We start from the raw sequence: 72,089 nt of genomic DNA on the forward strand, positions 1-72,089 counted from the left end.
TAACAAAATACAAAATTAGTCATTTCGTAATTTCCGTTGTAATTCCGTTACATTCAAGTACAGAAGAAGTAAATGAGATGTACCACATTACAAACATTTTTTTTAAATTAAATAATACTGTAGTAAATATTATTGTCAACCCTATTTAAACATAATACTCAATTCACCGTCGAGGGCGGACAATTTACAGTACAACTCCTCCTGTTTGATTTGTTTATCAATCTACATCACAAATACCTAAAGAGATAGACAAAGAAACTAATGGCAAAAGTCTAAGTATATAAATATTATTTATTTATTAATTTAATTATTATTAATAAATTATTTTAATTTATATATATATAAATATATATAAATATATATAAATTAATTTATTTATTATTAATAAATAAATATTATTTATTTATTAATTAAACACATTATTTATATTATTAACCGGGTCTTAACACGAACAAGTTTTATGGCAAATAAAGGTATTTACCTTTCTCGACGTTTCGACTAGGTTGCACTACCAAATTAGTTCATGTTAAGTCCCGGTTAATAATATAAATAATGTTTATTAATTAAATATTTTCAAAACGAGGGCAGACGTTGTGGACAGCCCTAACAGCATAACACTCGATCCGCCATAGCGCCAGTGTTTGCGGAGCGCTCGTACAACGCGAGGCGTGCGCCCGACATCGCTCTCCACGCACCCAAATATGGTTACACAATGAGAATGCTACGACGAGATCGTTTCTACCGGTTTTTAGATTGACATATTGACGCAGTTGTCAGATATCACATAAAAATATACACGCGCGATATATTTGTTTGATTTTTACATGTAAAATGAGATGCTCTGTCACGTTAATAAGCAATATTATAAAATATTAGTAATAATCTGACTTACATATTTTAAAATGTCTAAGATAACAGCCGGAAATCGGAATTTTTCTGTAAAAAATATCTCGAATATGGTTAGATTTTGGATAGGGTGTCTCATAGTGAAATGTCTCACACCCTTAACGGGAATAGGTCGACTTAACCCTATATATACTTTTATGGTATTTATATAAAATATGTTTTAATTATTATTATTTACAATAGCGATTGGGAAAAACAAAAAAATTTACGTTAAATATGTCCTATAATAAATTATTTTAAATTTGATTGTTTATATTAAATATTACTACGTCTAGTAATAAATAAGTTCATTTGCGGACAAAGTTATAATGTATTTTCTTGTTGCTTTCTTGATTTAGTTAATTCAGATTGAAGATCAAATCGTGCCTGATGGATAAGATAAATAGGTCTTTTTTTTCGGACTACTCTAATGCTGTTGGCCACAGCTGGTCTTTACAGGTTCGCCGGACGATAGGGGGCGAGTGCAGATGGCACTCCAAACCCGCGGAAGGACTTATGGAGCGGCTGAAGGCCAACTCCCGCCTGACTGATATGACTTTAATCTGAGGGCACCGCTATGGGTTCGAACCTCGGCTCAGGCCGTCGTAATATCGATCCCCGTTTGAAGTGGACGGGGGATCGATCGGAAGGGAAAATAACAATCGTCGATTGTATACATAAATGAATGAAGCATTCTAGATAGCAATAAAAACAATGCACGCGTCATCATAATCGATTGCCAAAAAGATACACAATATCAATTTCGTAGTATCACTAAATATTTAATAACAACATAAATTTGACTTGAGAATACTGTTATTTACTTAGTCAATTGAAAAAGAATTAAACGCACATAGATTTAGAGTACTAATTAGTTTGACAAGAATTGAAGATCCCCAAACAGTGTTTCTCTATAAAATAAAGTTACATTTCTAAGAGAGGTACGTACTATTGTATATTTTGCTATTGAGTTCAAATATTTGGGCCGGGCCTAAACTTCGGCCAAGTTTTATTAGGATACTTGTAAAATTTCTGCTTGTTTCAATGGAAGTGCTCTCGCTTGATTAAATAAGATGAATTTATTGACTTAAGCACAGTGAAAGTAAGCAAGAATTTAGTTGGATTTTTTAATTATCCCCGTCTTTATGTTGTTCATAAACAATTGTATTTCTGTATTAAAAACTCTATATTATATGTCGCAAATCATTAAAGTAAACAAATCGGCATAAACTTTAAAAAAAATCACTTATTTTAACTAAAATAGAATTAATCTCTATTCAAATAATCTGTTTTTAATTCATCACATCTTTTAAATTTTTATTCCATCGCCTGTTTGGAATATTTTCTACTAAAGTATGAACTATGGCCCATTTTGAAATACAAAATTTTTCATAGTTCTAAAGTAAGCACTTTTAAACCAATTTGGTACAACTATAATTTCATATAATTGGGAATAGGTATATATCAAATTATAGAAATTCATCTGAGTCAAAATACGAGTAAGAAAATCATGAATTTGTATGAAGACAAATTTCCAAATTTAAAGTAAAAAATATTTCATATGATACTAATGTTACCCTAATTTCTTTGAAAGGTAACTAAAAAACCTTGCCTATATCCACATAAGCAACTCAAATAACATTTTTAATTTGGGCGCATAATAGTCTTCACACAGAAGGGCGAACTGCAACGGACGATGCAGCGGTAGCAATGAATAAATTTCCAAGATTAAGGCATTAATTTCATTACTGCGCCCGCTTCGAAGCTTCTAGAAATTCTCTGACACAGAAATTAATATATGAAAGTTTTTGTTGGGCGCCATTAGATTCCGATTACATCCAATTTTAATAGCGATGTTATTATAATATGACTGCCTCAGTGGTTTAGGAGTTTAGAACACTGTCTTATAGCCGATGGTCGCGGGTTCAATTCTTATATTATCATAATTTTCACATCAAATGTATTTAACATTTGCAATAATGATTGTGGTTTTTTGTATTGAGCTGTATATATCACATTTCTTCTTGTAATGGAATAGCTTTCCTTATGAGTCTTAGATTAAAAACATAAGTATGACTATTCAAAACTGTTTCATTTGTATGGAAATTTTTCAGCTATTGAAAAATAAGAGAAACAAATAACAATTAGCAGGTTTTGTTTCCAAACCAAATCATCTCGAACTGACACTTTCCTTTGACTTCGTCCGTACTTTTTAATTACAAACTTGAATGCAAATAAGTCGCCGTGAAAATTATTTGTTACGAATTTAAAAAATACAATTTCTTCTTCCCCATCAAAGGAGCGGAAATATAGAAGAAAGTTTACAGCGTTCGTTATCGTAAAGGAAATGATTAAGATTTCTTTCTTCTACACAAATGACGCCGGGGTATCTAAGTAAACTTGGTTAGCCTGGAGTTCTAATTGCTGACATAATTAGTACTTCACTTTCACAAATTACACCGCTTTTTTCAACGCAGGCGCAACTTTGATAAGCACTTTGTGCATAATGAGCCGGCGCTCCAGAGTTATTTACTCGCTTAAAAATAACTGATTATTCTTCAAAAGTTTCACGATTCAGGGCCGATGTTTACAGTGAAAATTTTTTATAATTTATAACAGCAAAAACTATTTAATTACTCATTGAAAGCGTTCTTTTAATATTGAAATTTTTAATGCCATCAGTGAACTCAATCGTTCAGAAGCTTCGTAGCGAAGAATAAGTTCATTTTACATTTATTACATCTAATTTATTTATCTAGTATAATTAAATTGTAGCTGTTTGCCTCCATTGTAGTAAAAAAATCTATCAATCCGGATAATAATAACGGATGTATGGAAGAAAAAAGAAAGGGATAAGGAAGAAGCAGATAATGATGATAATGAAACCCCTGACGTAAAACATGTTTATTCCAAACGCCTAAATAGATTTCGATATAGTTAAAACCATCTGGATTACTTTATCTAGTTCTATGCAAAATACATTTTTTTTACTGAAACAATATTATCAAGGCATTATAATTCAAACTAAATCCTCAATTCTAAACGTCCAATGCCGTATACTATTCAATTCGAGAAACAGCTCGCTGCAAGATACCACATAATACTGGTCATACTCGTGCCCTGAGCCGGGCTATATCGCCTTAAGAGCCTGCATTCACTCGCCTCACTAGGAAGCCTTGAAGTGTCTACACACGGTTCTAAAATTGGTCATTGGAAACCAAAATCATAGAGGTTGTAAAGTATTTTAAATATCTAGTACCCTGAAATTTTTAACGTTGGCAATAAATGTTTAATCAATTAATCAAACAAAAATAATAAAACATATGTTATCACTTCCGATTTTGACTGAGACTTCGAGAGTGTGCGGCATAAGATGGCGGCCTATGAACAGTGGTCGGACAAAAAGGGCATTATACGAGCAGCCCGCGAAGGGAACGGACGAGTTGTGAGCAGATTACTAATAATATTAGGATCCACGCGCTTTCACTTAGATTGTAGAACAAACTACCTGCCGAGGTTTTCTTGCGAGACAACAACATGGGATTTTTCATGAACGGCATGTTAAGGTTTCTTACGGATCGGCCACGCGCACGTGATACCCTTCGTGTTTTAGTCGTCCATAGGCTACGGTACCTGTTTACCATCGGATGGGTTGTGTGCTTTTTTGCCACTATAGTAGCATAAATAAAATTCTATAATCTTTAGTGAAATTCGGTAATGCAGATTTTAGGAGAAATTAATGCTTAATGAGCTATTGTTTGGCAAACAAGTTTTCCAATATGGATTCTTAAAGGCGTCAAAATAAAGTGGCATTATCAGAATAGACATGGGGAGCTTTCTAGAACGCCTCTTGTGCAGAAAAATCGTAATTTCCTCCTATTTACCTGCAATCTGTAGGAGACGGAAATGTACAACAGGAAGTTAGGGAAGTGCACGCTGTTCGGTTTTTCCAATAAATGCGCGCTGTTAAATTTAGGTAACTGATGGTATCACCCTATATGGTATATACCTATTCCTATATCACAAATACTTATAGTATTTGTGATGTCTTCTTCATTCGTTGACTCTTAATAGAGTGGTTGTAGCTTTCATGATGGTATCTCTTCGTTGTTCTTATTAGCGACAGAGATACTTTTGGATGTTGCAAAGAAAAATACCACTGCAATCAAGTGCTGTGAGAAGGTGTCTGAAATAAGTACACCCTGTAATACAGATCACCAGGCCCCCAGCCGAATGTACTTGTAATGTAGGTTGAATAAATTACGACCAAATAAACTATATACTTAAAGGTAATTTAGCGGTACATAAAAAGCAATAAGTAAGTTTGATTATACCAAATTCATTAAAGAGTATCAAATATCATCTCGTACGCGACTACTATAAATTCTCTTGTTGGTTTGTAATTGTTATCATCCCTGATGATTTATCTACCACATACAAGTACACAAGGAGATGTATACAGCTTCCCAGTTGTGTTAAGATCGCCACCGATTTTAGGGCCGTGTGTAGACGTCTTTAAGAGCCTGCATTCGCCTGTCTGGAAACCTTATTCACCGAACGATAACGTATTGTGTACAACAATTTATACTTATATCTACGTTACCGAGTTCAACTGAACATTATGAAATTTTAGATTATATTAATATGTTCTTATATTTCAATAGATTTTAAGAATGCCTCTGTCAGTATGGCATCACTTTGGCATCAGGAAATTTCAATTTAAGATTAAGTAAGGGCATTGGTATTTCTTTCCTGGTCAATCATTGCAATGCTGTCATAAATCATAAACTAATTTAAGACAACCATCTTATTTCCTGCGACATGGTTTGCGTGGAATTTAACTTTTAGAAAAATAAATAACATTTTTAAAAACAAAGTAGCCTAAGTTATTTCTTAGAACATTAGATATCTGTGAAAGTTTCATTAAAATCGGTCCAGCCGTTTCAGAGATTAGCAACAACGAACACACTATAGGCAGATAGACAAAAAATTAAAACTACTAACATACATTTCAATTTTATTTATTTGTATACAGTAATAATTTTATATTTGTATTTATTTATACATATCAAACCCGCTACCATCAGAAGGTTGTAGGCTAAACCCCGTCAAATAATTTCTCCTTATAACATTTGTGTAGGCGAAAAAAAAACAAAAGTTTGTTTATTCCTAAAATAACTGTTTTCGTGAACAAACTCCTCGAAACACATTCTGGACAGTTTAAGACGAGAATTTGTGGCTTAATTGTGCGTAGCGTCATAGAAACCTATTTTTAACACCCGTGTCAATAAGAAACAGAGCATAAATAAGCCTGGAGGAACCATGGGCAGTAAGTAATGAGGGAGAACCCATGGCAAACATATTATGTAACAGAGCAGACCCGCCCGTGTTAATTGATTGCTTGGGCGCGGCGACATGCCTACACATTCCGACTATGAATATAGATTTGTGGAGCTCGTAACTCAGCTGCAGTTTGTTGGCCAATATTTTGATCGATTAGGTCACGGTTGTTTTTATAAACACCATATAATCGATATCCATAACGCCAACGTCCGTATGATGAATTTTGTCATGAATGATGAATGATGATGAATATCCCAAATTTGAATTTAAAAATGATAAAACAGATTCATTTTTAAATTCAAATTTCGAAACATATACAACATTTATTTTAAAAGAACGAGCTGAGTTTCTTGTCAGTTCTTCTCATTACGAAATCATTCCGAACTGATGGTAAATTTGACATGTCATAAGAGTGTGTAATAGATCTACATGAATAAAGATATTTTGAATTTGAATTTGATGAATTTAGAAATGCAAGAACGGTAAACGAAAGGCATCAGCGACTTTGATATTTTGGACATTACTAAAACTATGCAAATATGATTGATCTAATTATAAGAGAAATTAAAAAAGAAGAGAAATAAAATAGCGTAGAAAATCCTTTATTTAAATAAACTTCATTTAAGCATTTTGAATAGTCATAACAATTTTTTTAATTTACCGCTCATTCGGAAAGCTGTCTCATCACAGAAAGAACGATCAAGAAAGTTGTGTATTAGATAAGAATTTGTCTTAGATTAGAATCTGTATATCTATTTGTTATATAGACACTTAATGAAATTTTAAATATACATAGATTTTGTTCTACATGGACGGACATAGGCTATGTTTCAACATATACGGACGAAGTCATTGGTTTCAGCTATCATTCAAAAAGTCTTAATTTGTACTTTCCAAAATGTGTTCTACTAGCTATGAAGTTTAGCCTATGTGTCATTCTGATGTATAAACTATATTACTTTAAAATTTCATCACAATTTGTTCAGTAGGGTTTGAGTGAAAGTGTAACAAACATCCATCCATCCAATCATCCATCTATACTCATAAACTTTCACGTTTATTATTGGTAAAATTTTTCTATCTGACCTATTTTCAAGTTATGATTATAAAATTTAAAAATACTATTAATTTTCACCGCAATAAAACAATAACAGACATTATGGCGGTCACAAAAATTTTTTGAGCTAAAATTATAGCTTCCCCTGGGAATCGAATTAGTACTACAAATATTTTAAACCAGCACTTAATTCTGTTATCTTGCAGCACTCAAAATAAATAAAGAATAAATAAGATTCCATCGTAAGCAACTAGCCGTTTGCAGACAGGTACCAGGGTCGCAGCGCGAGGACGGAGGCTCAGCATTAATCCCCATTCGCTCAGTGCAGTCACGTAGTGGAAACAACGCTTTACGCTCTTAGGCTTGCACGCGGACTCATGTTTGCGAATAGATCCTACGCTCTTATGCGTCCATGGACTCCTGGTGCCTACATGGACTTTATGACAACTGTAGATGGACGAATATTTTATTATTAAAATTAAATTAGTCGATGCCGGAATAACAATACTTTATACCTAACGGCCTCGGTGGTCTACCTTTTAGCACACCGCCTTACTACCGATGGTCGCGGGTTCGATTCCTCGTACGGTATAAACATTTTTGATTTTGATTAATGAGTATGATTGTTTCACCTCTGAACGAGGCATCATCAGGCATTGAATAGGGTTCGGATATAGCATGGAAGCCTAGTGTAGGCTGTTCAACGACCAAACCGCGATGCACAATATTTGTGATCTCATACATGCTAATTGTAGCGGAATTAAACAAAATAATATAAACCCATTAAGTAATGAAATGGACTTCCGCAAAATAACACATAATTTGATCAAATATAAATGCATGTGTATATTTATTCATCTAAATCGTATCTCTCATATTATATGTATATAAAATTGTCGTGTCACAATGTTAGTTACCATACTCCTACGAAACGTCTCGACGGATTTTTATGAAATTTTATATAAAGATTCAGTAGGTCTGGGAATCAGCTAATATCTATTTTTCATAGCCCTAAGTGATAAGGATTATCTGTACCCAACATATTTTGAAATTTTTTGGCTAAAATTTTTTATTTTTAATATTTTTATAATGTGGCATTTAAAATACTTTCTACCCTAAATTTTGCTCACCCTTCTAACACCAACCCCTATTTTTAATAGCGATATTAGTACTTAAATTTATATGACAAAATAATGTTTGCCGGGACAGCTAGAATGTATATAAAATTCTCGTGTCACAATGTTAGTTACCATACTCCTCCAAAACGGCTCTACCGATTTTTATGAAATTTTATGTGCATATTCAGTAGGTCTGACACTCGGCTACTTAGGTACTAACTATTTATTATTATTATCATACCTAAGTGCTAAGGATAGTCTACTCCTAAAATTCAATTTAAATTTTTTTTGGACAATTTTTTTTTTAAATGTGGTGTTAACATTCATACAACCCCAAATTTTCGCTCTTCTACCACCAACCCTTATTTTTATAATTAATAGCGATATTAGTACCTAAATGCCTTGCCAACAATCAAAACTTGCAAACAAACTGTTCTGCAGTTTGGCAAGTCAATGTATAAAAATACTGTACTTATCTTTATTAAATATATATGACAAAGCAATGTTTTGTATATCAGCTAGTATAAAATGTACATAATAGTGTAATTTCTCGATAACAATCTATACACAATGTACTCTTACCAGACTATTCAATTATTACATTTGCAATTTAAAAATGTACATCTGACGAACGTGTGTTGTTAAAGCAAACGTCGATGTTAAAAATCTCTACAAAATTAAAAGAAGTTGATAGTTTACTTCAACATTCAAGAAGGTAGAAATTCGTGACTTTGAATGAGTATTAGATACTAGCTGCTTCCGCAACTTCGTCTGCATCACATTTGACATTTATAATTATAGTTCGCTCAATTTACATAACATCTTAAATTATTGCTTGTATGTTATTCTGGTGTCTAAACGATAATATTGTAAAGTTTCATCAAAATCTGTCCTGTAGTTTTTGAATGAAAGAGTAATAAACATACATACATATTTACAAACTTTCGCGTTTATAATATTAATAAGATTATTATTTTTATATTTAATTTAATTAAATTCCATAAATTTAGGCAAATTTATGGAATTTAATTAAATTAAACGTAGTTTTAAAACGGCCATGCTAAATAAATGGTAAATTTCTCGTAGAAAAGATAATTCCTGTCCGATATTGTTGTAATGCGGTAATTGTGAATAAAAATATGCTTATAGATTGATTTAAACGAAATATGACATCAGTACATAGTATAAAACAAAGTCGCAGTAGCTGTCTGGCCGTCCCTATGTATGATTGAATTTTTAAAACTACGCAACGGATTTTGAAGCGGTTTTTTTAATAGATAGAGTGATGCAAGAGGAATGTTTATATGTATAATACATGTACACTCGTGTGTTAATGTTTACATTAATGTTGTAGAAAAAAAATCCGATATTTTAAAAAGATATTAAAAGTAGGTAGTTTAGTGTTTAGTATTAATGTGAACTTACAAGGATTGTTTAAAAGAGCAACACACAAGTTTCTTGCTTATTCTTCTTGTGATGAGACAGCTTTCCGAATAAGCGGTAGATTTAAAAAAATGTTGACTATTCAAAAGTGCTTAAATTAAGTTTATTTGAATAAATGATTTTCTGTTCTATTCTAATGAAGTACCCAATGTAAATATTATTAGAAATAACGCAAATAGCGCCATCTAGTATTTATAGACCGACCTACTACACTGAATTCGGTCTATAAATACGGAGGTCGGTAGTTGAATAATCTTCTTTCGTTGGGTGAGCCGCGGCATTCAGTTGACGAGCGCAGAGCGTGCCGGTTGTGTTTTGGATACTAAAGTGAATAGTATTAGGAATGGGTTTATCCCGGTCTTAGTTGGGCCTGGGGGGAAGCTGCAAGTAGTGAAGGTGAGTGTTAATGCATTCTAAAAGGGCCTTTTAAACCTACACCCGTGTTACAAGTCACGGGCGCTACTTGGGATTTCCCTTACGGTAGCCGGCTTCAAAGCCTAAGTCGTCATTCATTAATTAGCACTTCTTACACGTGCGAAGCCGGGCCGAGTAGCCAGTTAACAATGAAAAGGATGCCGGTCCGTATGTCAGAAATAATATTTTTTAATGCGGTCTTCAACGTGTTAAAACCGTATAATTCACATAAATATATACATATATGTTTCTTATACTATATCTACTTTATTTTTTATATTTTTTTATGCATTTTTGTTCGACAAATGTCGTTTTCAACGCACATATCTTTTAGCGTTAAATGAACAGAATAGGAGTTCTAATTTAATAGGATCCCGCAAAAACTCCGCAGTGATGAGTGCATTGTTTCGTACGCCAGTTAACTTCTTTCGCTGCAATAGAATAAAATGCGAAATGTACGTGAGAAAATGTGATTTTCCTCTAGTACTGTTGCGAATGGTTGTATGTGTGGAATTGAGTATTTTCTGTTGCGAATGAAAAAAATTCAATTGTTCTTTAGACGTACGTATGGAATGTTCCCAAAATTCACCAATAGTCTTGCTATTAATTTCATTGATTAACTTATTCTTGTACTAGATTACTGTTGTGAATGGTTGTATGTGTGTGGATGCCAGTATTTTCTGTTGCGAATGAAAAAAATTCAATTGTTCTTTAGACGTACGTATGGAATGTTCCCAAAATTCACCAATAGTCTTGCTATTAATTTCATTGATTAACTTATTCTTGTACTAGATTACTGTTGTGAATGGTTGTATGTGTGTGGATGCCAGTATTTTCTGTTGCGAATGAAAAAAATTCAATTGTTCTTTAGACGTACGTATGGAATGTTCCCAAAATTCACCAATAGTCTTGCTATTAATTTCATTGATTAACTTATTCTTGTACTAGATTACTGTTGTGAATGGTTGTATGTGTGTGGATGCCAGTATTTTCTGTTGCGAATGAAAAAAATTCAATTGTTCTTTAGACGTACGTATGGAATGTTCCCAAAATTCACCAATAGTCTTGCTATTAATTTCATTGATTAATTTATTCTTATACTAGATGTGCCCGTGGTTTCAACGGTTAAATTTAAATAAAAAATATAGCCTAAGTGTTATTCTGATGCATAAACTGTAAGTTTCATCAAAATCCGTTTAGATAGTATTTTTTTGCGAATGAAAAAATTCAATTGTTCTTTAGACGTACGTATGGACTTTCGCAATAGTCTTGCTATAATTTATTATTATTAAGACAATGGTTTCAACGGTTGATATAAAAATATAGCCTAAGTGTTATTCTGATGCATAAACTGTAAGTTTCATCAAAATCCGTTTAGTAGTTTTTGCGTAAAAGAGTAACAAACAACTCACAAACTTTCGCGTTTATAATATTATATTAAGACGCGCGTGATATAAAAACATTTGTATTTATGAGCATATGTTTGTTTGTATCGTTCGATTCCTGCGGTAAAAACATATATATATTATGTTTGTTTGTATCAAAAATAAATGTGTAAGTATATATATTCTCTAGTTACTATAACCTAAGCTCTGCTTGGCTTGAGACTAGAAGGCACTATGTAAATTATAAAAAAAAATTGAGGTTGTTTTTCTAATGGGGCATTTTAATAATGAATTTAATGCGTTCAACCTCAATTTTTTTTTATAATTTACATAGTAAATTCATTATTAAAAGGCCTCATTAGAAAAATATTGAGTATAAGAAGTACGTAGGTAAGGTTGCATAGTTGAAAACAGATGGCAATTGGACGAAGTAAAACTCAAGGTATAAACTTAAAGCGGTTTTTGAAATCACAGTAATAATATTCTTTATTTAACAGATTAGACACAAATATATACACAATATACATAACATGTTCTTATTCCAATAGATTAAATACAAATATACATGACACATTAGATCAAACAGAAATTTGTTCCTTTTTTATTATGTTACTAATATTTTAACTTCTGTAATTACTTATAAAACAAAATCAAAATAAACACTTTTATTTTTTAAATTATAAAATAAAAATCTAAAACAATTTTATTATTATAAGTTTGTTACAAATCATTATAATAAGTCAATCCGTCTGAATGTAGTTTAAGTCGAGAAGAGCTAACAAGAGACTCTGTCCTCATTATTTTCCAATGTAACTCTAAATAATATTATATATTAACATTTTGTAGCTCAAACATATGTATATATTGGTATATTTTATGAACATATATTAATAATATTCTACCAGATATATTGTAGAAAATATTTGGATAATATAAAAAAAATGTGTTGTATTAAGATTTTCCTGCTTTGTAATTATAACCCTACTGTAAACTTCTTAATTTAAAATATCACTATAAATTATTATTTGTATATTATTATATATATATATTATTTTATATATATATATTATATATATATATATTTTAATTAGCATAATATTTATTTTGTAATGTTCCATTAAAAATACCTACAACAAATTTTCACCCTTCTGCAATCAAATCCTATTTTTTAATAACGATTTTAATTTATATGGCAAAACAATGTTTGCCGCGACATATCTTATCAATATTATAAACACGAAAATTTGTGAGTATGGATGGCTCTTTCACGCAAAAACTACTGCATGGATTTTGATGAAATTTTACAGTAATGTATGTAATTCTAATGCATAAGCTAGCATTAGAATTACATATAGACTATAAATTTCCGCGATACCGCGAGCACAGCTAGTAGTAAATATATACCTCATGACATTGACGACCTCGGTGGTCTAGCGGTCTAGCACACCGCTTTACGTCCAATGGTCGCGGGTTCGATTCCTCGCACGGCACAAACATTTGTATTCATGAGTATGATTGTTTGTATCAGTCTGGGTATTTTCTATATACGAGTATAATATGTATGTATTTACGAAAAAAATTTATCTATGTATTTGTATCAGTTGTCTAGGACCCATAACACAGTTTTTAGCTAGCTTAACTTGGGTCTAGATGGCGCTATGTGAATTGTCCTGAGATTATTATTATTATTATTATTATTATGACACCCGCCGCTCATGACTTAAGGCAGCGGCTTAATTGGTTTCATTTTCGAGTGAACAGTGCCCCTCGCCGTGACATACTGGACTTCCGTCCCGTAACTGGTCAGGAAATATCAATTATGTACTTTTCCACGTTCATAATAAGGATTAAATTGTAACAGGTGAAATTGTTTTTTAATAACACGAAATTGTCCGGCCGTTAGTTAACAAATCGATAGTTGTCGATGGAAATGTTTACTTCAATATCTAATAGATAGATAGATAGATAGATAGATAGATAGATAGACAGATAGATAAGATAGATAGATAAGATACATCGAAAGATAGATAGATAGATAGATATTAAATACTTCAATAGTGGAGGAAGGGTTATTAGTAATTGGTAGTAATAAGGGGTAGCGACGTCATTGCTAGCAATGAACTAAGTCATATTGATCTGGAGGTTAACTTAGTATGGTAATAGACAGACCGAGAAACACAAGTTTTCACTCCTTTTTTTTTATACAAAAAATATATACACAAATAATATTAATACTTTTCCCGGCTTTGATAATCAAGTGGTTTAGCACACTGATTTACTTCCGATGGTCGCGGGTTCGAGTCCTCAAACGGTATAAACGGTCTAGGTGTTTTGTACATATTTATGAATGATAATGGAATGATGATCCTCCTGCGCTTTACGCTGGAGAGGCACCAGTTGAAAATGATAAAATGACACTAATGAGCCAGAACTGATCTGACATCATGTTAGGTCAGATAGCTATTCATCCATCAGCAATAAAGATCAGCTACGGCCAATAGCATTAGAGTAGTCCGAAAAAAGGGAACAAATTTTAATTCATAATGCACTATGATATATTTTTTTTATAATATATTATAATGGAATGGTGCACCCGCCTGCGCTAACGGTATACGCTGGCGGGGCACCAGTGGAGGTTGATAAGATGATTAGTTAGGTCAGATTAGTTAGCCCATCGTGACATTTTCCCCAGAAATTTATCACGATGATTTCCAGGGGGAACTGCGTGGAGGTCAACCTGACATGGTACGTTGCTACGAGCAACAATGGGGTTATTAGTCTATATTATTAACGATTCCCTTCCCCCCACACTATGATATTATGGTATGTCATATAATCCTCATACTCATTATACCACTATAAGCACTACCCAGAGTATTACAGGAGCTAATTAAATTTGTCTTTATGCTCTCACCAATAGATTAATCTCGGTTGGGGCGGCTCCGTTGCTATGGTAACACGATATGATTATTGTAAAGAGATAGCCAATTACCACTTTGCATGAGCGGGACGGATTATGAATGATATTTGGGGAATTAATTAAGTTATATACATTGATGTATTATGATGTTATATGTAGAACAACCGCAAGACAGCGATGGACATTAGAGGAAGTAAGAAAATGGCGCCGGTGTCAGAGAAGTTAAAGAGTAATCGTCTATCATGGTATAGGCATGTAATGTAAGGGGGTGGTCTATCGGCGCTACCGTGGCAGATTGCCGTCGTCAGTGCCGTGACCATAGAGACAATTTTATTTTACATATTTGATTATTATTTCTTATGTATGTTAGTCTATAAGGTATTTATAATATGGGCCATGTAGCCTGAATTAAATAAATAAATAAATAAATGCTTAGGAATCAAGGTCATATCTTAAGAAAGGTGTTACATATCAATGTGGATAGTTATAAAGGCAGAGGAAGACCGAAAAAGAGATGGATGGACTGTTTGAAAGATGATATGGTAAGAAAGGAAGTAAATTACGAGATGACTGCGAATAAGGATGAATGGAAGAGAAAAATATATTACGCTGACCCCAAATAAATAGGATAAGGAAGAAGCAGATGATGATGTAGAACAACCGCAAGACAACGTTGGACAAGATAAAGAATCAATATATTAGAGAAAGTATGAAAATGGCGCCGGTGCCGGAGCGGTTAAAGAGTAATCGTCTATCATGGTATAGGCATGTAATGCTTAGGAATGAAGGTCATATCTTAAGAAAGGTGTTAGGTATGAATGTGGATAGTTATAAAGGCAGAGGAAGACCGAAAAAAAGATGGATGGACTGTGTGAAAGACGATATGGTAAGAAAAGGAGTAAATAACGAGATGACTGCGAATAAGGATGAATGGAAGAGAAAGACATATTATGCCGACCCCATATAAATGGGATATTGTCCTAGGTATTTCTTTTATGTATACTTAGATTTAATTTGTGGTGATAATGCCGCAATTTAAGAGAACAATCCCTGAATGAATTTATAATTATAAAGTACTTACGTAAATAGCTTTTAAGTTTTCTACTCTTCTATATATGTGACATACATAATAGTAATAAGTTACAGGTACAATGTCTTCTCTAGTAACATAAGAACATAATGCCTCAATGATCACTTACGGGATCAGGTGACTATGCCTGTGGCGATATCGTTTGATTGTGAACTTTAGTTTGAACTGGTTGTTATCCACGGCTTTGTCTGCAACATCAAATTATTGCTAATGAATGCGAAAGTGAGTTTGGTTCTTTATTACTCCTTGGCTCTTAAACTGTTCTAAATTAGATTATATATTAGTTATAACTACTAATTGTGTCTTACAATAGTTAATAATCATAATATTTTTTTTAATTCTAATAATTTATAATATTCATATAATTTGCACAAAATCATTTATGTGCCTGAATTCTGATAGGTATAGAAGGTAAGGTATGGTAAGGTCTTCCTTATTATGGTGTACTTATGAGTTATACTTACACACTAAACGTCTGAGTATTTTCTATGTATAATATGGGTACTAGGTAACTGTAGCAGCACACAAGAGTAGTGGAACACAGCTACGCGCCAACTGCCGGCGCAACGCGATCGCCGCGCTTATAAACCCGGTGCGAGCGGGAGCGCACTAGCATTGCCTTCTCACTTCATGAATGGAATCACCTGTTTGTATAGTATACTAATGACATGATTTTACGCACATAAGTTGTAAAGCATTCCAAATAAATCAATCCACGGATACTACTAAATTATTGGTTTCTCTTCATCCCATACGAGCCACTACACTGGTGACCCCTTTTTTTTTTTTTTTTTTTTTTTTTTTTTTTTTTTTTTTTTTTTTTTTTTTTTTTTTTTTAACGTGTGGAAAAATCTTCAAAAGACCGTCACCCCGCCGGAGGGATGGCGAGGTGGTGTGTGGGACTTGTACCCACTAAAAAACCACACGGTGTACCTACGAGCGCCTATGCCGGAGCCAGGGGATCGCGAGTGCATTCTACCCCAGCTCCGACGGCGACGGCCCGCCCTGTAGATGTTGTAGGGCAGGCCCCATCTCGTTTTGTGGTTAGGGCGACCTATTTCGCCCTACTCCATTGTGGAGGCGTGTGGGTACACGCGCACACCTCCGGGGCCTTTGGATTGGGGGGACTGCCTCCCTCAAGGCAGTCACCCCGGCCCCAGTGGGGGATAGAGGGGGACGGAGTTGGATACGCTCCCACCTCTAGGCCTGGCTCTTCTGCGGCGGAGGGAAGCGGGACGAGCTGACTCCCGCTCCCTTTTCCGCCGCCTCCTTCCGCGAGATAACTTCCTCGCAGAAGGAGCTCACCGCCAGCCACGATCTCTCGCTACTGACCATCCTCCGAACTAAATTCGGCAGCGAGAGATCGTCCCCCACTATTCGTGTGAGGACACGGCGCTCACTCTCGAACGCTGGACATTCGTCCAGCGTGTGTTGCGCCGTGTCCTCAACACCTCCGCACTCGTGGCAGCCGGTCGTCGGCTCCTTCCTCGCCACATGACACAGATACCGCCCGAAGCATCCGTGCCCGGACAGTATCTGCGTCATGCGGTACGTCAGTGGCCATCTCCTATTCATCCACCGTTTGAGGATGGGACGGACAGCCTCGACGGTCCTCAGGCCGGCCGACGGGCTCATCAATCTAGCCCGCCATTCGATCCTGAGGATCCGCCGAAAGTCGGACCTCCGCGCTTCGATCTCGTGACCAGCGAGTGCCTCCCCCATGGAACGTCGCTCCGCGCGCCAGTGGTACACTGACGCGTGGAGCTCCGCTACCAAGTCCCACGGAGGAGACCCCGCCAGCAGACCCGCCGCTTCCCCGGATATGGTGCGGTAGCCTCTTATGGCCCGTATGGCCATGACCCTGTGTGGCCTGTTGAGGCAGGCCACATTTTCCTACCTAGGGCCCCCACCCAGATGGGGGCCCCGTACAGGGCCATGGACCGCACCACGCCGAGGTATAGGCGGCGGGAACCTTCTCCCGGGCCCCTCACATTTGGCAGCAGCCAGCTAAGGGCGCCGGCGGCTGCCATAAGGCGAGGGACCAGGTTCCGGAAGTGAGCGCGGAAGCTCCAACGACTGTCCAGGTCAAGCCCCAAGTATCGAATACAGGGCTTGACCCCCACCCTCTGGCCACTGACGACCAGCTGGGCATCCGGAGGTGGCGCACGCCGAGGCCCATGAAAACACAGGACCTCGGTCTTCTCCAGCGCCACCTGGAGCCCAAGCCTTCTTATACGACCGACGACCAGCGCCACGCATGCCGTGGCAAAGCGGGTAGCCTCCAGTAGGTCCCGCCCCCGGGCAGTGACCAAGGTGTCATCCGCGTAACACACGAGGTCAGTGCCCGTTAAAAGGGCGCCCCGCAGGTTCCAATCATACCCGATGTTCCACAGGATCGGGCCCAGAACCGATCCCTGTGGAACACCGCGTTGCATTTCCCTCGACACTACAACGCCGTTCCGCCCCGTGCAAAGCACAGACCTGTCTTCTAGGTAGGCCCCGATCACGTCCCGAATGTAGGGAGGCGCGCGATGGTACTGCAGCGCCTCCCTAATAGTCGCAAAGGGCAGGGTGTTGAAGGCGTTCTTTATGTCCAATGAGACCGCCAACAACACCCCACCCTGGGACGTCGCCTCTTCCGAGAGGGAGCGCACACGCGAGATCGCGTCGATCGTCGAGCGCCCCTCTCGGAACCCGAACTGCTTCGGGCTGAGATCGGGACCTACCTGAGACAGGTGTTGGACGAGTCGGCCCGCCAAGATTCGCTCGAAGAGCTTGCCGATCTCGTCCAACAGCACTATGGGGCGGAACGCCGAGGGAACCACCGAACCTGCAGGGTGCTCCGCTTTGCGGAGCAGGACCACTCTACCCGCTTTCCACTGATTGGGAAACCGTCCCGACTCCAGACACGCGTTGAACAAGCGCCGGAGTCGGTCCCCTAGGGTGTTTAGGGCCAAGGCCAGGACGCGGCCGTGGATACCATCCGGACCCGGGGCGACATTCTTGCCCCGGAGTTTATCCACGGCCGCGGCGAACTCCTCCTCGGTGATGATAGGAACCGCAGCAGCGCTGACGCCGCTGGCCTCTCCATCACTGCCACGCGGCATCATCGGAGGAGGTGTGAAGGGAGGCTGTCTCGGGAACAGCTCCTCCAACACCCCCTCCAGCTGCTGCGGCTGGAGACCCTCTGCCACGGGGGGCGCCCAGGGGCGTAACTTGCCCCTGACGAACCTATAAGGACGCCCCCATGGATCCCTGTCCAGGGTCTCCAGGAGTTCTTCCCTGGCTGTCTCCTTGGCCCTGCTGATGGACAGCTGCAGAGCTTTCTTCCTCTCTTTGTACTGCTCGTACAGCTGTGCTTCCTCGTCGGCGTCGCGGCCCCGCCTGAGTCGGCGGTGCCTGGTGTACCGGCGGCGGGCGGCGGAGCACTCCTCCCTCAACGCCGCTATCTCCTCCGACCACCAGTACACCTGACGCCTAGGAGGTCGAGGGCCGGCTCGGGGCATCGCCGCGTCGCAAATGTGCGACAGAGCCTCACCGAACCAGCCCACCTCTGCGTCGACCTCCACAGGCCCCTCCGGTATGGGAACCCAGGCCTGGACGATGGAAGCCTCCATCAGCACGTCTTTATTCAGACGTTTCAACACCCATCTGGGGAGTTGTGGGACATTCCTCTCCTGGCGACCGGGGTGCGGAGCTACGGGTGAGGGGAGAACGTCTATCCGAATGTAACGATGATCGGATAGCGTCTCCACCTCATCCAACACCTGCCAGCTCCGCACCCTCTGTGCGATCGCTGGACTGCAGAGGGATACGTCGACATGCGACTCCCCCTGCTGTCTCACGCACGTGGCGGCCGACCCTCGGTTCAACACCACCAGGCCGGCCGCGGCCGCCCAGTCTTCCAGGACCCTGCCTCGAGAGTCGGTGATGGGGGAGCCCCATGCCGTGGATTTGGCATTGAAGTCCCCCATCACCATCATTGGACGGGCCGAGTATAGCTCCATAGCGGCCCCCAGCCCGTCCATGAACTGCTCGAACTCGGCGAGAGTCCTGTTCGGAGAGAAGTATGTCCCGACAACGACGGTTTCCCCCCCAACTCACACCTATGTACCCCGCTCCGCCGAATAGGCGGCTGACGAGCGGGGTCGCGGGGTTGCCCGCGCCGACAATGGCCACCAGGCCAGAGGGGTCGCCGAACCAATGGTCACTTCGTGGGACACGATATGGTTCGGCGACCACTGCAAGGTCAACTCCCCACTGCACCGCGCTCTGCAGAAGCAGATCTTGGGCGCGCGCGCAGTGGTTGAGATTCCCCTGCAGGAGGCGATGGACTGCCATTATTGACCGGTGTCCATCACCTCAGCCTCTCCCCGGCGGCCATTGCCGCGGGCCGACGACAGTGCGGATCCCTTCTTTTTGTTGCGGGACTGGGGGCACTTTTTGGCCCCCACCCGGTGGTCAGCTGGGCGACCTGCCGCTGCGCAAACCACGCAGTGTGGGGCCGCCGAACATCCGGCCGCTTTGTGGCCGGGAACCCCACACCGGTAGCACAAGCCACTCCGGTCCTCCTCGTGCGAGCACCTGGCCAGCACGTGCCCGCTTTCGAGGCACCGGAAGCACCGGAGTGGCTTCTGCCGCAGCAGTTCCACAGCGGCTGAGACCCAGCCGATCCGGATCCGCCCTGCCGTCGTCACCTTCTTGACCGCGGCCAATGGGGCCCGCACCCAGCAGGTGCCCAGGCCCGACGCGCCGCGCCGAATCTCCCCGACGTTGACGGCGTCCGCCGTGCACTCGCCGTGCTGTGCCACGGCGGCCGCCACCTCCTCCCGGTCGGTACCGTCATCCAGGCCCATGACCCTCATGTCGGCCGTGTTTGTGGGCCTGGCGATTCGGACCGTACCGGCCGGGAAGACATCCCGGAACTTCGACGCGAGCGCGTCGGCCTGGTCTCCCGTCTGGGACCCTGGGATCTCCAGGATCCGGGCCCCAGTAGCCGCGGTCTTAAAGCGCAGGCTTCCTATCCCCAAGGAGGCGAGGTTGATTTTTTCCTTCGCCTCCTTGAGGACGGCGGAGTAGGTCACTCCCGCCGCTTCTGCCTCCGGGCACAGTGTAACCACCACCGCCGCCGATCGCGGGGCACGCAACTTTGATGGCGACGGCGGGGCCGGCTTTCCCTTCTTCCCCTGAGAAGGAGCCCCAGAGGTCCTCTGAGTACTCTGAGTACTCTGGGTCTGCCTCTCAGGGACGTTGCGGTTTTTGCCGCCCCGTCGTACCACTGTGCTCCAGCCCTCGGTTGCGCGCCCCGCGCCCGACGGCCCCGGCTGTTGGCTGCCAGGGGCAGGCCGGTTGGCGGGTTGAAGCGGCGGGAATTCTGCGCCTCGCGCCCCCCGCAGATGGGGAGCGTCCCTGAACCCCGGTCCCCCTGCGCCGGGGAGCCGTGACAATACCTCGTATTGCCCGTCGCTTTGCAGCGGCGGGCGGCAGTCAGGGCGGATTGATGCCGCCGGGGAGCTAAGGCCCAGGGCAGCCTTAATTTCCCGGATGCCCTTATCAATTTGGGCACCGATACGGGCATCTATTAGCTCCCCGGTCGCCCGCATTATATCGGCCCTGAAGGCCCCGATCTCATCCGGCTCAGGGGTCGGGACAGGTGGCCTCAATCTCGGCCCCTGTGGCGCCTGTGAAGCGGCTAAAGGACGTTGCGGCCCCGAGCTCACCGCGAGTTGCCGCATTTGGGTTTGGAGCGCTTGGAGCTGGTTTCGGAGCTCCTTGTTCTCCTTACGGAGCTCCTCTACCTGCTCCTCCAACTTTCGCCGTTTGACGGCACCCGCGGTGAACTCGCTGTTGATGGCGGCACTCTCGTCCAGTTCCTCCGCCATCATCAGCACGGAGCTGATGCTGTCCGTTAGCCGCCTCTGGTCGGTCCCCTTTAGGTTCCCGCACCTGTGCACCGTGTCCAGGGCAGCCCCGAGCATTCTCTGGGCCTCCGCCCTGAAGACGGCCACAGGCTGCGAGTCGTCCTTTTGGGGGACCTTCCCCTTTCCCGCAGGAACCTCTGAGGGTCGGACAAACACCCCGTCGTCCCCTTGTTTTTCCTGCCGCCGGGACTTCGGCGACGTTGCCGGACTCTTTGTGCCACGGCCCACTGGCACCACCAGGACAATCCCATTCCCGGACGACGGGCAGGGGATTTTAGACGGCTTGGCACACCCGCCCGCCGCCCCGGAAGGGCCCGGTCCATCTACGTGCGGCCGCTTCGGCACGGCCGCTTTCGCTAGCCCGTCCTCGCTCGACACAAGGCAGCCGGACAAATCGTCCTCTACCAGCATCGAGCGCGTCGAGCGCGTGGAGCGCGTCGACGACGCTGATGAGGGCCGAGATGCCCGCGACCTTGCTCGCGAGACGGGCCGCGACCTCGCCGCCGACCGCACCGTGTCGGCGTCCGCCAATGTGACGGAATCCGTCATGGACCAAAAGTCCAGGTCCCGGGGTAGGGACAAACGCTCCTCGTCCCCCCCGGCGGGGGACGGGTAAAGGAGGGGGCTGGTAGTACCAGCCACTCCCTCAGATCGGCGCCAAAAGAGACACGCCCAACCGAAGTTGGGCGGGTAATACGGAGGCTAGCGCCTCCACAGGCTGCTCCAGGGCTTCCCCTGGAGCAGGCACAGCAAACAGGAGTTGCCCCCTGTCGCTCCCGGTGAGTCCACCAAAATCCACCTCAGCGCAACAAGAACAACAAAACAAACGAAACTTAACCTAACTAACCTAACCTAAGTATATGTACAAAACCTAACCTATTTAATTAAAAGAAAAAAGAAAGAATAAAAGAATCAACACAAACAAACAGACACACTACTATACTAAAATCGTAACCTAACTAACCTAACCTAACTATATATGTACAAACCTAACTAACTTAACAATTAAAAGAAAAGAAAGAAAAGAAAGAAAGAAAGATAATATATTGCGCTAGCGCCAAGAAGAAAACACCTCAAAACAATCAAGAAGGCCCCAAGTACAACCTAACCTAACCTAACCTAACCTAACCTAACCCCGTCGTGCCCATGTGACCAGAACACACCCGAAACACTATTACACACATTATATCACAATGCCCTCGCTTTGGAAGGAAAAGAATGGATCTGGAAATAGAATTAGGAACGGAAATAAAGTCAGAAAATTTCAAGGAAATTATAAAGAAAAAAGAGCATAGAGAAAAATTTTTAAAGTACGCAAAAGAAGTAATAAACAAGGTATCAAACATAAATAGTGATAAGCAAAGCTGTATCTAGGTGTATAGTGGATATACAGTCATAGATAAGCAATAGATATAAGTAATAAAAAGAATAATAGTAATAGTAAGAATTGTAATAGATAAGTAAGAAATAAAATAGGCTAAAATTCAAGTATGTAAACAAAAGTAAAATAGATAACCCTTAGAAATGTAAATCCCTAATTAAGTTCGTCCACTAGGTTTAATTGTAGTAATTAAGAAAGTTACGTGTCTAATTGTAAAAAACCTGGAATTTCACATAGTTACTTAGTGTGTTTACTTGGCTGTACCCCCTAGCATTATATATATACGGCCCACCCTGTTGTAAACAGCGGTTATATTATAGGTAAAAAAAAAAAAAAAAAAAAAAACCTAAATAACCTAAATTTATTTTTTTTTTTTTTTTATATATATCGTGTGGAAAAATCTTAGACCGTCACCCCGCCGGAGGGATGGCGAGGTGGTGTGTGGGACTTGTACCCACTAAAAAAACCACACGGTGTACCTACGAGCGCCTATGCCGGAGCCAGGGGATTCGCAAGTGCATTCTACCCCAGCTCCGACGGCGACGGCCCGCCCTGTAGATGTTGTAGGGCAGGCCCCATCTCGTTTTGTGGTTAGGGCGACCTATTTCGCCCTACTCCATTGTGGAGGCGTGTGGGTACACGCGCACACCTCCGGGGCCTTTGGATTGGGGGACTGCCTCCCTCAAGGCAGTCACCCCGGCCCCAGTGGGGGATAGAGGGGGACGGAGTTGGATACGCTCCCACCTCTAGGCCTGGCTCTTCTGCGGCGGAGGGAAGCGGGACGAGCTGGCTCCCGCTCCCTTTCCGCCGCCTCCTTCCGCGAGATAACTTCCTCGCAGAAGGAGCTCACCGCCAGCCACGATCTCTCGCTACTGACCATCCTCCGAACTAAATTCGGCAGCGAGAGATCGTCCCCCACTATTCGTGTGAGGACACGGCGCTCACTCTCGAACGCTGGACATTCGTCCAGCGTGTGTTGCGCCGTGTCCTCCACACCTCCGCACTCGTGGCAGCCGGTCGTCGGATCTTCGCCACATGACACAGATACCGCCCGAAGCACCCGTGCCCGGACAGTATCTGCGTCATGCGGTACGTCAGTGGCCATCTCCTATTCATCCACCTTTTGAGGATGGGACGGACAGCCTCGACGGTCCTCAGGCCGGCCGATGGACTGGCCAGCCTTTCTCTCCACCTGATCCTGAGGATCCGCCGAAAGTCGGACATCCGCGCTCCAATCTCGTGGCCAGCGGATGCCTCCCCCATGGAATGTCGTTCCGCGCGCCAGTGGTACACTGACGCGTGGAGCTCCGCTACCAAGTCCCACGGAGGAGACCCCGCCAGCAGACCCGCCGCTTCCCCGGATATGGTGCGGTAGCCTCTTATGGCCCGTATGGCCATGACCCTGTGTGGCCTGTTAAGGCAGGCCACATTTTCCCTACCTAGGGCCCCCACCCAGATGGGGGCTCCGTACAGGGCCATGGACCGCACCACGCCGAGGTATAGGCGGCGGGAACCTTCTCCCCCCCTCACGTTTGGCAGCAGCCAGCTAAGAGCGCCGGCGGCTGCCATAAGGCGAGGGACCAGGTTCCGAAAGTGAGCGCGGAAGCTCCAACGACTGTCCAGGTCAAGCCCCAAGTATCGAATACAGGGCTTGACCCCCACCCTCTGGCCACTGACGACCAGCTGGGCATCCGGAGGTGGCGCACGCCGAGGCCCATGAAAACATAGGACCTCGGTCTTCTCCAGCGCCACCTGGAGCCCAAGCCTTCTAATTCGGCCGACGACCAGTGCCACGCTTGCCGTGGCAAAGCGGGTAGCCTCCCGTAGGTCCCGCCCCCGGGCAGTGACCAAGGTGTCATCCGCGTAACACACGAGGTCAGTGCCCGTTAAAAGGGCGCCCCGCAGGTTCCAATCATACCCGATGTTCCACAGGATCGGGCCCAGAACCGACCCCTGTGGAACACCGCGTTGCATGTCCCTCGGCACTACAACGCCGTTCCGCCCCGTGTATAAACCTAACCTAACCTAACCTAACCGGAGGTTATAAATATCGTCCTTCACCTATATTGGACAATCAGGACGAAATTAAATCGCGTTCTACGTTTTACACAAATACACAAATAGCGCCATCTGGTGAGTGAAGGGATGTATTAAACACAGCGCCATCTAGTGAGTAGAGGTTATTTTGTTTCGTTTCGAACGCCATCTATTGTGAAATGGTTGCTCTTATTGATTCAGATTGAATCAATGCTTATCCCGCGCCTAGAATTATTCATTAGTATTAGTATTAATTATGCTATTGTTCGGCAATTTGCGCTATAAGTTACTGTATCCAGTTGAGTTATTGTAAAGCAATCTATCGTGAAATGGTTGTTCTTATATTGATTCGAATTGAATGCTTTTCGCGCACAATTGTTTATTAGTAGTATTAATTAATTAATTATGCTATTGCTCAGCAGAAGGCGCTATAGTTATTTATTGTATTGCTTGTATCCATTATATATATAATAAATAAATATATAATATATACCTGACGGCCTGAGGACCGTCGAGGCTGTCCGTCCCATCCTCAAACGGTGGATGAATAGGAGACAAATAATCTAATCATGACACAGTTACTGTCCGGGCACGGGTGCTTCGGGCGGTATCTGTGTCATGTGGCGAGGAAGGAGCCGACGACCGGCTGCCACGAGTGCGGAGGTGTGGAGGACACGGCGAAACACACGCTGGACGAATGTCCAGCGTTCGAGAGTGAGCGCCGTGTCCTCACACGAATAGTGGGGGACGATCTCTCGCTGCCGAATTTAGTTCGGAGGATGATCAGTAGCGAGAGATCATGGCTGGCGGTGAACTCCTTCTGCGGGGAAGTTATCTCGCGGAAGGAGGCGGCGGAAAGGGAGCGGGAGTCAGATAGTGCTTCCCTTTAGAAGAATAGAGGTGGGGGCGTACCCAACTCCGCCCCCCTCTATTTTGGGGCCGGGGTAGAAGCATTGAGGGAGGCAGTCCCCCAATCCAAAGGCCCCGGAGGTGTGCGCGTGTATCCACACGCCTCCAATATATATTAACCAGAAAACGAGATGGGTGCCCTACAACATCTACAGGGCGGGCCGTCGCCGTCGGAGCTGGGGTAGAATGCACTTGCGAATCCCCTGGCTCCGGCATAGGCGCTCGTAGGTACACCGTGTGGTATTTTAGTGGGTACAAGTCCCACACACCACCTCGCCATCCCTCCGGCGGGGTGACGGTCTATTGAAGATTTTTCCACACGTTAAAAAAAAAAAAAAGGCTCCCTACTGGACCTGCTGTCTACGCAATTGGACGGACGTTCTGTCATATTACCGAAGTCATATGCGGGTAGGAAATCTTGCATTCCAGATCTGTATGTAATTAAATATAAGTTTATGAATTAAGTAAATGAATATCACTATTTCTACGATTAAGTTAAGTAAGTTAGTCTGGATATTACGAGTAAGGAGAAGTACTGGATATTACTTCTCCTTATTCTAGCGTATTGTGAGAGATTGTGGAATGAACTACTTTTCTCATGAGACTACAGCATGAAGGGTTTTTCAAGAAGATATTAAGGTGTTCTTTTTTTTTTTGAGTCGGGCCGGGGGTGTCATGCACGGGACTTCTCTTGGCATTCCTTAGCGAATTCCTCTTCCATAGTGAAGAAGTTGCTCCGCCATAACCTTCGCCCCGTATGCCTTTACCTAATGCGCTTACTGCAATAATTTCATTGATTTTTTTTTTTTTTTTATTTATCTATCAAGATAAATTGGTAGGTATATTACAAATAAAGAAATTTCATTAGTAACATTTACTTTTATTACACTAGTATCACAAAGTTCGTTTTTTATTCTATGTACTTATATTATTAAAATTTAACAGATGATACAAAGTAAATATTTATTTTTTATTTGAGACAGTTATTTACATTTAATGAGTCTATTGCTGATCAAGATTTTATTTTTCTCTTTTTAATAAGTTATGTTAATAATACAATTACTATTGCAAATACGTTGACAACATTATATAGTATGACGCGTACTATATATATGATTCTATACATTATAGAATCGTACAAATAAATACGTCAAGTCCATTCTCGATCGTTGGGTACTGTACAGTGTAAATATTTAACATTTTATTTTTTTATTATGTGTATTATTATACAAGTGGTGGTCACACGAGCACTGGGATCCGCCGTGGCTTGACCCGGAGTCCGTTCTCCCGCTATAAGGCCATCTCGGGGCCGATGATGGCGACGCTCACCCTCGTGGCGCTGTCCACGGCGTCGCCGGCGGTCGCCCCCAACGCCCCCAGCGCCCCTACGGCCCCCACCGCCCCCACCACCCCCGCCGCCCCGTCCACGTGGTACGCCGGCACCGCGCCCCCGCCGATGCTGCGCAGCTCCAGTAGCCGCCTAGGATCCAGGCACAACCCATTTTCTTCTATGTCGCAGTTGTGACGATCACTACTGATGAGTTTCAGTCGAGGATACAAAAACGTCTCATCGGTCTGGACTTGTCTATCCAACGAGCCGTTCTTTTCTGGAAATACATGAAATAATACGTTTTATATGGTATAGAACGAGGTTTAATTTTGATATAGTAAACGTCATACTATATAAAGTAAAGTAGTAGGTAACTCTGCGCGGGGACGGGGGACGGTGAAACGTTTCGGTCGGGAGGAGGAGTGGAGCGGGCGGGTGGATGCGGGCGCGTGCACTGACCGGTGTCGTTGAGCGTGGAGAGGTCGGTGGAGGGCGTGAGGTCGGCGGCGCGCGGCAGCGGCGCGGCGCCCACGAAGGCGGCGCACACCGCGCCCCCCGCCGCGCCCGCCGCGCCCCCCGCGCGCGCCGCGCCCCCCGCGCACCCCGCGCCGCCCGCGCGCCACCGCGGCGGCATCAGCGTCGCGCGCACGTTGCGCTCCGGCCGCACTATGATTATGTACAGCTGCAACGACACATCCATCCGTCATCTCATCGCGATATATATTAAAGAATTGGCGATCGGTGTCGATGAAATGAAATAGAGGTCCACCTTAGGCGCGAAGAGACAGGCGAGGGTGACGCTCGCGCTCAGGGAGATCGTGACGGCCATGCTGGTCACCCGCAGCGGGACGTGGCTCGCGGTGCCGAAATATAACGGCACGAACGCCAGCCAGATCACGCAAGTCGTGTACATTGTAAACCCTGCAATGAATAATGTAGGCTTTAGGCGTGTTCGCGATTGAGTGTATATGAATGTAGGAGTGAGGGTGGCGGGTGTACCGATGTGCTTGCTCTCGTTGAAGGCCTCCGGTATCTTCCTGGTGAGCACGGCGTACACGGTGCACACCACGATGAGCACCACCGGGTAGAAGAACGCGATGGTGTAGGAGGCGTCCACGTACGAGTCGCACACCAGCATGTTGTCCTCCCGCGACGGGTGGTGGTGGATGGCGCGCGCCGGGGACACCACCTGCCATACCACCACCACCACCACCTGCCCAACAACACCATCATCATCACCGCCTTGAGTGTGTGTGTGCACGTACACAACTCGCAGGTAGTGATCGAGAAAATTAACGGTTGTGCATAGTTTCACGAGGAAAATGCTTAGGGTATGATCGAAACCTACATTACGTTCGTGAGAGTGATTACTTAAAGTCGACGATGTACTATCGCCCAATAATTACAAATTGTTATATATTGCAAAACATGGTATCCGTAATACACTACACACAAAATAAATTATTTAACAGATATAAATTAAAAAAAAAAAAAAAAAAAAAAAACTAGCATTGTACCTGAATTGAAACTAGTATTGAGCAAATGACTAGTTGTGACTTCGGCGATATGAGCGAGGGCCGGCGGGCGGAGTGCTTGCTGGCGTCAAAGATACGAGCTATCCTGTTGGTTTTCGTCAAGAGCGCCGCGTATACCACTGTGAAACAGAAGCCGGTTCCAAATCTGGAAATAAACATGAAAAACATAAATAAGTAATTGACACTATTCAATCTGGATGGAGGTACTGCACGTGGATAGTGTGAAATATGCATAGTGGATAGAGTTACCGTTGCAGAGAGCAGAGGAAGTCGGTGGGGCGCAGCACGAGCGCGAAGGTAATGAGGTAGCACATCATGATGCCGGTCAGCAGCACGAACGACAGCTCGCGGCCACTGGCGCGCACCACCGGCGTGTCGCCGTGGGCCGCCCACACGCTCAGCACGAATCTAATTGCACACGCGGTGCGATACTTCATTTAATTGTGATTTCACATCGAAATGTTGTTGAATATATGAGATTTCTTGTATTTTTTTTTTTAAACAACAGAGATTGATTTGCTGAGCATCAAAATGGGATTTTATATAGGAGGAGAATTAAATAAAGTGTTGTGAGTATTACGTAGTGAGCAGTAGACCGAGCGTGGAGAAGGCCATGGCTCCGATGGCGGCGGGGTGGTCGGGCCGCAGGTAGAGCTCGGGCACGCGCGCGCAGCTGGTGCGCGCCGCGTCCGGCAGCGTGCCCAGCGGACACTCCGCGCACGCCGTCTCCGACACCGGCGACCGGATCTGTACGCACCACACACACGCATTACATACACACACACACACATGCTCCCGAACTACTGCCACCGCCCATGTATCGGACAGCCGATACGATATGTACTGCAGCTATTTCACTAGTGAATGATCGTATCGCATAATAATAAAAAAAAAAAAAAATGTGATATATTTTAATCAACAAGATATCAGCAAATGATGACCGGAAAAAGGAAAATGAATGTCCCAATTCTAGACAGGTCTTGAGGTCGGTTTGTTGCATGCTCGTAATTTATAATTAATAATTTTGGGTCCAATAAAGTGTTGAGTGGTACAGGAGCGTTAATTAACAGTATTATTCCGGCGGACTGTTCAGAATATTTATATGTGATGTGGACCTCGTATTGTGTGCAGTTGAAGCAGTGCCAACAGCAGCTCTCTCCCTCCACGTACTGCTTGGCCTGCCCCAGCTCGCACTCCGCGCTGCACACCGACTCCGGCGGCCGCCGCTCCTCCCATTTGAATTGGATGTCTGCATCAAATATGTCATTTTTAAACTCTGTCGTCGTTATCAAAGCAGCGACTTACACACCAGTCACTTTCAATTCGGGAACGATTTATTATTTCCGACGATGATGAATCAAGGTCCGTATTTTCGTAATTATTATTTTTAGGCCTTAAAGACGTCAAACGCAAATATTAAAGCGGGCCGACGTAGTCGGAGTCAGGGTGGAAGGTGGAAGTGTCAACGCAATCTCGTGACTCCAACAATAGGCGCTTCGTCTCACTCCTTGGAGTCTTTAGTGAGTACGAGTATTTCGCTTGACTCTCCAGAGCGGGCTCTGAGACACTAGATCACTCCATGAGGGAGTTTCTCCAAGTAAATAGATATAGAATGTAATAATTAGCAGCAGTGTACCAACCGTCCATGTTCAGTTCCAGTTCCCCGTCCAGATATCTGCCGACCTTAAGCCAGCGATAGACTCCCGGCGAGACTTGCTTGAAGTGTAGGATGTTGTAGCGCACGGGACCGTCGCCGTTACTGTCGAAATGAAACTCGTCGCCGCTGAGACCTGCGCATGCGACGTATTAAAATATAATTGAATGGCAGTGGTTCTGATATTTATGTCTATTGGGTAAGTTTAAATGGCTACCTATGAACCGCACTTTCCGCAGGTAGCGCAGGAGCGCCGCGCCGCTCGCCGGCCGCATCGCCTCGCAGAGCCCCGGCTTGCCGCCGCACAGATCGTCGTGCATGTCCCTGGGTAACAATACGACTAATTTAGTGATGTCGATGCAGAAGGTGGTCAGGAAATGAATATCGTAATTTAGATAGATAGAGAGAATTTGTAAATTTGCGACAACTGGGCACCTGATGGCGTGCACGAAGGCGAGAACAGCGTCGGCGACGAACTGCAGCTGCGCCTCGAACTCCGTGTTGTCGGCGGTGAGTCGCTCGCGGCCCGAGCACGCGCGCGAGTACTGCCCGTTGTAGGGCGTGCGCGCGCTGCCCGGGTACCGACATCGGAAGTGATCCTCCCAAAATTCTGCGCAATACACCGTTGTGTGTGACACCAAACAACAAACCCACTGCACTATTCATATTATTTTAATAGCGAAAAAACAACCTACAATTTTCGTATTTGTTAAAGATATTTATTTTACATGCTTGTATGTACAAATTTCCAATAGAAATAATATAATTGATGTGTTTTATGATTGCACCATAGGACGTCAATCATCAGCTATTTTTTCAATCTCCGCATAGTTCTGTAAAAATTTTCCGATACATTAATCATAAATACTGGATCATTCCTCATTCATTCATGGATGGACTCGGTAAGTATGTAAGCAGCGTAGTTATACGATGAAAACGAAGTGGTTATATGTACATATATTACGCGACGACAGTATAGTGCTTGTATAAGTTATAAATGTTTTATTCTCGAAGTACACATGTGAACATGTGATCACGTAGTAGGTAGGTACCAAATATTACCGCAACGTTTGTCGAGGTCACATGTTTCGTATTCGGTAAGTGAGTTGGATTCGCGAATGGATGCGTCGGTGAGAATTACCGACAAACCAGGGGTTCCTCGGGTTGTTCTGCACGGTGAGGTTGAGGAAGTAGTCGCGGAAGCCTCGCACGGGGTTGGCCTGCGGCTGCACACTGATGGTGCCCTCGACGGCGGCCTCGTTGCCCTCGGAGACGAGCGCGCGCGCGCTCCACCCGTCCGAGCCGACCCACCCGAACGTGTCGGTGGCGCGCAGCCGCCCCGCCGCCGCCATCACGCCCGCCACCTCCTGGTCCGACCCGAACACGATCACCCCTGCGACCGGTACAGGACACACCGTTATCACTCCACACCCTCTATGTATCTCTGCGTACCTTCAAATTCAGCGAGAACATTTCGGTGGATATACCTCTAGCTCTCGGTCGAGATAACAACCGTGACACTATTGCGTCGTAGGCGTTCTCGTCCGCCTCGCCGGAGTCCTTCACGAGCCGTTCCTTGACTGCGATACATATGTCGTTACGTGCCAGCAATGTCTCCAGTTCTTCGAATGCCTGTTGACGATGTCTATTATTGGTACGCGTTTGAAATGTCTTAACATAGCAATTATTGAGAAGAACGCTGCATCAGCGATACCTTGATGCCGTAGTTGGACTCCTCGTATATAATGGACACATATTTCCAGCCCAGTTTCTTCACTATTTCGACCATCGCTCGAACCTGATGTTGGTCGGAAGGAATGGTCCTTGTGAAGTACTCGAAGCGAGCTTTGTTCGATAGTTCTGGAGACGTCGAGAAAAACGAAACCTAAGAATAAAATATATCATTACTGTATATTGTTAAACTGCGCGTATTAAGATGTCGATTTTAAAGTAATTTTCTATTTAAACTATTAAAAGATCTGCATATAAACATGTATAATTTAGAATTCATAGCAGTGTTTGACTGCTTATTAATACATTCTTAAAAAAAAAAGTGAAAAAGTCATAAATAACATCGTAGTGAATAACGAATAATAATGTATTGTACTGCAAAGATGAATCTAGTAAATTAATTCTATGGGCAGGTTAGTACGGAGAAATCGATTATAAAGAAATGATATTAAGGCACCGGCCCGGTATGTAGACTGCTACGTCGGGCCGAATTGAATAATTATAATACGTATACTGGGCATCAGATGTACATATTTATATTTATATATATACCTAGTTATGGATTTTTTGATAATATTCAAATTAATTTAAAGATTCATATATGTTATAAGATTTCATATTTCATCAAATATATTCGTATTGTTAAATAAATAGCTACATTACTTAGGGAATATGTGGTGAGTACTTGGGGTATTTTGAAGAGTCGCAGCAGGTTGGCGACTTGCACTGAGGTGACGCTGGAGGCCGCGCCCACCACGCCGGAGATCACCTTCCGGACGGCGGTCGCGTTGCACGCGTATTCCGCGTCGTCGATGTTGCTTATCGAGCCTGCGGTCACCATACTACTCAGTAAAAATATATTATACTAAACATGATGTGACCAGGTTTAGCGCAATATATTTATAAGTTCGCAAACACGTGAATAATAATATTAAGAAAGAAATTTTGATTTAAGTTGACGGGAAAGGGAACAAAAAATGAAACGAAGTGTTGAAAAACGCCTTCTTCAAAATATCGATTTGATTTATCGATTTAACGGTAACAAATATGAAAAAATGTTTTAAATAATAGTTGTAGAGAATAAAAATCTGTACAAAATAGGTCGTTTTCATTTTTTCATTATCTGCTGCTGTTGTTTAGCCACAAAATGTAGACTTACTTTTTCATATGGCGCCAAAACTGGTCAAATCATGTTTATATAATTTGAAATTTGACTGGATTATAGCGTCGTTAGAGAGGGTGGGCGACGAGCGACACGAGCGTCACGGAGAAGGATGGCGGATTACCCTTGATGAAGTCGAGCGCCATCTCGAGGCCGTAGGTGTCGTTGTCGCAGTCGTCGAGCACGTGCGCGCCGAGCCGCACGCCGGGCGGCGGGAGGCGCGCGCGCGCCGCCTCGTCCAGCGCGAACAGCATCGCCTCCAGCGCCTGCACGCCGCCCTGAGACATCACGCGCCCGCACGTCGCGCCCTCCGACCGCGCGTGCACCTGCACCACAACACGCCACGCCACTCATGTACTCACGCCACACATACAACGCCGACATCATACAATCATACAAATACAAATCAACAGAATCCGCGGTGAGGTTGTACGCTGGTATTCTGTAAAACTAGCGACTGCAGCGCCACACGCTCGAGAGCGGGACGGAGGTAAGACAGGGACCAGCGATTTTTTTAGAAATATACGCAAACTCGATAGCATTTATTGGACAATCGAGTGAAGCAATGAACGAAATGAGTTGACTAAGCGCTTACGGAATACCAATACAGATACGAATTGCATTTATATATAATGGACAAAATTTTAAATCGTTCAATTAATACTGGATTTGAAATCTAGTATCACCGCTTTTTTACCATTAGTAAAATATAAATAAACAGAACAATAAAAAAAAAATTGGATTCCAATAACAAATCTTGACTTTGATCTGAATACGAGTACAGACAGCAGTCTAAAAGGAAAATTGGCTTTCATTTGCAGTGGAGAATTATTAAACGAATCTGCGTTTTGTAGATTTACATTTACATCGCAACTTTTGAACCCATATTTATTTAATAACTAATAAATATTAGCGTGCTCCTATTTTTTATCTTCTGATATGTAACTTGTAAGAATTAATTAGGTTATTAAAACGATCCCGTCACCACTCACAGCAGATTCTGGACACTGCCGCTTACTCAACCGCATGTCTTTGTATTTTTTTTATGAAGACCCGATATTTCACGACATCTTAATATAATATGTTCTAACCGACTGTAATAATAATTTTGTTCATTTGTTGTCACCGATGAGAACAAATTAACAAAATGTCTACTAAAGTTCAGAAACAAAACTAATAAGGTTGTTATTTAGAGTTGATATTTAAAAGATTTTTTCGCAGCAGGTTTATTTTACAACATAAATTTTATTAACATGAAAATATATTTGCATAACTTAAGTGTACAACTAAGAACCTAAAATAAAAAATCTATATAAATCCAGTAATGAATTAATTTTGTTTTGTTCATTGGGTAGCGAACAGAACATAGAAGACGCCGCGCGTGTAAACTCTCGGTAAACAAACTATTCATATTCATTGCTCGTTTATTTCTTAACTACTATACAATGTCCTTACAATCTCCTAATGTTATATTTGTGATGTGGAATGTGTAAGTAGTTTTTATTTGTAAATTAAAATTGTTTTCACTCCTGAATTATTCGTGCACTTCTGTCCTCTCGGCATTTCGCGTCGTAAGATTGGCGAAAACACATACTTGAAGCGAGCAATACAATATTATGTATAGAGAATTCGTTAGTAATAAATATATTATATTATTTTTCCTATCATATAGCAGCATCTCTATTCGGCTCTCATTTCGTGGCCGGGAATATGTACGAGCTGGAGTCGTACATTGTTTCGCAACATTAACATTGATAAATGTATCATTTAATATTTCACCAGAAATCAGTTCGCATGTTGTCATCAAGAACGCTTCGCGTACTCATTTAACATTAATCAGTTTCATAATCAAGTCATTGGTATCTTTTTTATGAACCAAAACTACAAAAGATTCTGATAGGTAATCAGAATCTTTTATAGTTTTGGTACAACGTACGATTAATGTAATAGTTTTTTTTTTAAATAATAAATTTTGTCATTTGGTCTAAAATAACACGGTGATAAATAATTAAGGTTTATAATTACAACTTAAGAAATTATATTAGTGTACATAATGTTATGTGACTTGGTAGTAATAAGTTTATAAATACGAGTATTAACACGTACTCGTACTCGTACTCGTACAGCGTTGAATTATGAATTTAATAAGGCGTATGAATGGGGCATATAGTAAATTGTGTGTCCGGCCAGTGGGGAGGAAATAAGAGGGCGACACGTAGTCGTGGGCAGCCGCGCCCGGGGCGGCACACATCTCTACCATAACACACCCATACTCAGTACACGAACAACGATTTTTTGTATTTGTTACCGCTCAAACTTTGGAAAGCCGAAATTAATTTCGATCCTACAAAGAATAGTGTTCTTTTTACAATAACTGGCTGCCGTCGTTGGCGCTTGGTGCAGTGCTCGAATTTTGTTAAAGTAAATCCTTTACTGCGATCACATGACAGTTTTAATAAGCGTCAGCGATGTGAATTTAACAATGCAATATTCGTAAATTATTACGGAGGAACTCGATATTAAAATAACAAGTATCTACTCCATTCATTATGAAAAAAAATATATATATGTACTTTTTTAAATATACTTGTTATAATAGTTTAGACTCGCGGCATTGACTGCGCCATGCCTATTAAAAGTAAGTACGTATATATAAATAAAAATGCGTTTATCTCGTGGAGGAGAGATTTGTACAGTAACAAAATTGGAATAATTATGTACAAAGACAGAAAACCAGAATAAAGAGCCATACAATAATTTACACAGCTCAACTAGTACCGAGCTATGCAGAGCTTGTGTTACATGTACTAGACAACTGATATAAATACTTAGATATATATATATTTTAAATACATACTTAATTTACATAGAAAACACCAACACGACGTTCAATGTATTACATGGCAATACAAACTGTTTTACACTCTATGTATTATTACGTAAATATTGAATTTGTTTTCATTGAGAGCAACGTGGGCCGCCACTAGGGTTTACTACCGACTTAGACCCCAAATTGATCAATTAAATATGAATTTTTATTTCTGACTGACTCTCCGGAGATGAAACCCTATTATGTTATGCATGTAGCACCACTCATGCGTTGCTATGACTAAGACGTCATGTCTCTATATTTGTAAACTCACTGCCGTTGCTCACCATCCGGAACCGGATACGCAGCTTGTAAAGCAATGCAGCAAGCAGTGGGTGGCTGCAATAGTTGGCTTTGGATGACGCGCACAGATTACTTTATACAAAGTGTTCGTACGTCTACTTCTTCAGATGTCTATAAACTGATAACTTCACTGATTAAGTACAATTATATTGTATGTAAACGCGCCAAGTTATTCCATACATAAATATAAGACAGCGAATGTGCGGTATATATAATGTGAGCTGGAACCACACGTGGGCACACTATACACCCGGCCGAGTGTGCAGACTAATGAATCATGCGGTGGGTTCATTTACTTTAATGATCTCCCCCCCTCGTGATGATGATGTTGTGTCCTAGTGATAGTGATGCATCGGACCGACGCGGCGACGCGACGCGCGACGGCGAGCACGCGACAGTTTTATTATTAAAAACGGGTAACAAACCAGAAAGATAAATATAGAAAACAATCTAAATATAGAAAGGTATTTATTCGTTTAGAACTGAATTTATTTAAATTTACCAGCGTAAAATTTGTTTAGATCAAAATTATACATTATTTATAATTAATATTATCCGGGTCTTAACACGAACTCATTTTATGGCAAATTAAAAATAACTAGACCATACTTCTCATAGGTACAAGTATGTCCATACACTCTCATGTTAGTTTCACCAAAATAATATATCAAAGTATTAAAATAGGATTGTACGTTTTGTTATAGCATTTGTTGAGATGACTAGGTATGCTAGGTATCCTTGCTTGCGTTTCTGAAGTACGCAGCACGCGTGAAGAACGTATTAGGAGATGTTCATTAAATTAACCAAAACTATAACCTTAAGAGGTCACGTTGTTTGACTTGTCTTGACACATACTAATAGCTATTTAACTGTATCGATCGTGATGCGGTTTAGTAGACAGCAATAAGGAAGTATTATATTATAGTTGCGGGTTCTACAATATTTTGGGATGATAAATACGTTTGTGTTGCTGAGTACCTACGATTATTTGTATAGCTCTAGGTTTTTCTATGTATTTAGAATATATATATCTATCAGTTGTTTTGTACCAATACTATAATACAATATTTGCTTAGTTAAGGAACTAGTAGTGCATCTGTGAATTGTCCTGAGTTCTTATTAACTATATATTGGTTCCTGTGTTAGCTGCGGCTGGATATATATATTATTAGATATTTACATTGCATTATATTTAGGAAAACTAAGTAGGTGGTGGTAATACCATCATAAGTCCACCGAGTATGATGTCACCCTCGACGACGGCCGCATGCTTCACCGGCCACAATGTTTCGTTTTCGGTAGGTTTCTTCTTGTACGGGAGCCGCACCTCGCGTCTGCCGGAACCACCTCCGCCAGCACTATTCACATCACCGCCGCCCTCCTCTTCTGTGATTTTCAGTCGTAGAGGTGGAATCGGTTTTGACGATTGTGCACTGGAATTGTATATATGATTGTGACGCGTCGTGTACGTTTGTTGGGTCGCGAGGGTGTCGGGCGCTGTGCGGCCGGTGTCCCGCTTGTTGTTCGGGTACGTGGAGCGGGCGGCGTCGGCCGCCTGCTCCGCGTCGTCCGGCCGGCCGGCCATGCTGGCCTGCAGGGACGAGGCGCTCGGCTGCGACATATTGTCCGTTTTATTTTTATACTTTTTCTTTTTGAACATTTTAGATATATCGAAGGGAGCTATGAGCGAGTGGGTCTCCCTTTTGTATCTGCTGTATTTTCTGGAGATGTAGTTTTCGTAATCTACGACGTAGTCGACGCGGCTGAGGAGTTTGAGGTCGCCGTCGAACATCTGAGATATGTTGGCGAAGTCGGCGCGCTGGTCGTAGACGATGGTGCGGAGGAAGCGGCCGGCGAGCCGGTCGTCGTGGTCGTCGGCCTCCCACCGCACGTGTGTGTGCAGCAGCGCCCGCCCGCCGCCGGCCGCCGGGCTCGGCTGGGGCCGCACGTGCACCAGCAGCGCCCACAGGGCCACCACCCGCACCATGCTTCACCCGAAGGCCTTCAAATCATTTATAGTGACATGCGATACGTAGTCGTATACCACACACATCCCTTACACACTTTTTAGTTATGATTCGATCCACAAACATATAGTATTATAATTCTAATATATTCTAAGAATTATTGCGTCTGTTTAGTATATTCGTTTGTACAATTAAATTTCATTTTTTTAAATTAAATAATCGCACATTAATTTAATATTTTATAAAATTTAATTCGCATTTAACAAGAAATAAAGTTAATTTTTATTAATAATTATATATGTGTGTTTTGTTATTATACGTTTTGTATATTTTCGTATGTAAATATAAAGAATATGGAACTGCGCTAAATAATATTCCGTTATAGCGCTGTTACTACTGTTGTAAAATAGTTGGAGTGACGAGATGTGTCGCGAGTTCGCGTTCGTCGCGTGTCGCGTGTCGCGTGTCGCGCGGCGGCGCGGTGTGTCGCGAGGCGCGTGGTCGGCGCGCGAGCTCGCCGCCCAGTGCCGGATAGTGGCTACGGCCGCTACGCCGCCACACCGCTACGAAGCTACGACGCTACGACTCTACGTGGCTACGCCGCTACGACGCTACGGCCTGACCGCGGAGAGCGTAGTCTTAGACGTGTCGGTGCAAAGCTCGTATCTTCTAAATTGAAGACTTCATGAAAGATGTATGCTGTAAATCGAATATAAACACGAACAATATATGTCTGTACACAAAACAAAACACAGTAACACTGTGCTACTGTGTTTTGTGTATATATATTTACACTGAACTAAGCAGATGTTTTATTAAACAACTGACAGATATAATCGATGACATTATGTTTTTTGTAAATATATAGAGTGTACCTATATATTTATAAAAAAAAACATACAGATTCAGGCCTACATATAATTAGATATTAAAAGACAGACTGTTGGTGCCGGTCAAATTTTTTTCAACATTCGTTTTTGACTTATTACTACGTAAGTGTTACGCCAACACAAAATTTACATTACTTGAAAAATGCATCCAGTATCTACAGTAAGTTTGTATGTTAAAATTTAATAAAACCAGCGACATATTATCGAAATTATAATGAAGTTGTAGTAATATTATTGATTCAAGTATTTTTTTTTATTTTCGTTGTATATATATTTTTTAACATGCTTACACAAGTTATAATAAGCAACTATTTAATTCCGCTTATACATATTCACTATCACTTATAACAAATTTATATTTACAACGCCGTGATAAAAATTACAAAATTCCGTTGATATGACAATAAGTTCATCTAATATTACAAGCATTGCTACATGTACAGGAGTTGGGTACAGTGTATGAGTTTGCTGTGACCCACACAATCTGGATGCTATGTTGTATAGCATCGAGATGATGCTATGTAAGTCCGGGCTGCTTTCCAACTTGATATGATATGTGGACTGATATGTGTGCGCGTTGTATGTGATGTATGGACGCGGGGCGGTGTAAAATACTCCGTGTATACACTAATAATGTTTGAGTTCAATTAGGTTTTGTTAAGTCTTTCTGTTGTCTAACTATGACTTGTATTATGTATTGAAATAGTAAGTAGTTGTGTTTGTAGTATGTTGTCTGCCTGTAAGGGTGGTACCCGGGTGAGTGGGTGTCGGGGTGCCGTGTGCCGCGGGACGCTCGCTAAATGGTGCGTAATGATAACAATAATTAGTTCAATCGAACGAACGAAAATATGGTCACGATTGTAATTCCCGATGTATAGTTTTATTACTTAAGACATACCAATATATATATATATATATATATATATATATATATATATATATATATATGTATATATGTATGTGTATACAGCTTGAAGTAAGAATCCGGAGCGCTTTCTCCGGAGTAATATGTCCTAATGATATCGACTCCACGGGCGGTAACAATTTTATTATTAGCATGTTTTGTTTAGTTCAACATCTTATTCGTTCGTTGTCATTGAAATATAAAGCGTAAATAATGATAAAGCGTAATTTAATTATATGTTATATATGTATATGTATAATATTTAATATATACTTTGTATTATCATAAGCTAACGGCCACCTAATGGTTAGCGGTGACCATCACCAATATACATGAACAGCACCACGAATATCAAGTTATCACGTAGCTTAGTCACGTGATAACTTGATATTCGTACTGTAGTGTATGTGGAAACACTAGCAGTTTATTATGTATCGTCTCGAGCCGAGCGTACACGGACCGCCGTGCGCAAGAGGGAAGGGATTCCCTGCGCAAGCGCCGCGGAGTAAAGACGTGGAGCTATGGCTAACGAGCCGATATTACGTCGATAACAACTTACATACAAGAAGACATAAATAACAAATAAGTGAACACTATTCGTACCATTCACCACTATCCTTACCAGTTACCACTCGTGCGTTCATCTTCTAGAGGACTAAGACAAACACTAACACGCAACACATCATATAGTTTTAGTCCTCAATTTGAAACCTACAACCGACAGCTTGTAAAGGAAGCTGCTTGGCGGCTTAGCAGTGCTTAGCTGAGACTGAGGTACACCGTACAAACCAGACGATGCCGATGGCGATTCACAGCCATTATTTTTTTGTTAACGAAAGTCATAAATCTTTAAATTTGTGTGAACTAAATTTTGTTGAGGCGAAGATATCTCATGAAGCACTGTCAAATGCAGAGTTGCGTTCTTTTCGAACTCGTTTGAGAAATAATGACGTCATTTGACTGTTATCGCGTAGAATCTTAAATGATGAATATTTTCTGAATCGTCTCGGATTCATTACGTGAAGAACGTGGTTAAAGAGTTACTTTACATAATAAAAGGGCTTCATGGTACAATCAGTTAATTTTAAATCAAACGCACGTGTGAATACTAATACAGCAGTAAAATACAAACACAAACACAAAGACAACAGGCAATACAAATGAATTAAAAAACAATAATAACCCTGAACAATTCACACAGCGCCATCTAAACCCAAGTTAAAGCTTGTGTTATGGGTACTAGATAACTGAAAACACCGATACAAACAATCATGCTCATGAATACAAATATTTGTACCGTGCGAGCAATCGAACCCGCGACCATCGGATGTAAGGCGGTGTGCTAAACCGCTAGACCACCGAGATCGATAAATGTTATTATTGAGGTAGAGGGTGGATGCTCTTACTTTTTACAATTAACGAAGGTTCTTCAGAGGATTGTGACTGCGACTAAACTTTTTGAATTTGGTTTCAGTCTTCTTACTTCAGGGCCCTAAATCTTTCAGTGATGTCAGCTGACGATAAATCTTTGGCCGCTTAGATCAACTGTCAGGCGGAGTGGCCAATGTAACACTTCACAACTGCCCCGCAGTGTATCACTGTCTTTTTCTTCAGTATGTTTTATTTTCATCTTTTCCTATAAATATAGTTTTCTTGTCACATGCAACTTCTGTTTCTTACTTTATTTATATGTTGATTTAATAAAATTCATGAAAACTCATTCCTGAGAACCGCTAATACAGGCGTACATGCCACGGGTCGCAATCCTGTTATATAAAAAAATATTGTTGTCATTTTTACATTTATGTAGGTAAATAAGAGAAGAAAAATATTCGGAGAACGGTGATTTGTTGACGGAAAGTAAAAATGAAATTGTTAAAGAGCGGAATTATAAACTTAAATACAAATTTATGACGTAAAGACATTAGTGACTAGACTGTTACAACACAATCGGCGCTAAAATATTAAATTGATAGGTTTTTTATAGGGGTATAATTACATCGGTGTGAGTTTTATAAATTTATGATTATAATTCAATAATTATAATAATTCAATATGCAGCTGGAGTAATTAGGTTTGGTGTGAATAATATCGGATAACAGCACGATCGAGATGGTTGAACAGTGCGAGGAATGGAGTTGCAGGTCAATAGAAAAGACCTGAGTATATAGATTAGTTATGAACAGACAGGGACTGAGGGAAGTGTAAAGATTACATCCCCAGCATCAGGTCTCATATGATTTACTTAAATACAAATGTAGGACATAAATATATTTGTAATCAGCTCGCTCCAACAATAATGAAGGCATATTATAAAATTCACTAATTATAAATTTATAATATATACATAATGAACGATTTCCATTTATATCAATTGAGCGTGATTGAATAATAAACATCCTTAAAAACTTTTAAATTCATAATATCCAGGGAGTAAGGATTTCAAAGGGCGGCTCGTGCTTCAAACAATAAATATTTGTTTCTTCGCTCGAGTCCTTCTGCGTAAATATAAACGGGGCGTGTCTCATTAAATTAATTCGATGTTTAATTAGCACGGAAATTAAAAAATAAACGAATTGAACAAATATTATATATTTAGCAATTTACATTTTAACAGTTAGGTACTCGTCAACGAAACGGAAGTGTTGCAATGGTTTGGGTGTCAGTTACTTTGTACACTGGTACTGTATCATGAAGATACCTATCTAGTACATATAATAATATATGTGGATTACACACAGCATATACTATTTATGTATACATATCTTATACACTATGTATGTAGTCTATTATATATGATATTGTATTCAATTATTTATATTATCTGCACAGTTGTCCGAGATTCACTTATTCGGGGTTCCACTGAAAATAAGCGTCGTGGCTATTGTCATGTCATAATGCAGAGATGGGCCCCTTACACGCACGTCATTACAGTGACGCGGTGACGATGCCCCGCAGTGGTGGATGGGAAATGCATTTTACTTTATTATTATTTTTTATTTTTATTTGTTTGTTATTCTGTTGGCCATTTATTTTGTTGTGATGTAATAAATGTTATTCAGTTACCGTTAAACAGTGTAGTGATTAAATGGGTGGCTGTTCCGCTGTACGGTCGCTCAACATAATAATAATATTATGGTGTGTCTGTGTAGTTCTGAAGCTGCTGCCATATCTGGACGTATGTACCGACTTAGTTAATTATATTGTTTCGTTTTACAACATGTTTCTACTATGTAACTTCGGCGTGCTCTAAACTTATGTTTTAATACCGTGAACGTTATTCATCGAGGGTGGATACATTATCAAACGACGTTCCTCGAATTGCACAGTTTTTTATTAAATTTGCTTCTGCCGGCGGTTGGCTGTGATCAAAACTTTTTATAAAGAGCTCCTCGGAGCGCGTGCCGTCGTCCCCACACAGGAACAAATTGAGGTAAAACAGAACGTGTGGAGCGGCGGAGTGCTCGTGGAGCTGCGGAAAATTCGACGCCGTATCCTTTTATAAGAATGACTTTATGCGAAAAAAGTTTAATGGATTTCGTGGTTTCACTTTAATGTTTCTCATTCGTGAATCTCTTAAAAAGCAAAATTTGTTCTACAGAGCAATCAGTCCTCAATGTTCATTATTTACGTTATATTAATTACAGCCTATAACTAGCGCGCACCCGCGACTCCGTCTACGTCTGCTCTCGTAATTTTTTACAATTATCTTTTAATACTTTATCTTGTAGCGATTGATAATATTTTTATACTTCACAACTAACAACGTCACCTAACACTTCACAAAATTGATACCGAGTGTCTGTCTGTATTGTCATCGTCGTAACATCAAATTACTTATGTCTTAGTATAAAGAACTGAGATAACTTCAACTTTAATTACTTAAATCCATAAAATATGTACTGTAAATTACACATTGTCGTTACACTAACCAAATTAAAAATATTTATATATTAAACTTTCGGTTGTCTAATAAAAAACGCATGTATGCTGTTTTTAAGCTGCATTTACATTACGAAACTAAATGAAAGTTAAAATAATTTATTATCAATTGTATAATAGTAATATTTTTTACTACTATTAACGTCACCTTTTAATTTGTCTGTCTATGTATTTCAGTTGACAACTAGCTTCATAATCTGATTTATTTTAAACACACTTGTCCCGTTAATTAGATATTTTATCTCTGAAAACTAGATTTGCAATAAGAGTGACATTAATTAACATTTAGTATTAGTTTGGTGTTTTTATTAAAGCGCTATAGTGAAACTATTGTATTATAACGTTGCATGTCCTGTAACACATATCAAAGGCGTATACTGCGATTTCTCCTGCCCTCGTAGTCGCGTAGATTTTTCTAAGAAGGCGTTTATAAGTTTGAGGAGCGAACGCTGGGCCCCTGTAATAGCACAATATTATGGTCATAATATAAACAGAACATGCCACTGGTCGCAGTTAAACGAATATTACAATTGAAAATGAAATTGTTGAGTTTATTAGCGTATTTTTTATTTTACTTACCTAAAAGTGAATATATATTTAAAAAGTGTATAGCAGTACAGTTAGACAGCTCATATCCTACAGTGAGATATATAGAGCTAGACCACCGAGGCCGTAAATATACTGATACGTTGCATACACATAAATACGGATGTATATTACCTGTGTATAATGAATTAATGTAAAGTAATAATCAATCAATTAATGTACCGCCGGCCACCTTCACATCAATACAATAATAAACCTGGGAAGGTTTATTATTATATAGATATGGTTTCGTCCTACTCACGAATGTAGGGAATTTAGACGCTAATTAGTACGAGGCTGTATGTATCCAAGTACATACAGCCTCGGTGGTTGTACAATTCTATATAAAAAGTAAATGTAACTGGCAGCCTACAAATATGTGCGTTGCCATGTCCGCCAAGCATAAAAAAAGAAAGTTAAAAAAAAATGAAATTCAAATCAACAGAGATATTATCGCAATTTTATTTCATAAATATTATTTAAAAATCTATCAAGAATCCCTCAAATCCTCGACCAGGTTTAAACAGTGGTTTAATATTGCCTTACTTTCCGATAGCCCCAGGTTCGATTCCACGCACGGTACAAATATTTGTATTCAAGAATATGATTTTTTGTAGTTGTATTCTACGTATATGATTGATAATAAGATACTACGACCTGTAGCTCTGCGACCTGTATAGGTCTATTGTGCTCCTTATTGAAAGTTCGCTACCTAGACCCGTGAGGGGCAAGAACTGAAGGATATTCTTAGGATGTAGTCTAATGCCATAACACAAGCGTTGGTTAACTCTGGACTAGATGACGCTGGGTGGATTGCCCTGAGTTATTGTTATTGTATACGCTTTAAATGCAGCCGTTATTGAAGTAGTATAACATCCTTCGTTTGAGTTATGCAGTGGCAGCTGCCTATAATTGTTATGGAACTCCAGTGATATATTCAAGCTCACGGATTATCAGCGTTATCGCGGGCTGCTGTATAATACAGCTATTGTCACGTCTGCGGGATCGATACCACGGAGACCGGTGTTGTCTCAGAGCACGATACAATATGCTGATTAGATATTACGGTATTTTTCACCCGGTGGATCGTAACAGGAATCCAAAAGTTGCGGAGCGCCTGGCCCAGGGGTCCGAGCTCGCGTGTCTATTTACAATTACAATATTTTCCTGTTTGAGTTTATCCGAACCCAACCCAAGGATATGAACGTGTCCTAGATTAACCTGTGCGATACAATTTATTCGGGAAATTCACAATATTCTTTTATTTGGATATTATTTGTTGTTGTCTTGTGATCCTTGAAGCCTAACAATACAAGAGAAGGTATTGTGTAATAATATAGTATGTTACATGTATTAAACACACTTGTTCATATGAAATTGTATTTCTCATAATTACTAAATTACAATATTTAATATTTGGAACTAGAGGTACATAATATCCTGAATTGATTGTTTATTCTCTCCACATTTTCTGTATCATTCCATTAATCTGTTAGTGATCCGAACGGCATTCGTGATTGGGACAGATTGCTCAATTTAGTTGGCGGGAACTACTGTGAAGTAGATCCTAGAGGGTTTTTTATTTAATTCGTTTACTCCTTATTTCTAAGCCTATAAATGTTATTTAAGTAAACTTAAATATTATGTTATAAATAAACAATTGAATTCGTCCAAAAATAAGGGTTCTTGTTTTACAGCTATATCGCTGTAGTATTCTATAGAATGAACTAAAAGCGAAGTTCGCGTAGTTCACAGTTGGGAGTACTGCTGCGAACTATTTCAACCGGCCACTGTACATGACTATTAGAGTGTACAGTTTAGTTCATAGTTTCCTTGCGTAGGTCACTGTCCGCTCATGTGATGCCAGTCCGAAGGATTATAATGTCATGTCCTGCCTCTTATCTTGTAATTTCACTGACATGTCGCATCCTTCAACTCAAACACTACTTACGAAGCAAGCAGCTACCGGCCGAAGTAGGTCACACGCATACTCCATTCTACCTCGATGTTTATTCATTAAGGTTCATTCAAGATTTTCATCGTACCTTTTACACAGAGATTAAGTGCGTAGCGGTCTCTATGTTGATTGTCACATGCCTAATCCTTGTTGTTAATTAAATATAAGTAAATCAATATTTATTTAAAAGAGCAACACACAAGTTTCATTCTTATTCTTCTTGTGATAGAAATAGAAATAGAAATAGAAATAGAAATAATCTTTATTCAAATAAACTCATTACAAGCACTTTTGAATAGTCATATTTTGATTCTACCACTCATTCGGAATGCAGATTCATCACAAGAAGAATGAGCAAGAAACTTGTGTGTTGCTCTTTTTAATAGATGTTTTTTTTTATATAAATAATTACAGTATAACAAGTAAGAGGCATGCGATAATCAACATAGAAGTCGCTACGCACTCATTATTAATGTAATCAGATAATATTGTCAGTGCTATAGATTTAAAGTTTTTCTATAAAAACATTATTATCGTTAACGAATTCTTCAATTTTATAGTAAGCTTTTTTGCAAAGGAACTGTTTTATTTGACATTTAAATCTTTTTTCTGGCAGATTTATAACAGACTCTGGTATTTTATTGTAAAACCTTACGCAATTGCCATAAAACGAATTACTAACTTTAGCCAAACGACATTTAGGTAAAATCAGTTTGTTATTGTTACGTAAGCTTTTATTAGTGCAATCACTAACTCTTTTGAAACTGTCTATATTCCTTCTGGCATAGATGATATTTTCATAAATGTATTGAGAAGCAACGGTGAGGATATTTGATTCCTTAAAACACTCTCGCAATGACTCCCTGGAACCCATACCATAAATGGAGCGAATGGCCCTCTTTTGTAAAGTAAATATTGTATTTATATCAGCTGCTTTGCCCCATAACAAAATACCATACGACATAATGCTATGGAAATAGCTAAAATAGACAAGTTTAGCCGTTGCCACGTCTGTTAATTGTCTAATTCTTCTTACCGCGTAAGCGGCAGAACTAAGTCGACTCGCCAATTTAGTAATATGAGCACCCCATTGCAACTTGGAATCTAATGTGATACCTAGAAATACAGTATCGTCAACAAAATTAATAGATTTATTGTCCAATACGATTTTTGAATCTACCGGCCTTACATTGGGGAGAGTAAATTTGATACATTTAGTTTTATTTGCATTTAGTATCATATTATTTGCCGTAAACCATTTTAAAGCATAAGAGAGAGAACCGTTTACTTCGTCCATATCATCAATATGTCGATTGACTTTGAATACTAATGAAGTATCATCAGCAAACAGAACTATGTCAGCTATCTTTTCTACCATATAAGGAAGATCGTTTATGTAAACTAAAAATAAGAAAGGACCTAGAATAGAGCCCTGAGGAACACCCATTTTAATACTAGTTCCCTCAGACTTTACACCATTTATTTCAACAACTTGCATTCTATTATTTAGATAGGATTTCATCATGCATAGTGCTTCATATCTAATACCGTAATGTTCTAATTTGAGTAAGAGTGTTTCATGATCAACGCAATCAAATGCTTTTGAGAGGTCACAGAATACACCGATAGCATCCTGTGACCTCTCCCAACAGTCAAAAATGTGTTTCATTAAAGCTACACCAGCGTCAGTAGTTGATTTACCGGCTGTGAAACCAAATTGCCGACTGTGAAGCAGTCTATTTATTTTAAAGTGGTGAAGCATCTGATTGAGCATAATTTTTTCAAACACTTTACTTAGTACTGGTAAGATAGAAATGGGCCTATAATTACCTACTTCAGTTTTATCCCCTAACTTAAAAAGTGGAGTTATTTTACTATGTTTCATTAAGTTGGGAAAAACACCGTCAAAAATACATTTATTGAAGATAGTTACTAAATATGGAGCAATAACATCTATAGCGGTGTTAATAACTTTAACAGACATGCCCCAATGGTCTTCAGTATTTTTTAAATTTAATTGTTTAAATGTTTTCGTAATTGTAGCAATGTCAATAAATGTAAATTTAAATGTAACCGGACACGAAGCAACATTGTTAATAAGGAATGATTTAGCTGTACTTGGAGAAGAGTCCAAAGAGGACGTAATATCAGTTGGAATACTAGCGAAAAATTTTTCAAAAATATTGACTATTTCTTTTGTGGACGTTACTAGTTTATCATTATAATTTAACGTAAAATCATTATATGGACTTTTAACTTTGCCAGTTTCTTTATTAATAATATTCCACACTGTCCTAATCTTGTCCTTGGATTCTTTAATTTTTTTATTTAGATAATTAGACTTTGCTACATTACATACCTTTTTAAAAGTTTTTGAGTATCTTTTTACATAATTTACGAATGTACTATCGAAACGGTATTTTTTTTGATCATATAAATCAAATAATATATTTCTACTTTTAAGAATTCCCTTTGTAGCCCATTCTGAAAATCTGAATCTGCATTCCGAATAAGCGGTAGAATAAAAAAACTTGCTATTCAAAAGTGCTTATATTAAGTTTATTTGATAAAGATTGTTTCTATTCTATTCTGTTTTGCGGTGCTTTTATATTTTGTTTCTAGTGTCAATTTTGTCACATAAGGCTAGATGCATTTACAAATATTCGAAATAACTTTTCTTGCAAAAAATTGAATATAGCGTAACAGAAATGTGTCCCCGGGTTAGGATGTAATCAAAACCTAACACCAACCAGCTGGAATACAGATCACTCGACGCAGCGGTACGTACACCGGACACCGGACACCGGACTCCAAGCGCCGGACACCGGGCGCCGGACGCCGGGTGTCGGACGCCGGACACTGGGTTCCGGACGCCGGACGCCGGCCAGAACGGGACACTAACATTACAACTTTATTGTAACTGTGTAAAAAGTTGTAAACTGCCACTCGTAACTACAATGTGTGTATGTAGGTTTATTTACTGCAATTTTCTAGAAATCTCTGTCACCGACATGCTATCGCTCTCGGTGACAGGACGTACTTTAACACGTTGTAATGAAAAACGTGAAGCCGTTATTCGAGAGATAAGTGGCGTAAGCGATGCTACACATGTTAAGTAAATTTTTTTAGTACAATGCTACGTTGGCATGTACCTAATATGTATGTACAATATATCTCTCGGACAGTTAAGTAAGTATTAAATAACTTGTGATGATTGTAGATTGTAGACTGTAGTAGATTGTTTCTGGCTCCCTCGTGAAGGTCTAGTGCGAACACAGATTCGACTTGTCCGGCGTGTTTTTGCTGTGTAGCAAATAGTTACCGAGACTGAAGAGAAACAGACACCGCACCGCTGCGCCGCACCGAATGATAATAACGAGCGTCGAGTGCGTCCATAGAGAACGCGCGGGCCCGATGTCCGCTCATACGAACACACACCATGACCATCATACAATTATAAGGGTGCTCATAAAGTGGACCGCCGAACATGCTCGTACGCGATATGAAGCCGTGATTGTTCCCGAAGATTGTGCGGTGCGGCGACGTCGCGGCGCCCGCCCGGCGCCGCCCGTCCTACTTCACGTCACGTCGGGGGGTGTAAAATGGCTTTTTGGGGATTCATAATAAGATCCTCAAATGATTCACAGTCATTTGCAATTCATCTATCGTTTTCTACTGGATCGCTCAAAAGTGGCGATAAGGGTTAATTCAACAACCAGTTCTAACAATTCTGTAATTGGACAGAACAGCAATTAGTATAAATAGGGTGCTATTATATGGACATTTATAGAAATCTGACATTTAAATGATTTGCAAATTAACATCAATTATGTTAGGGACCTACTGTGGATTAATAATAATTTAATTTCTATTAATAATAATTGATTATTTTCTTTTGTATTTCTTTGTATATATTTTCCTAACTTCGTCTTTAACATACAAACAGGACTCGCTTATCTATCTATATATAAAAATGAGATGTTAGTCTTACTAAAACTCGAGAATGGCTGAACCGATTTGGCTAATTTTAGTCTTGAATCTTGATGTATTCATGGAAATCTAGGGAAGGTTTAAATGGTGATAAAATACGAAAAATTGCATGTAAAATAGTACAACAATTATATTTTCCCATACAAACTGCTGATACCTGTCAAACAGGGTGACAGAAAATTCAGAAATTTATTGCTGAACTAATCTTCAAAATCATATTTAATTTTGTGTCGGAACGGAGCTCGCGAGTCAGTTCATAAATATCAATGTTATCAATTTGAGTGCTAGAAAAGTACTTCAGTTACCGTATTACAAAGAGAACAATTAAAGATAGAGCGCGGGGCTGATATATAAATAACGAATATGAAATACTTAGTTATAGAGGGGGCATAATATAGTGCCAGTAGGCGGTGTAGTCGGTGTAGTCGGGCCGCGGCCTCTTTAATATGAATGCTACGAATCTCTGCGGTCTACGGCAACCCTCGTAACACTGTGTACTTAGCACTGGCGAGACGACTTCATGGATATTTGTAGTAGAAAAAATAACGTTTATTATATCATGTCTACTTTGAAAATAGCTACAGTCTACAGTCTGCTCCCAAAACATGAAATACAGTTTTAGTAAAATTTTCGGACGCGCTGCCGACTACAATAGTAATATTAGGAGCCTGTTAAATAATACAATATAATCCCTTCAGTGGTACCGCAGCGATGGTCTGCGTTAACAGATAGCGTACACCCGAACCTATTGTATTTACATTTGAATGATGTTATGAACAAACACACGTGTAGACGACGCGCCTGCTAATATTGCCTGTTCACTGTTATTGTGTTGGTTCGGAGCAGATTTCTCAGCTTCATTGATGTAATATGCATAATTATGGCACTCTTACAATGATTATCATTTAATGACTGGCTCAGTATTTATTTATTTACATCATATTGTCCTACTAATTTTCCGTTTTCTACCTATGTCAAGACAAAGTTGCAGCAGAACTTGCGCTATGAGTATTAAATAATTGATGTGAATACTTGAATGTATATTCATGTACCCATGTACATTGAATACAACCAGTAATGTACCACATCTTGCTACGCTTGCTAGTAATACTTTTGACATATAAGACAATACTATACAATAATATACATACAATACGATATATTGCAAACGAAATATAGAGTCAGCACGGTTCCCTTTGTAAACCAACGTGAGAAGTTCCTGGTGAATTTGCTACGACGCCGCGACGTGCTAACTGATTTGACCTGATGCTTATATTCCACTGGTATCGCGCCAGTGCAGCCCGTTACCGCAGGGATCCCTGCTCGATTCCATTTACATCGATAAAAAACATTATATTTACTAATCGTTGTATATTTGTCGTTGTCGTTATGTATACGAATTCAAAATTTATCTTTCACTAAAGTCGAATCTTAATCGGAGTACTGTTTGTAAATTTAATGAAATTAATCAATTTTGTCGAAATTTCTCTAGAATCACAAAGATACTTTAACATTTACTTAATTAATTAATATCGGGTTTATTTTATATACAAAGTTGTCGGGAAATAGATAAGTAAATATTATTTCAAGCGGTGTAATCAAACGGTGACTGGAATTTTGTTGGTCTGTAAAGTGAACTTAAACTACGCGTATAAAGCAGGAGTGAAAGTATAAAGTATTTTATAAATTTATGCGGTCGAAAATCAGTAATTAAGAGGCGAGCATATTTTAAACACACAGGACACTGCTAATTAATTATTCAGGACTTGCCAGGACGCTTCCAAACTAGGACATGTCCTGGGAAAAAAGGACGGTTGGCAATTCTTCATTACAGTCGCTGTGTACCCGCCGCAGGGACACGCCGCGATATGTCCACGAAAACTGTTACTGAGACTAAACTCATAATAGATATCTACCGCTGCAGGTGTTTATTAATATGAATATAAAACATCAAGACATTCAACATCTGTAGAAACTTAAAATTAGACCAAAGATATCTCTACTACAGAGCCGGATGCTCTGCACAATACAAACAAAACGAGACAAGGATATAAAAGAATAAGATGAGCCCCGATGAAAGCTAACGAGGGGTGAAAATATTTTATTGTATCGAGTTTAGTGCCTGTGCTTACAGGGTGCTATTGAAGGAACCGTTCTGAATACTTCAGTTTTATATTTAATATCTGCGAATCTCAATATGCTGCTGGAGAAATTAGGTTTGGTGTGAATAATATCGGATAACAGGATGATAGAGATGGTTGAACAGTGCGAAGAATGGAGTTGCAGGTCAATAGAAAAGACCTGAGTATATAGATTAGTTATGAACAGACAGGGACTGAGGGAAGTGTAAAGATTACATCCCCAGCATCAGTAGACATGCATAAAACTAGTTATAAAAGTTGATGACACAAAATGTGGATGGTTATTTATATATATGAGACAGTAACAAAGTCTCTCTTTTTAATATTAATATTTTCAATCAACAAAGAAAATATTACAAGCAAAACTTCTATGAAGTTTGTCAGGATTCTTTTTAATTTAAGTTCCGCGGCGCGGACGTGATCTGTGGTCGCGTCTGACCGACATCGTAATAAACATCACAAACTGTTTCGTTTGAACAAACTATTACAGGAAGCTGCAAACTAACCACCCTCTGTTGAATCAGCTCCAGAACATCGGACCATACTCCACACTCCGCCGCAGTGATCTCTGTGTAGCACATAATTAATAAGTAAGATCACAGAATGTTCTTATTGGAGAACATTGATTGTTTCTGAGAACTTAATAAAATATCATAATCAAATTACTTTTGTAAAGTTATTATTAGATTTCTTATTAATGTCTATTTATTTTTATATACTACATACATTTTTCATGCATCATTTTTAAATATCAGTTGTTATTTAAACAGAAAATCATCATTGGGTATGAATGTAGTACGTACTGAAGGCAATGTTGCTTGTAATGTTGCACAATAAATTTGCTCGGTTGATGTAACAGCACGCATGGCTCCAGCGATCAGCTGAAAATAAATAATCCATCAAAAATGAAAACAGAAATATGGAGGCGTGCGGCAAGCGAGCCGAGCGCGCCGCGATGCTAACGATCTCTTAACGAGCGAATGGCATACTCGTATGGACCGGGAGCGTTGTCTGTATCCTATTATATCGTTCCGCGCGCTGATATACAATATCGGTTCATTTCCGTGGAGTGGCTACTGACCACTTCTATATATGCTCATCAAGAATTAGGGAAGCGATCCGAGATAGGCAGACGCGAATCAGCCAGTATTTTTATATGAAAATATTTTATAGTCACCTCAATCTTTAATTTGCTGTATACATTACATTCATACGTTAATCATTACACAGTATAAAACAAAGTCGCTGTCGCTGTCTGTCCGTCCCTATGTATGCTTAAGTCTTTAAAATTACGCAACGGATTTTGAAGCGGTTTTTTAATAGATAGAGTGATTCAAGAGGAAGGTTTATATGTATAATAACATGTACACCCGTGCGAAGCCGGGCCGAGTAGCTAGTATATCATAATCGCAAATACTTTGAACCAATCGATATGCATGTACCCGAAATCGTCGACCTTCATGTTAAAAAGTGTAGGAAAGTAGTATTGTGTAGGGAAATGTCTAATACAAAAGTACGGAGCAGTTTGCAGTTTTTGTCTAACTTGGATTGGATGAGGCACATGTGGATTTCTATCAGTGTCTTGTATTATAGTAATATAATAACGCATTTGTAGTACACATACATTCAAACTCAATTCAAAATATCTTTATTCATGTAGACAAGAAACTCAGATCGTTTTCTTTTATACTTGTTTACAATAATATAGATTAATTTTTAAATTTAAACTTGGGAGAATAGAGTGACCACCAGCATATGCTATTGCAAAAGCAAATAGTCTAATAAGTGTTCGCAACAAGCAGCACCCGTTCACGAGTATGACGGATGAGTCAGTCATCATTGCACTCAACCATATTAGAGGAGCACATCGACCCGGCCCACTACGCCGCCAAATATTAGTGTTTGTTGCACGAATTTGTTTGACTTGTACCTACACTGAAATAAAAAGCGACCTCGTAATATAAAAAGGTATAACAGTAAGTAAAATCCAGTGTAATGTTTTACTGTAACGAATAAAATAATGGCGGACCGAAGAATTATGGGGCGCAAACAGACAAAGTCAAATGGAGCACGAGTAAGTACGTGAACCCAATTTATGAGGTTGGGCTCATACTCTTATCTCTTCCACTTTACGGCTCACAATAATCATTTATGTAGTATATGGCAGTGGTTGATGCACCAACAGCCGGCGCACGGATGGTAGTCGGACATCAAATGAAAATCTAGTTTTAACGAGTGGCCCAATTAAACATTGGAAATTGTAAAACCACGACAAAATCAGCGAGTTATAGGAATATATGAATAGGTAAGAAAAGTAAACATTTTTAGTAATATGTTCAGTAGATTCAATTTGGACATAACTCTGGTTGAAACCTAATTCTGTCATCTTTTCTGGCAATATTTTTTTTAATTGTTTTAATGGAATTATGTACTCATCTACGCTAACGCCTTACGCTGGCGGGGCGCCAATGCAAGGCTGTATAATAAAATGAGCATGATGTCAGCTCAGTTTGCTAACTGACCTGACATCATGCTCACTCACACAAATTGACCGGGAATGTAACACGATAGTTTACAGGCGCAACCGCGTGGAGGTCAACCTCACGTATAGCCTGACGTATATAACCTGACGTACGATAGCAATATGGATATTAGTCCACATTACTAACAATCCCCTCCCCCCAGGGGCAACATTAGTAATATGTGAAACAATGAAGGCATACCACAAGTTCACTCGGAATGAAACACAGAAATAGAAATAATCTATATTCAACTAAACTCATTACAAGCACTTTTAAATAGTCATATTTTTTATTATACTTTTATTATACTCATTCGGAATGTAGCCTCATCACAACAAGAATGAGCAAGAAACTTGTGTGTTGCTCTTTTAAATAGATGGTTTTTTTATATAAACAGTAATACAATAACAAGTAAGAGGCATGCGATAATCGCACTCGCTCTTAGTGCAATCAAATAATATTGTCAGCGCTATGAATTTTATTTATTCTTACAAATACATTGTTATCGTTAACGAACTGTTAATTTTTTTAATATTCTTTTTTACAAAGGAAGTATTTCATATGACATTTAAATATTGTTTGAGGCAGATTTAGAACAGACTTTGATAGAAACATAATTCATAAGCGAATTTGAATGACAGCGAACAGAGACCATGGACACGGAGCGTTGATGACCCGTTAAATGTGTTGAATAATTAATTACATCCGCACGCTGCGAGCGCCCAGCGCCCGGCGCCCGGCACCCGGCTACCGGCACCCGGCTACCGGCACCCGGCTACCGGCTACCGGCGCCCGGCTCACGTTTTGATTGACTGCGTCTCTGTTATGTTATACATATCACTGTGGGCCTCCAAACCATTAATTAAGTATTGTAATGAAGTCCACTCTGAAGTGGCCGTAAACGTTTTATTACACTCGTGTGAAATAATACACCCCTTATTATAGGTATTGGCACCCGGCAAGAAATATATACAAGGGTTGATTACTGTATGTGTTATGAAAACATTAAGTAACAAATATATTTTATAGAAGTAGAAGTACCTCACTATTACAGATCTGTAATTTCGTGCGTTCAGCTTTTTTTCTCTTTCTATGTATTAAGCTTTAGATGTAGTATATATATATATATATAGCAACAGCGTTCTCGAACAATTTAAAAAAAAGGTTAGTAGTTATTCTAGCGTATTTGGGTATGATTCATATCAGGTAAGTACACACAATACAGCAGTCAGTGGTAGTACACGGGGACTACTGTTCAATATTTGCGATATATTCAATGAACATGAAGAAGTTAAGAAAGTAGGAAAGATACGAGAAATAAGAGGACAATGCGATTAGAAAAGATGAAAGGACAAAAAATAACCTTTGATGAAAGAAATAATTGACTCTTATATATGACATGTACTTATTACTGCCTACCTGTATAACATAAGTTAGTTAGTTAAACCGCTAGACCAGTGGGGCCGTTTTTATAATATTGTGTTTTAGAAAAACAATATTAATGATAAGATATATAAGTATGGGATTAAGGATTTAATTACCAACCTAAAGAGGAAACGCCAAGCACTACACATCCTGTGTGGTTGTAGCTCACTCATGCATAAACGAAATATCTCCTTTGGAAAGTTTACACTCTATCCTGACGAGATAAAATAATATAGGTAGCGAACTTTGAAAAGGGCGAGCACAATAGATCTATGTAGGTCGCCGTGCTACAGGTAACCTGACATGCACCTGACAATAGCCCGAACGACCCATTAAAAAATGATATTAAGACATGAGTACACTTAATAGGGTTTATTTCAGTGAGAATTCTATATAACTTTACGATTCTTTTTACTTTGTATAAACTAGTAAATGCAATGTTTTAATATTCGACGGTCCAATAAGAGTGTTGCAAACTCTTTGCACATTTTTATACGTTTATTTTTCTATCAATTTTGAATGTACTGTTACTGTACTACTGTTTGTGCCCGTATCTTCATTATAAGTATTTATCATTTTCTATCCATTGTTTGATTTACATCACACATACAGTCCATTTATTCTATCGACCACATTTTGGTCCTTTATGGTTAGAAAAGCCACACAGAGATAAAACGCGACGATATAATGTAATGACCTGAGATTATCTAAAAAAATAAACTGCCATAATGATGTTTAATGTTGGCGTTGACGTGATTACCGCACGGGATGAGATCCCGCGACTCCTGATAACACACCCGGGACGTTTTATATAGTCATCGCGAGCTGAACATGTCGCAAGATAGCGGTATCATTTTTTCCCTCGAAAATTATACGTTTCGGTACATTCACCGCGGCGGGGCGGTGCGGGGCGGCGCGGGGCGGCGCGGGGCGGGCCGCGGCTATCTCCACTCGGATAGACATAGGCCGCATTCAGGGTGAAATACTATTGTTTGACGATGTCATAAACCGCGCCACATATTTGAAATAAACTTAACATTGACCATAAACCGTGTATTGTTCCCAAATCTGTGATAACTTATTCCATTACTAAAAGAAACTAGTTTTTATTTATTTATATATTTGAATCTATTAATGCGATTAATAATTGCGGTGTATAAGAAAATTTTGGAAAATCGGTGTCTTCATCCAGTGTTAGTGGATACGAAGGAAAACCGAGTGTAGTTAATAGTTACGAGAGCAGTCGCTGGTCGCGATTATAGTTGCTAGTTTGGCACAGTCCCCGCTCTTCTCCTCGCTCACCACCGCCGCCGCGCCGCGCCGCCGCGCCGGCGATCCCCACCGAGGGCCACTACAAGCTGGATAATAAACTTCACCACACTCTGATCTCAGACGATTTGTTTTAATTTTAATTTTCTTTTTCCTCTTCTCTTCACATGTAAAAATATTATACTCGCTGTACCCGTGGTTTCACCTGCGTGACTCTTGGCTATAAGAGTTATATATGTTATTCTGCTGTATAAGCTATATCACTGTAAAGTTTCAACAAAATCCGTTCTATAGTTTTTGCGTGACATATTTCCGAGCCATCTACATATGTACATTAATACTCGAATAACTCTGGTTCACATAATTCATCGATTCTTCGAGCACTCGTGGCCTCGTGGCATTAAATCTTTGAAGCTAATTTCACTCAAATGCAAAATTAGCTTCCTCCACCTCACCCGAGCAGAGCAATCGCAAACACATTTTTCTTATTCCAAGTTACAGCATCCTTCGGGAAAAATATTTTTTATTAAATTATTAGATGAAAAAATCCAATTTGGTAAACAATAAAATTGATTAATCTTGTCTTAATAATATTATGAACGCGAAAGTTTGTGAATATGGGTGTTAGTTACTCCTCGGTTGTACCACAAATAACACAATATTACATATATACAGGCCACAGTCAGCTAAATTGATGGCGATGACCGTCCTCGTGTACGTCCTGTACTTACAAGTAGCGTCTAATGATGTTGTAGTTTGTGTTGCTCCGCCGGCGCGCCGTGGAGCGGTCAGTTGAGCGCGGCAAAATTCATGGTGCTCATTACTAATGAAATGTGGGACGGAAGTGGCTCGTATTTCTCGTCGATGTAACAAGAGACTCGCCGGTTCCGAACGATTTGTTTGTAGTGAGTGGGAGGCGCCCGGCAGGCCCCTCTTCCCCACTGGGCACACTGGGTACGTGCACAGGGCCCCGCGATGGATTGGGCCCCCTAGTCTAGTCCAGCCTAGTCTTTACTCCATTATTAAATGATAATCGTTAACTACTCTACTCTCGCCTGAAAATGAGTCTTAACAACTGCTTACCGTCTATGGTCAATTTAATTTCTAATGGTCTAACATGAACATGAACCTCTCATAAAATAACGACTTTTTAAAATTATTTTTGCCTGGTTTGTTTTGAAGTTAGGACATCCCTATGTGAATCTCTAAAGAGTCTAGTTCAAAAATGACTTTGTCTATTCTAACAAAATAGTGCTTATTACTGTGGTCATAGGGGCCCCATAATCCTAATGTGCTCAGGGCCACAGGGTGTACATGAAAGACGGCCCTGGCGCCTGCCACCACAGCTCACCACCAAACCATACGTCTAATCACGCGCTACAAGAAAAGACTAAGTATACTCAGAATTAAAAAAAATAGTAGTATGTGTTCGTAGTTGTATGTGTGAGAATAGAGCAGAATAGAAAATCATTTATTGAGTATTGAGTATTGAGAACGAGCAAGCAACTTGCGTGTTGCTCTTTTAAATAATTTTCTTGTTACATTTGTTTAAGTTGAAGTGTGTGAATATAAACAACCAACTAGCACTAATTCAATTAAATACTCAAATAGAGAAAGTATTAAAATACAACCAACTGGTTGAGAACTATATAAGAGTGAATCAATCGAAGTGATTAGAGCAGATCACCCCCTACAAGCAGCACTTATTCACGAGTATGACGGATGAGATTTTACGTAACTGTGTTTCTGTTTTGGTAATATTTTGATCTATAATTTCATTGTATATTGAAATCATATCGTTGATATTAGTACAGACTAGTATACTTACAATTGATGGAGGGGTGGAGCTCCGAGGCCGCACTGTTGCGTCTCGCAGTGGTTAGTTTCATACTCCTTACACATCAATAATTACTTGCTGAAGTGGTTCGAACTTTACTCCCTAATCTACTATCTACAGGTATATATTATTGTATACGTGTAACATTCGCTGTACATATATTGTATTATATGTACATAGGATTTACCTACTACATGTCATATAAACACATTGTGATGTAATCCTCTTCTTTACAAATTTATTGCAATTGCCATTATTCTTGAAGCTGTTTTGAAAAGTCACGTGTTTTAAAACAATGTTTAGAGTATCCTGATAGTTTTTTATAGATGATGATAATGGAATGGTGCACCCGCCTGCGCTAACGGTTTACACTGGCGGGGCACCAGTGGAGGATAATAAGATGAATATGAGGTCAGGTCAGTTAGCACATCGTGACAAATTTACCAGGAATTTATCACGATGGTTTCCAGGGCAGCCGCGTGGGGATCAACCTGACATGGTACGTTGCTAGTAATAACATCATATTTCACATTACTTACAATCCCCTTTCACCCCAGCAGTTAAAGCTGATGTTTAACACGAGGTATGTGATGAGACCACATGCATGGTGCACGCGAAGTATTATATGTTGGTACCAATAATATCCCAAGCCGGGTCAATGTGAACATATATGTACAATATTATAGTAATTTTTATTTGTATACTACTTATCTAACTTCACGCCAAGTCATCGGTCATTGGCGGAGTAGGTCATAAACAATACCACTAGCTATTGGACACAGAGAAGACCGAATGCCAAAAGCTTCTATTCTTGAAATTTTTACTTCGTCTATTTTCCTGATTTGTCTTTTTGTAGACGGGATTTCTGCCGCGTATAGTAGCTATATGACGTAATTTAAAATTAAGTAAGTAATTCAATTAGGATTTTAAAAGGACTGTACCAAATGTATTTTTAAATATTTGCGTGTTTGTTACTATTATTTTAATTTTTTGTGCTGTTTAAATGTCAGTCATTTAAACAGCACAAAAAAATTAAAATTTCAAAAATGCTAGTATTTAGTTAATTTGAATAAAGATTATTTCTACACTTTAGGATATTTTAATCCTAATACAAGTTGTAGAGATTCACGAAGTTAACTTATAAATCATACGTGGAACGCAATTGCTACTTTATATAATCATATTTTAGAATAGAATAGAAAATCCTTTAATCAAATAAAATTAATTTAAGCACTTTTGAATAGTCATAACATTTATTTTAATCTACCGCTCATTCGGAACGTTGTATTGCTCTTTTAAATAATCCTTGTAAATTCTCATTTTTCAAACTACCAACTAGCACTAATTAACAATGAAAACATTGGTGAGGCAGTATGTTACAGATAAATCATACATGGACTAGAGTACAGTACAATACAAGAATACGTTGTTATTGCAGTGAGAGTAGCGGCGTGGCGCGTTGTCATCGTCACAAGTGTCACGTCACGTCACATCACGTCACGTCACGTGCGAGTGGAGCGATGATAGCACGCGACCGCACGTGTCACGCTGCTTATTGTTGCGTGTTTTTAGAGATTTCACTGATTCGACCGCATTGTATTGTTTGTGTTGTCAACGCCGAAGTAAGTAAGTACTAAGGAGGTAAGCAAACAAATATATACACAAAAGTTTGTGTATATATTTGTTTGCTTACCTCCACTTGTTTATATTTATGTACACTAGAGAGTTCATGATTTGTGCAATTTCTATACATTTAGCATATTATATTCTAGCAAAATATTAGCTTAGCTGTGGAGGTTTTTTTTAAGGATGATAATGGAATGGTGCACCCGCCTGCGCTCACGGTTTACACTGGCGGGGCACCAGTGGAGGATGATAAGATGAGTATGAGGTCAGGTCAGTTAGCACATCGTGACAAATTCAGCATGAATTTATCACAATGGTTTCCAGGGAGATCCGCGTGGAGGTCTGACATGGTACATTGCTAGTAATAAATCATCAGTCCACATTACTGAGCGCCTTTCCCCTCAGCTGTGAACGTTATAAAAGCTGATTTACTTTAAAATTTAAGACGTTTGTTTGTATTTTTTTTTAATCGAATCTTACTAACAATAAACGCATTTAAACGGTTACTAACAAAATTTCCCAAAGACATCCAAAGCGAAGCAGAGATATGTTATCTTTACTATTTGATTAAACAGTTACTTTAATATTTAACTATGTTAAGTATACTTAGATGTGTACCCATGATCTAATCATATTATGGGAGGACATATAATACTAATGTAGTTAATACCAAGCAAGCGTAGAGCTAGGTTGGTATTAACTGAACTAAGCTAACAAGCCAACTGAATAAAGGACGTCCTTCCTTAATATCTGGCCACCGAAGTACTCTTAACTCAATGTAGAAGTGTAACTAATGGCTTCTCATTAGTCATTAATGGCTCTCATAAAGATATGGCACTAATGTTGCTGACGGACAGGACACGGCGCGTTATGTGAACATATTAAATACATACATGTTACGATACGGATAATGTTATGAGATCCTTCTCATACAGGGGCCGCAGTGATTACGATATACATTGGTATCGTGACGAGCGTGCACGGCAATATGTAGTTGTTCAGGCACGGGATTTTCATTTCATGTTAGACATAGACATATAAATATACAATGTAAATAAGTTGGCTTTTAAAAAGAAATAGTATTTCAATTGAGTTTCTTGTCAGTTCTTCTCAATTGGATCTATATATCTGAACTGGACGGTGGAAAAAACTATAATAAAAAATTGATGTTTATAAGCGGCTAAAATATCCAACGTGAATAAATGATTTTTGGTATTTTGAATTATAATTTATCATTACTTTATAAATATTAGTGAACAATGTCCACTGAATAAACCTATTTAGTGGTACTAGTATTCCTATTCGTATATAATGACATATTATATGGAATGATCCATATAACTTACTTATCCAGTTCTCCAGTTGTTTATGCAATTGTATTGACATACAAGTTGATGATACACTGGATGGTATGTGGAAACCCTGGTCTATATACATGATAAAGCACTACATGTATCACTGTATCATGGTCGCCATTCTAGAGGACTATGTAATTGACCGTGACGATGATGGTTTTGTCACGGTACAAAAGAAGAGGCGCACAAAGAGGGTCAATCGAAACCATTGTGGCACAGCACTGACAGGGCCCAACTTCTTGTTACGTGCCGCAACACCGACCACGGCAATTTACCTATCCCGCCTACACTACGCTACCAAGGAACAGGACATTGTTGACTACATCCGGACTAAAAGCAACCTGACATTGAGGGTGACGCAGTTGGAATCGAGCCACAACGCGAGCTTCAAAGCGTTCGTGGTCCTGGTCCCCACCAATATGCTGCCCACCTTCATGAAGGAGGACTACTGGCCGAAGGGGGGTGGTCTATCGGCGCTACCGTGGCAGATTGCCGTCGTCAGTGCCGTGACCATAGAGACAATTTTATTTTACATATTTGATTATTATTTCTTATGTATGTTAGTCTATAAGATATTTATAATATGGGCCATGTAGCCTGAATTAAATAAAAAAAAAAAAATTGACTTTTAATTTCACAGCCTTATTTGCACCCTACAATTAAAACACAGTTTACCAGGCAATCTGTTTGCCTACAGATGACATTATACAGTCGTACTGCCTGATGACTTTTTACTGGCGTATTTATCTCATTCTTCGCTTTCTTTCACTATTTCTTATCAGCTGTCGCACCTGAGCTAATTATCTATTTATTTAAACTTTCATATAGTCCATAAACTTTTTTTATAATTTACAAGAATACTATCTTAACATTCTTTTATACTGATAATGTTGAAATTCGGAGCTCGTAGTCAGTGGATTGTGGCGGTGACACTGCACAATATGAAATTGCGTTTAATCTGCCGCACAGATTACACAAATTTATCACACAATGAGAAGATGTTTTTGTAGAAAATATCTAACTTAAAATTCATAGCGCTGACAATGTTATCTGATTGAACAGAGATTAAGTGCGTAGCGGTTTCTATGTTGATTGTCGCACGCCTAATACTTGTTAATCTAAATCTATTTAAAACAATATTTATTTAAAAATCAACACACAAGTTTCTTGCTCATTCTTCTTATGACGAGTCTGCATTACGAATGAGTGGTAGAATAAAAAAAATGTGACTATTCAAAAGTACTTATATTAAGTTTATTTGAACAAAGATCATTTCTATTTCTATTTCAGAAATAAAAATATAGGAAAACAACGTGGGCCGTTGTTTCCCTCATTTAATTTCCTATTTGTTTACTCCCAATAGTATTACCCATATCGGTGTCAGCGGTGACAGCGACGTGACGCGGCGTGTGACACACTGTGACACGCTGTGACACGCTGTGACACGCTGTGACACGCTGCGACACGTTGCCACTAAACGCTACAAACATACATATTACACTATAACAGTATAAGAATTTACCAGAATGTAATGGAATTTGGTTAGAATCGCGTCGTACGGCTCGTAAATTTCAAACAGTGCAGAAACTATACATGTTACACCCGCCACCCGCCGCGTGGAAATAAAGTTAAATTATATGATGATAGTACAGATATATAACGTGAAAGTGGAATTTTATACAAGAGGACGTGTACAGTGATCTATCGTGATCATATATATATACCTGTTATTTACGAGAGCAGATAAGAGTCTCCGAATCGACATACATGTAATATAATATAATGTATTGCAGGTAAGAGAAGTAGGTATGGATATTAGGTACTTAGATATCTTTTGATAGTGGACTTTCTTTAAATTGTCTTGAAAGTTATTTGATGAATGTAATTGAATAAATCAAACACAAATTCAGAGTAAATCTGACTAGGTTCTTATTGATTTCTGTATATCTTATTAATATTATAAACGCGAAAGTTTGTGAGTATGGATGGATGTTTGATACTCTTTCACGCAAAAACTGCTGAACGGATTTTGATGAAATTTTACTGTAATATAGCTTATACACCAGAATAACATATAGGCTATAAATGTGGGTGAAATGGCAGGCATAGCTAGGAATGACATAATTTGTAAAGTGTACAATATATTGTAGTTAAAAGAATAACAATAATATGATAAACGTAAATTTGGATTCACGAATTTCCACATTGGTCTACATAGGACTTTATTTGATAGTGTAACAAGCTTTGTGCATGTCTGGAACTGAGATGTCAATAGCAACTTTGTATTGATGTTATGACAATAGCAGCGACAGCGGGCCGCGCGTGTGGGCGTGTGGGCGTGTGTGAGGACGTGCGGGTGTATTGAAAACAACGGTGACAGCACAATGGAGTTCTGAACGAGCCGCTTCAATGTGGGACATGGATGGACCACCACCGCTGGACAATACACCACCTACACGAACCTACGCCTGCTCTCATATTAAAACAAAAAACAATCGATTCGTATTAGAGACAAAACCACTTTGAGGTATCCCATGACATTAAAAAAATATGGAGCCTCATTGGAAATTAAAGTATGAATAAGGAAACAATCAGTAACAATAATATACATATAAATATTTGTACCATGCGAGGGAACGAACTTGCGACCATCGGAGTGAAGGCGGTCTGCTAAACAACTAGACCACCGAGGCCATCAATAAAACTTTACTAATTATTATTAAATGTGAAAATATTTAATCAATTATTTTATTTGCGACTAGCTGTTCCCGCGACTTCGTCCGCGTGGAATTTAACTTAATTTTTCTAAAATAAAATTAGCCTAAGGTACTTCTTATTACATCAGCTATCTGCCAATAAAAGTCCCGCAAAATCGGTCCACACACACTCCAATTTTATTTATATGTATAGATAAAAGGTAGTATCTTATCGTATCATGTAATAAAACACACGGGAGTAGACCTCTACTGGTGGTAGGGCTATATAAAAATCTCCAATAATTGTTTCATTCGTCCTACATATGGAAAGTGTCAAGAGAGGACGTATTATCTTATTACGTCATAAAATAACTCTTCGAATGCTGAATGAAATACGATCATTTTCTTTCCAATCAATAGTATTTAATTGTCCATATTAATCACGATTTAACTTTGAACCGTTTCAGGCGCCGTCCTTACTTTTGTTTTTTATTTTTCTGGACGTATTTATCATTCATAGAGCACGTTCTTTGATACAAACTTTTCCAGTAAACATATCCGTACGTTTATTCAATTACGCTTTGGTGAACCACAATGGGATGGAAGTTCTGTTCTTTGTTAAAATCGTGGCCCACTTTTTGGCCTACTTTTCCGGATGCATTCTACAGGCAGCCAGTGCACTTCAGTGCAGTTACATTTTATGTCTACCCTACTATTCATACGTACATACTTTATATTACTTAGTTCTTTGTTAACTTTAAGGCTATGTCACCCTCTCCATATAATACGTGCTACTATGAAAACCTCTACAATAAGTTTATTAAACTCGATGAAATTTCGCCCATAAAATGAGGTCATTTACTTGTCACATTATCTTTAAACACATAACTGATAAAAAGATTTTTATATAAAAATGCGGGTGCAGCTAGTAATGCAATAAAATAAATAAATAAATGTAATATACATTAATTTTATAGCTCTATAAAAAAGCAGGTTTGTTTAGTATATTAACACCAAAAATATATATATTTCAGTCATTCTATAAAAATATACACACTTGCTTTAGTATATATCTGGAAGGTATGTATATGAGAACAAAAATGTGGAGCTGTGCATAAATTTTAACAAAATGAACTTCACCGATATTGTGTGGCGGCGGCGCGGCGCACACTGGACCCAAATTGAAAATTGGTGGACATAGGCAACAAAGTTGCAATATCGATACGATTTTTTTCTATATGAAGTGTTATGACATTCCTGGCAACTCTTATTCTTGGAAAATTGCTTCTAAATTTGATAGTTTGTCTGAAAAATAAAAATATGTTTTTTTTGTATGGAGCGAATCACGTTTTATTTTTTTTCTTCAATTGTACAAATATGTTGGGTGTATGGCGTTGGTATATAATAGTTAGGGTCATTCTCTGTCCACTAAAAAATAAATCAGCCGCGGCCACTTGGAGCCGCGCGAGTAATCGTTCGGTAAAAAAATAACATTTAAAATAAATTCAAAGTATATTTTTGTCTCATTTGGCTGTTTTTGCCTTCTCTTCAGTTTAATACCACATAGGTATTTAGTGCTAGTAGTAGTCTGGTAGAGGTTTAGTTATTATAGCATGGTATCGGTGCCGCCTGCATTGTGTTTGACGACTCATTTGTTTGTGCGCTCGGCTAAGCGCATAACAAACGAGTCATTGAAAAACAATTGTTACCCAACGTATTTGTACAATTGAAGAAAAAAAATAAAACGTGATTCGCTCCGTACAAATAAAACATAATTTATTTTTTTTCAGACAAACTATCAACTTTAGAAGAAATTTTACAAGAGTAAAAGTTGTCTGGAATGTCATAACACGTCATATAAAAAAAAATCGTATCGATAATGGAACTTTGTTGCCTATGTCCACCAATTTTCATTTTGGGTCCAGTGTGCGGCGCGGGGCGCGGGGCGCGGGGCGCGGGGCGCGGCGGCCGCAAAAAGCAGGCAATCCCGGCGCAACCTATTATGATTATGTTAAAATATGGATGGATGAATGTCCAAAAACAATGGGGCTCTTTATTTTTTCCTCGTCGTTTAAGACGCGTTATTTTCAAGTTTTATCTTGGAAAATGGCAACTTTTTGTTTCGACGGTTGCGAGTTAAAATATAAAATCTCTTAAGTATTCTCTTACAACATAAATATACAAATGAAGAATGTATGCTTTTTGAAAATTTACTATAATATTTTTGACATAATTGCCTTGCATTAAATGTTAGGCAGATGTGACGGCCTCGGTGGTCGTGGTGGTCTAGCGGTTTAGCACACCGCCTTACTTCCGATGGTCGCGGGTTCGATTCCTGCACAAGCACAAGCATTTGTATTCATGAGTATGTTTGTATCGGTCTGAATGTTTTCAATGTGTAATGTGTATATTTTACGAAAAATAATAATATATAACCCAAGCTTTAGCTAGCTCAACTTGGGTCTAGATGGCGCTGTGTGCATTGTCCTGATATTATTATTATTATTATATTTAGGTATGTGACAATAAGCACGTAGAATTAGTATATTATCAAGTTTATTAGCCCTTCAGTAAATACAGTTATAAACTCTCTTTACTTGATGACATCGGCGCGCTGGCATTTTAGCTCATACCTCGCTTACCGATTGTTACGGGTTTGATTTCCGTACAATACAAATTTTCATTTTCATAAGTATATTATCAATAAAATATTCAATGGAGTGTCTTGCCAGCTCTTCTCAATTGAATACTGAACGGACGGTAGGGAAAGAACATAATATAAAAAATTTCACGTTCAGAAGCGTCTAAAATGTCCTACGAATATATTATTTTTGAATTTGAATTTGAATTGAATAAGCATTGGTGCAGGTTGTTGTTGTTTTGTTTACAAAAAATGTATTTAGGCTAGCAGCTTGAATATTAGCCACAGTCTGCTAGTACTGTTCTACAATAAATAACACATTAGGAAGTAGGAATTTAGAATTTAGTAAAGTAGGGTTATCCATTTATTATTAAAACTAAAATGACCTCTTTGCGTGCCCTCTTAACAGTTCGTAAGAAGTAACACAATTAACAAAATTGTTCCAATAACACGATTGCCTACTAAAGTCACTTTTGTTTGTACTTTGACATCGGCGGGGCGATCTATTCTCTAAACTAGACAATAAATATCATCCCCCTCCCCGCCCCTCGCCCCTCGCCCCACAATCTGGTGCTGTTCACGGAAAGAGTCGTAACTCTAAAGTTTTTGTCTCTGGCCAGGAGTAAATGGTTTACATCCCTCAAAAATTTGTGTTATAAAAAAGTGAATTAATGAAATTGGGTGTGAAACGCGCCCCTCAGGATGGGGGTCGCTGATGAAATTTAGATTAAGTGCTTTTTTAAGAAGCTCTCATTCATATCAATTTAATGGATGACACTCGTTTATTGTAACAGATTACTGCGTTAATTTACCTTAATATTGGTTTAAAATAAATCTTACTTGAAGTAGACGATGATTATATGTACGACGGATTTCATGTTCACCGGGCCTATTGATGTTATACATTAAGAGAGTGTCTCTCATAAACGTAAATGTACCATCAATACAAACATAGTCAGATGTCCACCTGCATTGTTATTCTGTAAGCGTTTTATTAACTCATTTCACTCATCGCTTCACTCGAGACACTTATCAAATATAATGTTCCTACTGAGCTATCGAGTTTGCGTATATTTCTATAAAATCACTGGTCCCTGTTTTACCTCCGTCCCGCTCTCGAGCGTGTGGCGCTGCAGTCGCTGTCGAGTGATTTTAAAAGCGTTCTGTCGTGCAGAACCAAGGTTTCTTCAGAGAGAAGTTTAGTGTCAAAATATTATACAGTATCACTGTAACATTTTTTTCCGACTTTTAAATTTAATTACTTAATCAAATAATCTCCTATGTCCTAACTCTAACTAAGGAATGTCCTAAGTTTAATATACTCTCATATGTGGCAGTATAAAAGTTAGTTTCTGTACGTAGCTTTATTAAGGTTCCCTACTATTCCGAGTCCAAGTTTAAGTTAAGTTACAGTCACTTTATGTACATTAATTAAAACAGTGCAGCAGCTCCACCGCTCCGTTGTTCCCTTCTGTCTGCAGACTCCGACCAAATTATTATAAATACTAGCTGACCCGCGCCACTCTATGTGTTCAATTTTGGCAACATTGACACAGTAGTTAGCTGGTACATATACATTTAAACTGCGCTCCAATTGTTATAGTCTATAGTCTTCCCTGACAAATGGGCTATTCAACACTAAAATAATATTTAAAACCGGTTTAGTACTACCGGATATTACTCCGAACATCAAAACGTACAAATTTTAGACTTAGTTTTAGTATAGATAAATAAATCCTGAACGATTCTTACGATTTAGTCCCGAGCTAAACAGACCTTGGGTTGAGCAGAGTTATGGGTACCAAACAACTGGTGTAAATACTTTTTTGTAAATCATCATCATCATTTCAGCCCGGAAGACAAAGGCCTCCCCCAAAAATCTCCACGACAATGGATCCTGCGCTGCTCAATTTGAATCCAACGCCTTCCAGCAATCTTGACCACCTTGCTTGAGGCTTTCTCACGCTGCGTTTTCCGGTCCGCGGTCGCCACTCGAGGACTTAATAGTTTTGTAAATACATTTTTCATATACATATAAAACATCCAGACAGATATAAACAATCATACTCATGAATAAAAATGTTTGTACGTGCGAGGAGTCGTCCTGGCGACCATTGGAATTAAACCGGTGTACTAAACTGCTAGATCGGCGAGGCCGTCAAATAAATATAAGCAAAGCTTTTAGTCCCGGTGGCGTCGTCCGGGCGTGTAGCGGTGCAGCTGGTGCTTGCGACCCTCGGGGACCAGGGATTCAAGTGCCTCTGCAGGCCGTCACATATATTTACGAGCACTATGGTACCCAGCGCATACTTCTAGTTTCTAAAGCGTTTAAAATTAAAAGTAATATATAAGTACGAGAGTTAGGGTAAGTAGAAATTAAATGCTCAGATACCTCGTCCGATGCTCTTCTCCAGCAAACAGACACATACCGGGTTTGTATCCTGGAGCATAAACACTTGTGAAGACATATATGGATTCAATACTTAATGTGAATATTTTATTATCGGCAAAGTATATATAACACATAAACTAAACTGAAATACAAGTTTATACTTATTTAGGTTCCAGCGAACAATGTGCTTGCTGCTTGTAGGGACTGGTCTGCTCTAATCACTATGACTGATTTCCTCTTATTAATTGTTTAACCAGTTGGTTATATATTCAATATTTTTTCTATTTGAGTATTTAATTGAATTAGTGCTAATTGGTGGTTTGTATTCACACACTTAAACTTAAAAATGTAAAGTAATAATAAAATTATTTAAAAGAGCAACACACAAGTTTCTTGCTAATTCTTCTTGTGATGAGACAGCATTCCGAATGAGCGGTAGATTAAAAAAAAATTTTGACTATTCAGAAGTGCTTAAATTAAGTTTCTTTGTATAAATGATTTTTTATACTATTCTATTATTATTCACAAAAGTTTAGTGTTGAAGTTGTACAGTTGGTCGTACATATATAACTGTATTTTCCTTCGACTCTATTGAATGTTTTAAGTATAAATTGTATGTATTGAGAGGAGTCCTACAGTCCTACACTTGTATATAAAACGCCGCAAACTCCATGTTGGAACTATTGTTCGGCTAATGGACACTGCGTGCTGCAAAAACCTTATGTTACGGGGAATTCAATGAAAGGAAGTTTTTCCACTCCAAGGGAGTGATGAATGGGGATGCTCCGACGCTATTCGTGTCGGCGAAATATTATTTCGTAGCGTTTGTGGAGTCATGGTTGTTGGTTGTGTTCACGTGTTCACACACAGGGGCCGCCGGCGTCTGTTAACAGTAATAATAATTATAATAATAATACAGGTGTCATACCGAAACACATGCATCAGTCACTAAATACCCTGAACTTGCCCCATAATATATAATGCCAACTACAGAAGGCTGTAGTTCTAAATACATGCCGGATTGTTAGAAAGTTTCTACAGACAGATTAGGCCTACATTTGTATTATGGTATATCGACCTGATATAGAACATTGTTATGTACTTGGCTTAGGCCCGTCCATACCAAGATTACCGGCGAAAGTCGAGAAAAAATAATATAAAAAAAAAAAAATAATAATAATCCCCTCCTCTACTCTAGTAGAACTATTACAAAAAGCCGTCATCAACAGATGCCGTATTGTAAGAAAAATATTTCTTCATCATCATATAACTCATCCACGCTTGGTTAAGGCCCGCGTGTTTGAACGTATTACCCCCGTAAAAAGGGAGATATATAAAACATATGTATATATATATATATAATAATAATAATAATAATCTCAGGACAACTCACACTGCGCTATCTAGACACAAGTTAAGCTAGCTAAAGCTTGTGTTATGGGTACTAGACAACTGATACAAAT

General features: G+C 39.7%; 1 protein-coding gene across 1 annotated transcript; it reads right to left on the reverse strand.

The window, feature by feature from the left end:
- Positions 1-22,222: 22,222 nt before the first annotated feature.
- On the reverse strand, positions 22,223-38,474 carry LOC131841356 (metabotropic glutamate receptor 2-like). The gene is made up of 18 exons (XM_059189675.1): positions 37,710-38,474; positions 33,440-33,641; positions 32,839-32,981; positions 32,137-32,307; positions 31,910-32,054; positions 31,564-31,815; positions 30,858-31,032; positions 30,640-30,746; positions 30,409-30,558; positions 29,884-30,017; positions 29,349-29,515; positions 29,018-29,176; positions 28,751-28,913; positions 28,233-28,446; positions 28,003-28,154; positions 27,693-27,915; positions 27,233-27,510; positions 22,223-22,375 (listed from the first exon to the last, which is right to left on the reverse strand). The coding sequence occupies exons 1-18, from the start codon at positions 38,472-38,474 to the stop codon at positions 22,223-22,225; spliced, it is 3,753 nt and encodes a 1,250-aa protein (XP_059045658.1).
- Positions 38,475-72,089: the final 33,615 nt, after the last annotated feature.

This window comes from Achroia grisella, unplaced genomic scaffold (assembly GCF_030625045.1).
Source record: "Achroia grisella isolate CSIRO2021 unplaced genomic scaffold, CSIRO_AGI_Agris_v1 utg1589, whole genome shotgun sequence".
Lineage (NCBI taxonomy): Eukaryota > Metazoa > Arthropoda > Insecta > Lepidoptera > Pyralidae > Achroia > Achroia grisella.

Bases quoted from the DNA above. Each gene is read 5' to 3' on its own strand.
- LOC131841356 (XM_059189675.1), bottom strand. From the start codon at position 38,474: ATGGTGCGGGTGGTGGCCCTGTGGGCGCTGCTGGTGCACGTGCGGCCC. The intron at 31,816-31,909 runs GTATATCCACCG...TACCGGTCGCAG, and splicing joins ATCTCGACCGAGAGCTAGAG to GGGTGATCGTGTTCGGGTCG. The intron at 27,916-28,002 runs GTGGACCTCTAT...GTGTCGTTGCAG, and splicing joins CCTGTCTCTTCGCGCCTAAG to CTGTACATAATCATAGTGCG.